The following is a 57,973-nucleotide window of genomic DNA, read 5'->3' as shown; positions in this document are numbered from 1 at the left end:
TTCATATGCCACCTCATCTTGAATTTGTAGCGAGGTTTCTCATGGTAGTGGAACTTTGTAAAGATCTCATAGTTAAACCTTGCGAACTCACCTTGGAACTATTTAAGGGTCCATACAACCCAAGGCAAAAAGGGATCATGACTTGTGGGTAAAGATGTGTGAGCTCTGCAGAGTGTAAAACTAATATATCACTCGTGCTCACTGTTAGGAGCTGGTCAGACCCTCACATGAGTAACTTATGGAATTAAATTAAACTTGACATGCATTGCATTGTGGGAATTTCGTTTATGATCTATTACTTAATTGGGATGGTATTCATACCTAGTAATTGCTAATAAAATTTTGACCAACTTAATTAAAAGTGGATGCTTAGCCTTCAACCATTTCCTTTGTAAGCCTTACACTACACTTTCCCTCCACACTTGTTGAGCGATGACCATATGGGAGTTCACCCTTTTTATGGTCACTACCTGTGGGGGATAGATATCCCCTGGGTCCACTAAAGAAGTAAAAGGCCTCACGAAAGGCCCAAGGGCCCAATAATTCGTAAGGTCATTCTTTCGTGGGCCTAGGGAAGGACAACCAACAAAGAAAAGAAGACGTGAGACTGATTAGCGCAAACCCAGACGGCCCACAACGTCGGGCGAATGAATCGCAACAGAGACCCGACTTTCCCGCGCTGAAGCCCACATGCAACAGAGCCATGCGAGGATAAGTCGGCAAGGGTTACGTAGGGATAAACTCAAGAGGTTCACTATCTTTTAGCTACTTGTTGTTATCATACTCACGTGTACTGCCCCACGGTCGAATATATAAGACCTAGGGGGCACCCCTTCAGAACGATCGCCCCTATTCTACTTAGCCATACACATAAACTCTCTACGTCCTCTATCCGGAGGACCCTCTTGTAACCACGCTCATATACTCACCAGGACGTAGGGTGTTACGCACTTCTAAGCGGCCCGAACCTGCAAATCTTGTCTACTGTTCCTCGTGCGACCAGCACGAACCATTTTGCTACAGTCGTCGACACCGTCCTACTCCTAAAAACACCTTGAGGGGCAACCCCGGGTGTGCGGTCGGACCCAAAACACCGACAGCTGGCGCGCCAGGTAGGGGGTGTGTCGACGATCCAAGCTAGCTCAATGGCCGTCACCTTCCATAGCAAAATCGCCGTGTGTCCCGGATCTGTATTCTGCTTCGGGACAATCTCGTCCGTAGCAGATGAAGAAGGAATTCTACACCGCCTCGCAGATCTGCCGGAACAGAAGTCTCCTCCAATAAACTCCGAAAATGCTGGAAAGACGCTACCTCCGGCTCTTCGGAAAAAGATTGTCTCCGGGGAGGCTGGAGCTAGAAGCTCGCTGACCCGGAAGACTCCGCTGTCTACTTCCCCGACGAAAGAATGGACACGGGTCATGAGAAAGAAGGAGACCAGGGAGAGGCAAGTCGTTCTTCCCGTTCCTCCGACCTCAAAGGAGAACGGAAAGAAAGTCGCCGCGGCAGCAGTACCGTTCTACCCCGACGTCCTCTTCATCGGGAGAGCAGAGTCGCTCGCCATCTCCGACGATGAACCGACCGCGCCTGGAGAAGAACCGCCTCAGCGAGAATCCCGCCGACGAAGGAACCGACGCAGGAATGTTCGACGACATCACGCAGCTGGAGAAAGGGATCCGGAGCAGCCTGTCTCGCGAGACGAGGTCTCAGAGATAGGAGAAACTCCGGAAGAACGCGTCTTCAGGGAACGAAGGAACTCTCGACGACGTGATCGCCGTCGGACTCAGGAGCAAGCCGAGCAAGATGCAAGGCAACGACGCGAGAATCCGCTCTTCGGGCGCAACTTGAACCCCGACTTCGCTCGAGCTATGAACACGCCGAGCGAAGTCGGAGGCGTTCTAGCTCGGATAGCTGACGGACTTCCTCGGACTCCCGACGCCGAGGGATACCGACGCCTGTTTACTCAGGCGGCCAACCATCTTCTACCGCTCGCTCACCCGCCGAACGATTTGCGACACACCATCAACAGTCGCCGAGACGCGCGAAGCTCCATCAATGCTTCGCGCGAACGGCGGCATGAGAACGAAATTCGCCGTCGGGAGGAGTATGACCGAGATCATGGTTTCCCGACTCAAAGCCAGGCCACCAGGACTGAGTCGGCAACAGCTTCAACTGGCGGTACCACCCGGGGACGGTCGAGGAACCGCCACCACCACTCCCCTCCCCGGGACAGACGTCATCCCCGACGACAGGAGGACACGTGCGGAGTATCTGCACTTACTCCGCGCCTTAGGGCCATCCAATGGCCTCCCAACTTCAAGGTATCCAATGTCGACAAATATGAACCTAAGCAGGATCCAGGGGGTTGGTTAGCCGTTTACACCACTGCCGCTCGAGCTGCCGGAGCATCCGAAGACGTCATGACCGCATATCTGCCCATCGTCCTTGGGCAAGATGCGCTGCAGTGGCTGCGACATCTACCCCGACACTGCATCGACGACTGGGGAGACTTCAGTCGACGTTTCATCGCCAACTTCCAGTCCCTCTCCGACAAGCCGGCGCAACCATGGGACCTCAAATCCATCAAGCGCCGGGGGGATGAGACTCTCCGGTCATACCTTAAAAGGTTCCAGACCATGAGAAACCGCATCCCCGAGGTCACGGAGGCGGCCGTGATCGAGGACTTCTACAGAGGATCCAATGACTCGGTTTTCGTCCGAGCCATACTACAAAAGGCGCCGACTACTTCCGAGGAGCTGTTCCGGGAAGCCGACCTCTACATCACCGCCGACGAGCGGGCCCAGGATCTCATCGGAGGAGCAAAGCCTGCACCGGCAGCGCCACGACGTGACGCGAACCAGCCGTCCGACAAACGCTGGGAGAAGAGGCCTCGAGAAGAAGTACACGCCGCCGGACCACCCGCCTCTCGCGCCCGAGGAGGACCTCGTGGAGGCGAGCGCACGTTGGACGACATCCTCGACGCCCAGTGCCCGTACCACAAGGACATGCGCCACACCCTTCGAAACTGCCGGGACTTCAAGCACTCCGTTGGGCACGGCCGACCCTTCCAACCTCTACCGCCTCCTCCGCCGAGGGGAGGACCAGATGAACCACGACAGCCCCATCGGCAGGAGGAGGGGGGAGGAGGAGCTTTCCCGCGCGTTGACAGGGAGGTCAACGTCATCGTCGGCGGACATGGGTCGCAGGAGAACAAAAGACAACAAAAGCTCAACGACCGCCAGATACTGGTGGCGACCACCGGTCCTCCCGCCCCGTACCGGTGGTCGGAGCACCCGATCACTTTCACTCGGGAGGATCAGTGGCTCAACTTCGACCATCCAGGCAAATACCCACTCCTCGTCGATCCGGTGATCCGAGAGAGCCGGGTAAAGAAGGTGCTAGTGGACGGGGGGAGCAGCATCAACATCACCTTCCCCCGTACACTCCAAGGCTTGGGAGTTCACCTCAAAGAGCTCCACGAGTCGGACACTCCTTTCTTCGGCATCGTGCCGACGGAAGGGGAGTACCCGCTGGGCCACATCTACATGCCGGTCACCTTCGGAACTCCGGAGAACTACAGAACCGAGTTCCTGAGATTCGAGGTGGCGAACTTCGACTGCGGGTACAACGCCATCATCGGGAGGCCGGGACTGGCCAAATTCATGGCCATTCCGCACTATACATACATGATACTGAAGGTGCCGGGACCACGAGGAATCATAACTGTGCGTGCCGACTTCCAAGGTGCCGCAGAGTGTTTCCGAGTGGCCATTCAGGCAGCCCTCACCACCAAGCCGTCGACGGTTCCTTCTACATCGGCGAACTCTAAGCCTGAGGAAGGCCTCACGGTACCGGCGAATGAAACTCAGGCCGCGACCTCTATGCGGCCGACTGAAGAAACCAAAAGAAAAACCTGGGGTTCGCTGACGAGCGCAAGACGGCTATCATCAGCTCCAGTTTGAACGACAAATAGGAAAGCGCGCTCGTCCAGTTTCTGCAAGATAACCGGGATGTATTCGCGTGGCAACCTGCGGATATGCCGGGAGTCCCAAGAGAACTGGCCGAGCACAAACTGAAAGTCTACCCCCAAGCGAGGCCGATTCGACAAAAGCTACGTCGTTTCACGCCCGACAAGAGAGAAGCCATTCGTGCCGAATTAGCTCGCCTGGTCGCGGCTGGATTTATTAGAGAAGTATTACACCCTGAGTGGTTAGCCAATCCTGTTCTTGTACTCAAAAAGAATAAAGTGGATTGGCGCATGTGCGTCGACTATACCGATCTCAACAAACACTGTCCGAAGGATCCCTTCGGGCTCCCGAGGATAGATCAGGTGGTGGATTCCACCGCTGGATGTTCTGTGTTGTCTTTCTTAGATTGCTATTCCGGGTATCATCAGATTAGTTTGGCAAAAGAAGACGAGGAAAAAACGGCGTTCATCACTCCGTTTGGTGCCTTCTGTTATACCTCCATGCCGTTCGGCCTCAAAAACGCTGGAGCGACTTATCAGAGAGCCATTCAAACATGCCTAGCCGATCACTGGGGCAAGCGTGTAGAGGCTTACGTTGATGACGTGGTGATCAAAACTGAGAATCCGGAAAACTTCATCGAAGATTTACAGCTGGTTTTCAACAGCCTGAGAAGATATAGATGGAAGCTCAATCCTGAAAAATGCGTTTTCGGGGTACCAGCAGGAAAGTTGCTCGGATTTATCGTCAGCCACCGGGGAATTGAGGCTAATCCAGATAAGATTGAAGCTATCATGAAGATGGAAGCTCCTCGGTCACAAAAGAAGGTTCAGCGACTCACAGGATGTATGGCAGCTCTAAGCAGATTTATATCCAGACTGGGGGAGAAAGGCTTGCCGTTTTACAAGCTGCTTAAGAAGGTAGATAAGTTTCAATGGACTTCAGAAGCACAAGAAGCTCTAGATGCACTTAAGAAATTCCTGACAACACCACCAGTACTAAAGCCGCCCCGGCGAGCTACGCCAACTCAACCAGCTGAAGATTTGCTGCTATATATCTCTTGCACGACTCACGTGGTAAGCACTGCGTTGGTAGTCGAACGAGTGGAAGAAGGGCATGCTTATCCGGTACAACATCCTGTCTACTTCATCAGTGAGGTTCTGGGTCCATCAAAGAAGAAGTATCCTCAAGTTCAGAAGCTATTATATGCAGTACTTCTAACTGCCCGCAAACTACGCCACTACTTTGACGACCACAAAGTCATAGTAGTTACTGGTTTTCCAATAGGGGACATTCTTCACAACAAGGAAGCCATTGGCCGAATAGCCAAGTGGGCTTGCGAGTTGGGATCCCATGATATCGAGTTCCGACCTCGCACAGCCATCAAAACTCAAGCACTGGTTGATTTCGTATCAGAGTGGACAGAACAGCAAGTACCGGATAATCCAGAAACCGCAGAAGTATGGCGAATGTATTTTGATGGCTCGCTGAAACTGCAAGGAGCAGGAGCAGGAATTCTCTTCACTGCACCTGGAGGCGAGCACCTCAAGTATGCTCTCCAGCTGCTATTCCCGGCCTCTAACAACGCAGCCGAGTATGAAGCTTTGATACACGGATTAAACATCGCCATATCACTGGGCGTCAAAAGATTGATGGTATATGGAGACTCTCTGGTAGTCATTAGCCAGATAAACAAAGAATGGGATTGTTCAAGTGATTCAATGGGAAAATACTGCGCTGCCGTCCGAAAGCTGGAAGATAAGTTCGAGGGTCTGGAATTTCATCATGTGGAAAGGGATCGTAACACAGCAGCTGATACACTATCCAAGCTCGGATCCGGTCGAACTCAGGTCCCACCCGGAGTTTTCGTGCAAGAAATTACACGGCCGAGTATCTCAATAGATCAAACAGAAGAGTGCAACATCGTAGATCAACCCGAGTCAGACTCTGATGACTGGAGGAGGCCGATCATTAAGTACATAAAGAACGAAGAAGAACCAGACGACAAGAACTCGGTAGAGCGCATTGCCAGACAGTCGGCTCACTACACACTCATTGGGGAGATATTATACAGAAGGGGTGCATCAGGTGTTCTCATGAAGTGCATTCTCCCGTCCACTGGGAAGCAACTTCTGGAGGAGGTCCATGCAGGGCAATGCGGAATACATGCAGCCTCCAGAACACTAGTCGGGAAGGTCTTCAGGTCAGGATTCTATTGGCCGACGGCGAAGAACGACGCAGCCGAGTTAGTTCAGAGATGCGAAGCTTGTCAATACCTGTCAAAGCAACAGCACATGCCAGCACAGCAGCTACAGACCATACCAGTAACTTGGCCTTTCGCATGCTGGGGATTGGATATGATTGGACCTTTCAAGAAAGCTCAAGGAGGTTACACCCACGTATTGGTGGCGATTGACAAATTCACTAAATGGATAGAGTTCAAGCCCATTGCTTCTTTAACCTCTGCTAAGGCCGTGGAATTCATATAGGATATAATATTCAGATTCGGGATACCAAACAGCATCATCACTGACTTAGGATCCAACTTCACCAGCTCAGAATTCTTTGACTTCTGCGAGCAAAAAAGCATTCAGATCAAATACGCATCTGTGGCGCATCCAAGAGCCAACGGGCAGGTTGAGCGAGCCAACGGAATGATATTGGAGGCACTCAGGAAAAGGGTCTTCGATAAGAATGAAAAATTCGCAGGAAAATGGATAAGAGAACTACCTTATGTCGTTTGGAGCCTGAGAACCCAACCTAGCCGAGCCCTGCATGGAAACACCCCTTTCTTCATGGTCTATGGGTCGGAGGCAGTGCTACCTGCTGACCTCAAGTTTGGGGCGCCAAGATTGATCTTCGAAAGCATAGCGGAAGCTGAGGCGACCAGGCTGGAGGATATTGATGTACTTGAGGAAGAGCGACTGAATGCAGTAATCCAATCAGCACGGTACCAGCAGACTCTAAGGCGCTATCACGATAAGGCTGTGCGGCAATGGTTCTTTTCAGTAGGAGACCTCGTCCTCCGCCGAATTCTAACGGGGGAGGGACGGCACAAGCTATCACCCTTATGGGAAGGACCCTTCATAGTAGCAGAGGTCACTCGGCCCGGATCGTATCGCCTCACCCAGACGGATGGCACAGAAATTGGGAACTCTTGGAACATAGAGCACCTCAGAAAGTTTTACCCCTAGCTGTATTTCAAAACAGCCGGGGCGACCATGTACTCTGTAAAGTGGAAATATGTCATCAATAAAGATAGATTTCAAAGATACTCGGTTCGTTTATGATCGACTTGCATTCTTACTTAACTCGGGGTGACCACTATGCCCTACAAACGGAGCAATCGACTTAAGTCGGCAACGACTTAAGGCGGTGTAACATGCTCACGCTTACTTAACTTGGGGTGACCACTATGCCCTGCAAACGGAGCAATCGACTTAAGTCGGCAACGACTTAAGGCGGTGCAACATGCTCACACTTACTTAACTCGGGGTGACCACTATGCCCTACAAACGGAGCAATCGACTTAAGTCGGCAACGACTTAAGGCGGCGCAACATGCTCACGCTTACTTAACTCGGGGTGACCACTATGCCCTACAAACGGAGCAATCGACTTAAGTCGGCAATGACTTAAGGCGGTGCAACATGCTCACGCTTACTTAACTCGGGGTGACCACTATGCCCTACAAACGGAGCAATCGACTTAAGTCGGCAATGACTTAAGGCGGTGCAACATGCTCACGCTTACTTAACTCGGGGTGACCACTATGCCCTACAAACGAAGCAATCGACTTAAGTCGGCAACGACTTAAGGCGGTGCAACATGCTCACGCTTACTTTACCTAGGGGGACCACTATACCCTACTAACGGAGTTATCGGCTAAAAGTCATTTACGGCTTAAACCGGTATAGCATACTCGTGCTTATGCAGTTCAGGGGATGATTTCCATATCCCACAAACAAACTTCATAATCATCATGTAGCGTTACCACAAATTCGAAATTCGGGTACAATAAGAAAATGATGATGTCATTTGAATGATAAGTCGATAACCTCTAACGAGTACTTGATCATGCTAACTGCGCGCTCAGAGCACGCGAACTGTTTCTTTATTTTCCAATGTCTTTCTCAGGAACGACTGACGAAGAAGGGCGATTCGAGGAGTCAGGGGCAGCATTCACATCGGCTCTTATATCTTCAGGGACAACCACGCTAGGTCTTCTCATCAAGATTCGTCCCGCCCGAATGGCCTTGTCCAGGGCCTTATCGCGCTGAGCTTTGAAAGTGGCAGCAGTTTCTTCGGCAACTTTAACAGCCTGCTGGGCAGTTTCTAACTCTTGAGCAATGGATTTCTTAGAAGCTCGGAGTCCCTTGATGATGGTATCCTTTGCTGATAGCAACTGTGTAAGGTGGGTCACTTCGTCCGAGGATTCTTGCAGCTGACGACGCTGATTGTCCAGCTCCTCCATCGTAAAGTGGTGGCTCCTCTCCAAGATGGTCAGCGAGTTGCTGGAATCTTGGTACAATCTGTCAAGGTTGTCGCGAGAAGCAGCAAGGATGCGTTTTTCTTCCTACAAGCAAAAAATCAACTCATTCAGAATCCAAGAGCATGATAAGGCAAAGCACGGGTTCGTAAGCTACCTTCTCAGAGTCAAGCTGAGCATGAAGAGAAGAACTCAGAGCGTTGGCATCATCCAAAGCCGCAGATACCTGACTCAACTCGATCTGACTCTGAGAATACTTCTCCTCGAAGTCAGCGCACCGTTGAGCCATTTCAGCTTGATCTTGGGAATGTTTTTCTTCAAGAACTGCAATCTGCCGAGTCATTCCTATCAAGGAGTAATCAAATGAAATAAGGTCAGAAGGTAAAACAATCCACGAGCAAAGGCAAAGAAGAAGAAGGAAAAGAACACCGACCAGCATTTGTTGCCTCCAACTCAGACACACGACGTTGAAGCGACACTGGATTCCAGCATGCAAGAGACGAAGCCACTTCCGGGACAGAAGCACCCTGCAATCTCAGCTGGCTGGCCATCCCATTCACTAAAGCCTGATGAGAAGAACAGATGAGTAGAATGGCAACAGTTCATACAATGTAGGGATCAAGCTACAATACAGCACAATTACCTAGAGGTTGGAGAAGAACGAAGATATTCCCAAATCAGGAGAGATCAGTGGATAATCAGGTGCAAGACCACCACCCGAAGCAGCTTGCAGCAGACCAGCAGGAACGAGCTCAGTACATTCAGCAGAGCCTAACGCCAGACTAGTGGGGATGCTGCCCTCTAAAGCGACCCCTTGATCTGGAGTTTGAGCCACCACCATGCCGCCGGAGTGTGGAGGTGAACCCGCGTGAACGTCCATAGAAGTGCAGGAAGGAGACCCTGCTCGGGCACCCTCGGGGGCTGGGTCACAGTCGGCACTGCCCACCTGAGCCGGATCATCCCCGGCAACACCCTCGGGGGCTGGGCAGTGGCCTACACTCTTCGCCCGAGCTAAGTCACTCCCGACGACATCCTCGGGGGCTGGGCATATATCAGCGCCATTCTTGGGACCCAGGCTCTCTGCCGTGACCACCTCTAAGGTTGACGGGCCTTCAGCTACTTCCATGGGATCAGAACGATCCAGGTCAGCATCCCGACTCTCGAGATCATGCTCTAAGGTCGACGAGGCACGGGATGACCTCAACCCAGCATCTGGCACGGCTGCACAAGTTTCTGTCGCGTCAGCATCTGCAGTTTCCAACAACAAGTTCTCAGGGACCATATCCTCTAGAGCTTGATCAAAATTGGCCATGGACAGTTCTTGCAGACCAATAAGGGCAGACAAGGCGGGAGAAGGAACTCCACTACTTCCACCGCTAGCGACGAACTGCCGACTGTTTTTCCGAGTTAATGGAATTTCATTTTCTTCCTCCTCATCCTCCACAGTAACAGCACAAACAGCATCCTCATTGGGGTCAGCAGCAGGCGGAGCACACCCATTGGGATCAATGTCAGCAAGGCCAGTTGCAGTCATTTCTTCGGCAGCAGGAGCTAAGGTACTGGCATCCTCGTCAAAGCTGGATACTCGCCGGAGGCGTCTTCTCTTCTTTTTCTGCTCATCAGCAGAAGGCTCGGGCTGACTGGTTCGGCTAGGGCGCCTCGGGCGAGTACTGACAGGTTTTGGGACATCCAAGGTCGCATCAACCTCTGGAAGGGGCACCACTGCCAATGTACCATCAGGAGCAACATCGGATGAATCCTCAGCTAGCAGATCGAGCATATCATTTATGTCAGCATCACTGGGGTTCAAAGGCACTTCGAAGTAAACCTGCCGTTCATCATCAGGAATTGCCCCGAGCGAAGCAACCAAAGCACTGACTTCCTCGGCAGAAGGTCGCACTCTAAGACCCAAATTGCTATCAGTCACGGGTGGATTGGACACAAAAAGGGTGAAAGCTTTGGGAGAAGGAAGGTTCCAAGCCGAGTAAGCCACTGGAGCACCAACGTTTGAAACTTTACCCCTGAGGATCAGTTCGAGTCGGCTTACCAAATCAACAGAAGGAATTCTCCTATTGGTAACTCGGGTTGAGTCGGCCAGCCCTCGGTAAAGATATGCCGGATAGGCCCTGTCTTTCAGCGGCTGAATGTTTTTGAAAACGAAATCTGTGACCATAGCTTCGGCAGTCAGACCTCTCTCTTTCAGTAATCCGACTTCAGTAAGCAACACGCCTGCCTCGGCCACTTCTTGATCCGTGGGAGACTCAGTCCAACTCAGAGTACGAACGTCTGGCTGTCTTCCTGAGCGGGGAGGGAGAGAATTTCCATAATTATCAATTATAAACCACTCCAGACGCCAACCTTTAATGCTGTCCTTGAGGGGTATCTCGAGATACTCGGTCTTCCGCCCACGGCGCATCTCCAAACTGGCACCTCCGACCAACTGATGTTGCCCCCCGGCCATCCCAGGACGACAGTGATACAGATATTTCCATAAGCCAAAATGCGGCAGCACGCCGAGATAAGCTTCGCAAAGGCGAACGAAAATAGAGATTTGGAGAATGGAATTAGGGTTCAAATGAGTCAGGTTGATGTGATAAAAATCAAGGATGCCACGGAAAAAAGGAGATATGGGAAGGCCGAGGCCGCGAAGAAGGAAAGGAGTGTAAACTACTGATTCGTGGGTATCTTCGGTTGGGACAGTAGTCCCGTGGCAAGCCCGCCAAGAACAGAGTTCCCGCGGAGGAAGAACCCCGATGGAGACAAGGCGGAAATGCTCAGCTTCAGAAATTACAGACATGTGGTTACCTGCGAAGGGTAACTGGCTGTTGGGGTCGATTGCGGGGATCACTGCAGCAGACGAGTTCGCAGTTTTTCTCTTGGGCGTCATCTTGCTTCTCACTGGCGAAACAGAGTAGGAGGCGAGTGGCAGAGAAGATTCAGATGCGGAAATGCAAGAACTAGGGCACGGAAAGCAAAGGCGGCTAAAAGCGCGACTCTTAAGGGATATTCTTGAGCCAGATACCCTTTTAAAAAGTGCCCAGTCATCACCCGGCGGTCATCTCCAAAATTCCAGCATGCCCCGTGGATATCCGACAGTTATTTCCAAGAGAGCCGACGTGCCACCTCATCACTCGGTTATTTTCCTCAAAATAACTTGTAAAGCTGGCTATCATTCGGCGTTACCTCTAAAATGCCGACCACGTGTTCAATCGCTCGGCATTACTTCTAAAATGCCGATGCCGACCTTCAATCACTCGGCGTTACCTCTAAAATGCCGACCACGTGTTCAATCGCTCGGCATTACTTCTAAAATGCCGATGCCGACCTTCAATCACTCGGCGTTACCTCTAAAACGCCGACCACGTGTTCAATCGCTCGGCATTACTTCTAAAATGCCGATGCCGACCTTCAATCACTCGGCGTTGCTTCTAAAACGCCGACCACGTGTTCAATCGCTCGGCATTACTTCTAAAATGCCGATGCCGACCTTCACTCACTCGGCGTTGCCTCTAAAACGCCGACCACGTGTTCAATCGCTCGGCATTACTTCTAAAATGCCGACGCCGACTTTCAATCACTCGGCGTATCCTCTAACGCGCCGACCACGTGTTCAATCGCTCGGCATTACTTCTAAAAATACCGACGCCGACCTTCAATCACTCGGCGTTGTTTCTAAAACGCCGACCCTGTATTCTGTCGCTCGGCATTACTTCTAAAATGCTGATGCCGACCTTCTATCATTCGGCATTGCCTCTAAAACGCGGATCTTGTGTTTGATTGCTTGGTGTTACTTCTAAAACGCTGATGACAACCTACACATCGCTCGGCGTTGTTTCTACTACATTAAAAGAATCAGTTCAACATTCAGGAAAAGCAACGACAAGTCATCAAAAAGGGGGGATCAACGATAGTTCTTCATTAAAGGGAAGTTAACGAATTTACAAACCAACTCTTCACGAGTTGGTACTTCCCTACTTCTACTCTACATTATTACTACTACTAAACTACACTAATTACTACTACATTATTCTAACTATACTAAACTATACTAACATCTAAGAAGACCAGTGGCGTCTAGCCACTGGCCCTGCCCCTGCCGCCGCCGCCGCCCTTGGTGCTGCCCTTGCTGCTGCCACCCTTGGTGCTGTCCCTGCTGCCGTCGCCGCCGCCCCTGCCACTGCCGCTGCCGTCACCGTCGCCGTCGTCGTCGTCGTCGTCATCGTCATCGTCGCCTTCACCCTCGTCGCCGCCGTCCGAGTCCTCCTCATCAGAGGAGTACTCCGACTCATCCGAGCCTTCGAGCCCGGAGCGCTCGACGGCCGGGATGTACGTCCAGACCTCCGCGGCTATCCCCTGGGAGTCGTCCGAGTCATCGGACGACGCCGGGGGAGAGACGGGAGCCGAAGACCCCTCGGACTCGGAGGAGAACTCCTCCTCCGAGTATTCCGAGTCACCGAAATCCTCCGATGGAGGAGTCGGCTCGCGCTTGCGCTTGTTGTTCTTGCCCATGGCGGAAGCAGACAGAGGGGAGGAAAAGAAGGCAGTAAGGAGCAGCGAAGAGATGTGGAGAAACCAGAGAAGCAAAGGGGTTATTTATAGAAGGGAAAGGCAACCGCTCACTTCTAACCGCGGTCACTGAACAGTCGCAAGGCATTCAATAAGCACTTCCACCCATCTGAAGACACGTCAGACGGCGGACGCCGTTTCATGCAACACTACACCCATTGGGACTCCAGTCAACAGCGCAAAGGATATGATTACACTAGCCGTCCCATCGCATTACTACTCAGAGGCAACCGGCTAAAACACTCAGCGTACCAAGCCGCCCCTTGCCCACACCCATTGGGGGGGGACGCCCAGGAATTATCAGTATATTTTTCAAAACGGTCACATCCGTGCAGGGCACGCAGTGAATACCTCAAGACAAAAATGAGATATCAGTAAGGATCAGTGGAAAGCCAAATATAGCCAGCAAAGTACAAGATATGGCCGACAGAAGCGACGTGAAGACTAGACAGAGAACGTCTGTCAAACGTCCAATCAATCACAGAAGCAAATAAATTGCACTACCAAGCAAGATATGGATGGATTGCAAACTCGGCTGCTCAAGACAAAATATACGCTGACCTCTGTAGCAAAATATTGATGACATAATGCTGACCTCCAAAGCATAATGCAAAATAGCTTCATGCCAGTTTCCACAAGCGAAAGGAAGACCTTCGAATGGATTATCCTTAAAAAATCCATTTGAAGGTCGGGGGCTACACCCATTGGGTGCACCTCCGGTGCACCCCATGGAGTATTATTCTAAGCCGATATAGCGCCGACTTCTAAGGCGTAGAGCAAGACTGAAAAGACCGATCCTCAACCGAGATGCAGGAGCGCGAATGGAGATAACCTTGGGAAGAAGACCTTCGAGTAGATTATCTTCTAAAATCTACTCAAAAGTCGGGGGCTACACCCATTGGGTGCACCTCCGGTGCACCCAATGAAGTCCAGAGTCTTACAATCCAAAATGCCAACCTCTAAGGCACAAGAACAAAACCAAACTTTGGTCAAATGAGTGATCGGAGCTAGAGAAGACAGCAGAAAGTCATTTTTTGGACCTTGGATCTTTGAGTTGATTACCTCTAAATCAACCCAAAGATCGGGGGCTTGTGGGGGATAGATATCCCCTGGGTCCACTAAAGAAGTAAAAGGCCTCACGAAAGGCCCAAGGGCCCAATAATTCGTAAGGTCATTCTTTCGTGGGCCTAGGGAAGGACAACCAACAAAGAAAAGAAGACGTGAGACTGATTAGCGCAAACCCAGACGGCCCACAACGTCGGGCGAATGAATCGCAACAGAGACCCGACTTTCCCGCGCTGAAGCCCACATGCAACAGAGCCATGCGAGGATAAGTCGGCAAGGGTTACGTAGGGATAAACTCAAGAGGTTCACTATCTTTTAGCTACTTGTTATCATACTCACGTGTACTGCCCCACGGTCGAATATATAAGACCTAGGGGGCACCCCTTCAGAACGATCGCCCCTGTTCTACTTAGCCATACACATAAACTCTCTACGTCCTCTATCCGGAGGACCCTCTTGTAACCACGCTCATATACTCACCAGGACGTAGGGTGTTACGCACTTCTAAGCGGCCCGAACCTGCAAATCTTGTCTACTGTTCCTCGTGCGACCAGCACGAACCATTTTGCTACAGTCGTCGACACCGTCCTACTCCTAAAAACACCTTGAGGGGCAACCCCGGGTGTGCGGTCGGACCCAAAACACCGGCACTACCCAGGTTAAGAGCAGGTACCACCAGAGGAGGACTACTACGATGGGTTTGATGAGATCTAGGTCATCGTCTCCAAGTCACCCGCGCTTGTGGAGCAGTTATCTTAGTTCAATTATTTATATTCAGTTATTTGTGTATGACAATTTTGTTATGTAATTAAGATTTTGACATTGGTTTCTATACACTAATAAGTCATCATATGTGTGAAACTTGATCCTGGCACAGATATGAGGTGCATCTATATTTATCCTTAAATCCGGGTGTGATAGAAGTAGTATCAGAACCATGTTGATTATAGGACGCTATCCTAGATAGAACTAGACAAACCTTTGCCTAGTTACCTTAGCTACTTTGATTCTTTCTATACTTTCCTTGGTCATTTGTTACCTTTTATTACTCTCATCCTGATTTATCTTATCTTTTCATTCAATACAAAAAGGGATTTCACAATTTGGAAACCTACACCCAACTTTTACCTAAGGATTAAGAGTCCTAATCCTAGAAAAACAATTTTTGTAGGTACCGATACGCTTGGATGTTTGTTATTATGAAACTTGGTTGAGTTGCTTCTTTGATTGAGTGGAATATTTGTGGGGCTATATCCACAATAACACCTAATATAGTAGGTACATTCTAGAATGTACCTGGCATAGATGTAGTATTGCAATTGATAGGTAGGTGGTGCTCTAGACTTACTCGGCCATATACCCTGATTGACTGTGCTATCATGACCTAAAAGACCCAACTTAAAAGACATGTGTTCTGCTTACTTACTATCAATTTTATATACAAAGCTATCTTACCTATGTATTTCTGATCCCAGATGGTGAATACCAGGACATGAAGAGGTATTGATCAACCTGCATGTATATGTCTGGGAAGGTCAAGGATCAGTTCGGAATCACAAATGAATCCTCCAAATCCTCCACCTGCTGGGATGGAAGCGTTTCTCACTGCCCAAACCCAATTGCTGCAGAATATGGCCAACATGTAGGCTCAACTCAACAATAATCAACAGCAACCACACCAGCCACCTCTCAGAGACAAGCACAAAGAGTTCATGAGTCATAAGCCTCCAACATTCTCTAGCTCTCTAGATCCACTATAGGATGATGACTAGTTGAAATCTATGGAAAAGATGCTTAATATTGCACAATGCACTGATCGAGAGAAGGTCCTATATGCTTCGGATCGCATCACTGGCCTTGCTGTTGATTGGTGGGACGCCTACTATGTAGCCCATACTGCCGTCGACACCATCACTTGGGCTAAGTTCTTTGCGAGCTTAAGAAATTACCACATTCCAGCTGGGCTGATGAAGATTAAGAAGAAGAAGAAGTTCCATTCACTCAAGTAGAGAGGAATGTCTGTGAGCGAGTACAGGGACAAGTTCATTCATCTGTCCATATATGCTTCTAAAGAGGTCACAGACGATGAGAAGAAGTAGGAACTATTTCTGAAGGGACTTATTTGGCCACTCCAGTATCAGCTGATGCCTCGCTCCTTTCCATCTTTCTAGAGACTTCTGGATAAGGCTATCGTTCTGGAACACAAGCGTATTCAGATGGGCAAAATGGTGAGGAAGGTCATCACCTAGAGTCAGGTGGTAGCAGTTCTCGTCCTCGCTATGCCCAACAGTAGGGACCCTAGTTCACACAGGAGGGCAAAGTGTTGGACAACAGTCATTTCAGCGTTCTGCCTAGCAGCCATAGTTAGCGACTCCACAAACACCGCGTACTAGTAAGGTGACCCTAGTGAGTACCCTGGCGAGGCCTACTAGCCAAAACACTACTCCAGGCAATGCTTACTTCAAATGCGTAGAAGTAGGGCATTACGCTAATGTCTGCCCTAAGAGAAGTGCATACACCACCCATCACGACCCAACAGGCGGAATCAACCTTCTAGTGGTGGAAATCAGACTATGTATAATAATCGTGGCCACAGGGACTATTCAATTGGCTGAGTTCACCACATGAACGCTGAGACTACTACTAATGGCTCTGACGCGTGATTGGTATGTGCCTTGTTAATTCGGTACAGGAATCTGCGCCTTTTTTCTCGAGCTTCACATGCTTTAATCTCTAGCTGATATGTGGATAAATATAATCCACACATAGATGCTATGCCCAAGAACATGATAGTGCGCTCGCTTGTGGGAGTTATAACTGCTGGACTTATGTCTAGATATTACTATATGAATTTTGGGAAGGAATTTTTGGGATACCCCTATATTACTAAAATTGTAATCATCGTAAATTGATGTGATCCTTGTCATGTCCTGGTTAAGGAAATGTGATGCAATGATAAATTGTGCTAGAGGGTCTGTACAACTCAACAACCTCGAGGGAGAAAGATTTGAGTTTGTCGCCACTTTAACTCCAATAACTGATTAATTTGTCTTCCAATTGGGATGCAGTCTAGTGGAGGGTATTCGTGTGGTTAGCAAGTTTCTAGATGTCTTTCTAGAAGAGTTGCTCATAATGCCACCATATCAAGATGTGGAGTTTATTATTGATCTCTTACTTGGAACCTCCCCTATTTCCTAAAGACCCTATACAATGTTCGTATAAGAATTAAAATAACTGAAGAAACAATTAAAAGAGTTACATGATATGGGATTTATTCGTTCTAGTTCCTCGCCTTGGAGAGCACTTGTCCTATTTGTTCAGCAAAACGGATGGTTCCCAAAGGATGTGCGTGGATTATCAGTCTCTCAACAATGTAACCATTAATAATGAAGTATCCATTACCCCATATTGAAGATCTATTTGACCAAATGAGAGGTGTCAAAGTCTTATCCAAAATTGATCTGAGATCTAGTTTTCATCAGATGAAGATCATGCCTTTTGATATTCCCAAGACGACTTTCTCCACCCGATATGGACTCTATGAGTAGACCGTCATGTCATTTGGCTTGACCAATGCACTAGCCTCCTTCATGTATCTGATGAATAAGGTGTTCATTGAATATCTTGACAAATTGGTCGTACTATATTGACGACATTTTGGTCTATTACATGGACGATGAAGAATATGAGGGACACCTAAGGCTAGTATTGCAGAAGTTGAGAGAGAACCAACTTTATGCCAAATTCAGCAAATTTAAGTTTTGGTTGGATGAGATGACTTTTCTAGGTCACATCATCACCAATGGGAGAATCGTTGTAGATCCAGCCAAGGTTAAAAAAGTATTGGAGTGGAAGCCACCTTAGTCAGTTACATAAATCTAGAGTTTTTAGACTCGTTGGATATTATCAACGCTTTATTGAGTGATTTTCCAAAACAGTGAAGCATATTACCTCGTTGTTAGAAAAAAGGGAAGAAGTTTAATTAGACTCAGGCCTGCCAAGATAGTTTTGAAGAACTGAGATCGAGATTGACAACAACACCAATACTGGTTATGCTTGATCTGCAGAAGGGTTTTTACATATACTGTGATGTGTCTTGTCAAGGATTGAGACATGTTATTATGCAGAAAGGACATGTCATTGCCTACGCATCTCGGTAGTTGAGGAAGCATAAGTTGAACTACCCCACTCATGATTTAGAACTTGCAGCCATTGTGCATGCCTTTAAGATTTAGAGACATTATATAATGGGAACTAAGTGTCATATCTATATAGAATATAAGAGTTTAAAGAATATCTTCACCCAAAAAGGACCTCAACCTTAGACAACACCGTTGTTGGAACTTACTAAGGATTATGACCTAGAGATTCATTATCACCCCGGCAAGGCGAATCTGGTTGCAGATGCTTTGAGTTGGAAGGGCTAGGCTCATATGGCTATGGTCGCTCAAATGTCGGATGAATTGACAAAGGAGTTTGAGAAACTCAATCTTGGAATAGTCACTCATATGGAAGGAGATACCATAGAGCTAGAACCAACTCTAGAGCAAGAAATTCAGAAAGTTTAGATCAAAGATGCTAAGATACAAGAAATCAGAGATCTAATAGCAAAAGGCAGGGGTTCAAACTTCATGGAGGATGATCAGGGCACAATCTAGATCAAGAACAGGATATGTATGCCTAAAATAGATAGTCTCTAAGATACTATACTGAAGGAAGCTCACGACTCAGCCTATTCTGTTCACCCTAGTAGTACAAACATTTAAGATGGCAATGGGTACCCGCGACCCAATACCCGATGGGTATTTACTCCATTAGGGTATGTATATGGGATAAATATCTACCCATGAGTCTCTTAATTGGCAAAAATCTTCACCCAAAGGGTAAATAGGTATTAGAACATTCTGCCCTCACCCATAGCCATTTACCCATGGGTATAAAATACTTGGTATAAACTTGGCCAAAAAACATATACTTGAGCACTTGGCCTAGCCCAAAACAAATGAAACGCTAGCTATATAATCTCTAAGCAGATTTTATAGTTGTTTCTTATGCAACTATATAATTAGATATTTTTCTACAGATATGAGCACAATATTAACCATACAATTTTATTTTTGCAGCCTCGTGCGTCTATAATGTTAAAAATCAAATGGTGTGATGCTCAATATGGTACATGGTTTATTTGAATTTGATATTTAGTAGCTCGTATTTTTTACAGTTCATTATATTTGTTGAATAATGCTTACCACATATGATATATGTCTAAGCTTTGTGGGTACGGGTGACCCGATGGTTGACCCATACCCACATGGGTATGGGTATGGGGGTAAATCCATACCCAATAGTGAATATGGGTGACCCGACGGGGTTATTTTTTTTTATCATGGGTATGGGTATGGGATAGTAATATCTGGTGGGTATTTATCCATTTCCATCTCTAACCAAGATGTATCATGATTCGAAGTAGAAATATTGGTGGTATGGCCTGAAAAGAGTTATGGACTCGCATGTGGCAGTATGTGATGTTTGGCAGAGGGTGAAAAGCGAGCATCAGAGACAAGTTAGATTGCTTCGACCTCTGTAGGTACTAGAATAGAAGTGGGAAGAGATCGACATGGATTTTTTCGTTGGCTTACCCCGCACCCTTGCTAGGTATGACTCTATTAGGGTGATCATGGATAGATTGACCAAATTAGCTCATTTTATCCTAGTGAAGACCACTTATTTAGGAGCTAGATTGGTAGAGCTTTACATCTCACAGATTGTGTATCTGCACTATGCATAGTTCTCATATAACAATAGTTACCAAGCAAGTTTGAAGATGTCCATGTTTGAGGAGTTGTATGGAAGAAAGTGTAGAACCCCGTTATATTGGAACTAGATAGGAGGAAGACAATTCTTTGGACTAAAAATTATCCAAGAAGCTAAGAGACATGTTCAGATGATTAGGGAGAATCTGAGGACAGCTCAGTCTAGATAGAAGTGTTGTGTTGATACCCACAGAAGGCAACTAGAATTTGAGGAAGGTGATTATGTGTACCTAAACGTGTCACCAATCAGGGGTATGAGAAGATTCCGGGTCAAAGGGAAGTTGTCCTCTCGCTTTATTACCCTTTATGATCCTAAAGCGAGTTGGGCAAGTGGCCTACCAACTAGAGCTACCTAACCATCTATCAGAGGTTCATGATGTCTTTCATATATCTCAGTTGAAACAGTGCATGAGAGTCCCAGAATGAGAAGAACATCTACCTATGGAAGAACTCAGTGTGCAGGGTGATCTAACCTATACAGAATATCTTATCAATATTATAGATACCCTGACCCGACTCACTAGACATAAAATGATCAAGATGTGCAAGGTGCAGTGGAGTCATCATGCAAAAGACGAGGCCACATGGGAAATAGAAGATGAGTTCCAAGCAGATTTTCCCCATCTTGTTCCTAATTCATCTTAATCTCGAGGTCGAGATTCTTTTAAGGGGGCATGATTTGTAAAATCCAAATTAGATTAATAAGGAGAGTTATTAATTCTATTATTGTGTGTATTATTTTTTAATTAGTACTCATCTTGATGAATAAATAAATATTGCATGGGTATTTTTTATATAAATCATAAACATTTAATTTTGAATGTGATTAAAAATTTATTTTTTTAAAAAAAATAATTAAATTGATAGGGTCTTTAATTAATTCATGGTATGATTTAATTTGTATTGAGTTATATGTTTTGGAGCATTTACTTAAAAGAATAAGAATAATAATAATAAATTAAATATACTCTGCATCATGTTGGAATTTTGATTGTGCATATAGTTTGATTTGAAAGTCCAACTTATATTTGAGTTCAATTTGAATTTAAAACTAAAATTTAGAAACTAGAAAAGAAAACAGAAATAAAAGAGAAAAAAGGAAAACACCAACTAGACCAAAATCCTCCCGTCGGCCTAGCCACCTTCATTTGCTAGCCCACAGGCGCCGATATATGGGCTCGCGCCGTCAGTCTCACCCCGCCCTGCCAGTAGCATACAACTTCACCCCCACGGCCACTATTCCTCTTCCCTTCCATATGCAACCCCGTAACCACCAAAGGTCTCTCCTAACCGCCTTTTGGTTTCTCCTCCTTGGTCTTTGATCATAAATTCATTACTAATTTGTTTTAATCATGATTTTAGTGGTTCTTGAACCTACGGATTTGTGACGACACATAGAATATTATTATGCAGATTGTTTCTATGTTTGATGTGATACTAATTTCTGGTTTATATATGTATGTTTGTATTGCTGCGATAAGAACGAGGAGCCCGAAGCCTAGCAGTTTGAGGTATCTGAGCAGGAGCTCACAATTGAAGGTAAGCATGTCCTTGATCACATTCTTGACCAAATAATATTAACTTTTATGTTCTCACCATGCATGCTCCATTAGGTTAAATTGTTGGGGAAACCTAATAGGTTATCTAGTCTTATTTACCATATGCCTTGTTTATACATATATCAATTGATACTTGGGTAGTCTTGCTATTGCTTTACTTGGTTTGGATTTAATGGTACATATGGATTATGATCATTATTTATTGTTGGCTTTATTATTATGCTTGATAAGATCATTTGGTTTAATTGGAAGGTTTAATTGGAACATGGAGCGACCACCCGAGAAAACAGTGCTACCATAATACTATATGGCTCTGGTCTTGGCCAATTAATTAGGAAAGCTAGTGTGTGAGAACCTAACCCGAAAGGCATGCAGGTAAGCTAGTGTTGCTCAAGCATAGGGAGGTTGTCGGGCTGATCTATCTATGATAGATTTTCTAACAAGGGATTCCTATGCCACCTTATCTTGAATCTATAGCGGGTTTCTGATGCTAGTGGAACTTTATAAAGGTCTCGTAGTGAAACCTTAACAACTGATCTTGGAAGTGTTTAAGGGTCCGTACAATCTAAGACAAAAAGGGATCACGACTTATATGTAAAGATGTGTGACCTCTGTATAGTGTTAAACTGATATATCAGTCGTGCTCACGGTTAAGAGCGGTTTGGACCCTCACATTAGTAACTTATAGAATTAAATTAAATTTGACTTGCATTGCATTGTGGGAATTTCATTTATGATCTATTACTTAATTTTCTCCATTTATATCCCTATGTGGGGAGTTTCTTTCCAATCCTCATCCCCTAATGGAGAAATTTCCCGCAGAAAATGGGGGGTCGGGTCTCCATTGCCATCTCTACTCCCAAACAAGCCATGCTAATAGTGTGAGAAAGCCCACTGATCCAAGTATAAACTTGTAACGCACCTTGATGCAGAACTAATGCGGCTTCAAATGTAAAATGATGAAAATAGGAATGATTGGCGCTGACTGCTGCTTATTAGGCTATCTTCATAAGCTTATCTATTTTCATGCACATATTTAAATTCCACTCTACGAAAAATACAGTTTATAGGATAAAATAATAGAAAATAGTATTTTGGATGACCATATAAGAGTGAACTACTGGAGTTTTACTCAATAGTCCCTACTACTAATTAAGGGCGCAGTGTGGGCGTCTGGCGTGGCCATGCCCCCGCCTCGCCTCCCCCTCTGAGTCCAAGTTGTCGCTGCCATATGGCCCCGCCAGTTCACCAGTGCATGCGTGAGACTCAAGCCCAACCATACCCCCGCCATGCCTCCCCCTCTACGCTCCAGCGACCCAGCCACGGCTGCAGAGACCCAGTCATGCCTTCGCCTCCCCCTCCACGCTCCTCCGATCCACCCCGCCCTTGCTCCCCCACCACTGTAGACCAGGCAACACCACGCCCTGCCCCCGCGCAACAGCCGATGCCCATCCCTTCCCCCTCACACCCCCTCTTCTGCCCCCCCGAGAATGTCGCACCACGCACGCTCGCACACCAGAGTTCTGCGCCCCCACTCCCCCTCCCACCCGAGATTGTCGCCGATCCGAGATAGCCGTGTGCGTGGTATCGATTTTGCCCCAACCACCACCACAGACGGAGAACCTACCTCTCATGTCGACGCCGCCGGAGGAGGAGCAGGTGGTGTCACGATCAGCAAGGAGGTGGACCTCAAGCCCGTTGTCATGAAGTGGGAGGTGCTGCAGGCCGACCACTTCCACAACGGAACGCCTAGGCCAGACAACTGGGGAACATCTCGGCCCTCCTTTGGGTTCTTCTCACTCGACCTCGGCTACTCACTCCTCTTCACCGAGGCGCTCCTCGCCCCCGCCATCCCCTCCGTCTTAGCGCACACTGACGATATCTTCCTACCTCTCGTTAGGCATGCGGCTCTCGCGCCGGCGACGGCAAGGAGCGCTGGCTTAACTCAGAGCTGGCTCATGCTCACGTGCTTCCAGACCTCCGTCGTCTCATCAGCCATGTTCCTCACCGCGATGGTAGCCAAATCACTCTCACCCAACCTCACGACTGCCACCATCGGCCAGGGGATTGGGTGGAAGCTCTAGGCAAAGGCCACCATTGTGTCAGGACTACTATCGCTCATGCTCGTGCCGCTTATTTTGTATGTGATCTACTCGCCGGATGTGAAGGATAGCCCCGATGCGCCACGCCTGGCCAAGGAGCGGCTCACCAAGATGGGACCCATGAGCAAGAAGGATAAAATAATGGCTGGCTTGCTACTACTTACGGTATAATTATACACACTTGTCATTTTGGCATTATGAGGGGGTCACATTTTGTGTTTCTATACTATGGGGGTGTTTGGTTTCTAGGGACTAATGTTTAGTCCCTTTATTTTATTCCTTTTTATGTATAAATTGCTAAATATAGAAACTAAAATAAAGTTTTAGTTTCTATATTTGGTAATTTTGGAACTAAAATGGAATAAAATCTAGGGACTAAACATTAGTCCCTAGAAACCAAACACCCCCTATATCATGTCTTATGCTATCAGTGTTCTTTATGCCTTGAATCCTGATGGTTAAAATTATTATTACCTTTCTTTCATAACTACTTTATAGTGCTCTGTTATGAATAGACGAACCATGTGATGTCTTTCTAATGTTCATATTCTTGCTCTGCATGACCCTTGCTCTACAATGACACTAGCTTGGTCTCTGGATCTTTTGAGGTATGCTCAATGTGGATGCGATGTCTGCAACAATTCTTGGCCTAGCGGTCCTATTAATCTCAAGGGTTATCACATGGAAAGAGTGTTTGGCAGAGTCTGTGGCGTGTGATACGCTTACATGGTCTGCTGCACTTATAGCAATGGCTGGCTACCTCAATAAATATGGGTTCATCTCTTGGTTAAGTGAGACTGTTGTGAAGGCACACTCTCTTTTCTTATAAGCCTTGTCTTTTGACATTTATAGGGTTATGTTTTTACCTTTATTTGTGAGAATTTTTGAGATGATCATCAAGCTCCACACCACGCTTGGCAACAGGCACCCACCCATATCTGTCTATCTATGGCATTCAATTCGATCAGCTCTCTCCCTCAACCTCCACTGCTTGGGTTGTGTATAGACTCCATATTTCTGTTTGATTCCTGCATTTGAACAACTTTATCCATGCTATGCAGCTTTAGAGGTCATAGTTCTTACTTGATAGTAGACCTGCAATTTGGATCCACTGTCGAGGAGATGAACTCATGAAAACTGATAAGAAACTTAAGAAACCTTTAAACGTATGTTGCAATTTGCAATGAGGATTAGTATATGAGACTAAGGATCGACATATAGAAATTTAATACACAACTACTTTGTTCAAATCAGTACCTCTGAATGGCTAAATTATAGCGTGGAGCTCTGGTAGGCAACCGTGAATTTGGTCTTTTTTATGAACGGTTGTGTGTCTGTTATAGTTCAGTGTGTGATGGCTAGCACTGTTCTTTATGTGAGATGTAGGTATGAATTTTGGTCCTTCTAGGATCTGAATACTTCATGCATATGAGCCACTTTATGCTTTGCTACAGTATGGTGGTTAGCTTGGTTGCCTTGAGAAACAACACGTGAGTGTGAGTTGCAGTCAATGTATAATTTTCCTTCTCCATGGTAAAGGATTAATATATTAGGTTCAATTCCTGTAGTTATTTTCTTTTGTTTCACCTGATTAATACATTTTTCAACATTTCACGTAAGTTAAAACATGGGTAATAAAGAAGAGTACCAGTCTGGAATGGAACAAAGAACTCACCCTCTCGATTGCAACCCTCTTGAATCGTTAATACAATTCAGATGGAAGAACTTAAATGACGACCAGGCGAGAGTTTGGCACATTTGTCATTTTAGTTCATGTAATTATGGCACTCGACCCGTGAATATGGCACTACCTGCGTGTATGGTTACTTTGCTTCGAAGTAGTCTCAAACTAGCCATTGAGAAATATCCACGAACCAAAACATTTTCTGTAAAACTAAGCAATGCTTATTATTTGAAAATTTTCATACCACCAGATTAATTTTATGTAGCTCAAACATTCGATTCAGGCATGTGCTAGCTAATGGTTTAGGTTTTGTCATCTGGCATTTTCGACAAAAGGAATCATAAAATTTTAAATATACCCTAATGCAGATTATAATAAGTCATGGGACAACATGGCTTCCCACGCTACTCCATGGAAAAAGATCATTAGGGTTTAGGGGTGATGAAATGAGTAACTGATCAGTTTGTTCGACATTCTTTTCAATGGAATATGCCTACCTTACTCTAGGCCCACACATGCTTGATAAAGGCCAGATCAGCATTATCGTCGAGTAGTAGTCCCAACATGCTAAATTTAAAGGTTTTTTCTCAGTTACGTGGTGTTTGTTTCTATATAATCATTGTGCACTAACATTTTGTTATCGTTGCAACGCACGGGCACCTACCTAGTATTTAGATAAGACTCCAAAAGTTCCGGAACCACACGTACGCATACTAACATAGAGTGCATAGATGCAAGCGAATAGCTACTACATACAGACTGCCACACTGCTAACATATACCAATAGCAACAGGGCGAGCATGCTTACGGTGCAGTAAAACTTTTTATTCACCGGTCATACGTAGCCGCCGGCAGTGCGGTGGTTGCACCTGCACGCACACGCATGCATCTGGCATGCCTCAGAGAGGAGCTGCTAGCTAGCGGCGGCGGCTGGCGGGCTCCTTCTGCGCGTTGAAGTAGACGACGGCAGTGGGGAGGCCGAGCTCGTGCGCCGCCGCGAACGCGCGCGTCTTGAAGTTGGCGCGGTCGCCGGGGGCCTCCGCGTGCACGCGCGTCTTCTGCTCGAACAGCACCAGCACGTAGCGGTGGATACCCACCGGCGGCCGCGGGCCCATGTACTCCACCACCTCCTCACCTGCACCCACACCAGCTCGTGTCAGCGCGCTCCTGTGTCGACGCTTGGCGTGCGCTGGAGGAGGCAGCGACACGTGCGCCGTGCAGCGTGCATGGCGGCACAGGCCAGGCCGGGCGTGCTGCCACCAACTCGCGGGAACGGCGCGGCGCGATGACGGCGTGCTCACATGGAAGTTTGTGCCATGCAGGTGTGGGCGCGGCGCATGCATTGCACACGCAGATGCAGATGAAGATCATTCAGGGTATGCACAAGTATAGATGCGCCGTAGCCGTACCGGAGAAATACAAGCCAAGATTCGTGTCTACGTACATATATATTACCAGAAAAAAGAAGAAGATATATACACGCCAGGATTTTGTAGTTTTCTCGTTCGTTGATTGATAGGCAAAATTCTACATATAATTAATTATTCCGAATAGAGTACCATACTCTACACATATATAGCATTGGATCAGGCAGGTATAACTGACAGCAGATATATATAACTATTGGAATGGAACAGATTGTGAATCTCGTCCAGTGTTCTTTCCATTTTAATTTGAAACTTTTTTTCATGTATTTATGTTTTGTCTTTTTGTTAATGATTATGCAAATAAAGAAATTATTTTTCTGAAAAAAAGGGAAACTCAATGGAACCATTTCCGTAAAGAATTAAGGTGACATGTGGATTGTTTAGGGCGAAAATTTGAACTTTTAATATATACCATGTATTTTAGGACGAATGAAGCAATATATATTTCACATAATTCTTAGTGCTGCCCTAACTCCTTAGAAAGCTTGAGTAAAACAAAAGTGAAGTTATATATGTACCACTCCTTCCATTTTCAAATTATAAGTCGTGATAGCTATTCTAGATAATTGCTTTTGCTATACAAACCTAGTAGATATATATACATTATGTCTAACATATAGATTATATCTAGATACATATTATATTAATAAAGCAAAACCAATGCGAAAAGTCAGGATAATTTATAATAAGTTGGAATTAAGAGAATAAGAAATAGTATATACACATGCATGTGTTTTCATCTATCTCCTTGGTTTATCACCTCAATTTGTGTGATAATATTAGAGCATTAATCCGGATACTATAACTGAAACGAAACATTACTATACTATATTAGTTTTGAGGGTCGTTTCTTTTTTTCTTTATATATTTATGAGGACAAGCATATATAAATACATACTATACACTTAAATTTGCTATTTGGTATATAATTCATGAGTCACTTTCTTTTAAAAAAAACTCACCTTTAGTAGCATCTGTTCCTCCTGGTATGTTAATCACTATCCTGCACACGTACGCCGCCGCGAATTGACGCAAGGAGAAACGTACATGCATACGTACATGTGTGGCAAGAGAAAAAAAATTAGGCATCATCAGCTGGACTGGACGCATACATATATATATATATGCATGCTGCCAGATCATACACATGTACACGTAGCGCTAGCTAGCTAGTAGTATCAGTACTGCGGTATATACGTACCAGTGGAGGTACTCCCTCATGGTCGGGTTGCTGGGGCTAGGCGCATCGGGGTCCGTCATGATCTGCGACGACATGCACGCATGCAGCAAGTTGCAGCGACGACATCGATACACACATCATCAGCAAGAAAATAAGAAGCCCAAGATCGAACGACATGCATGGCGTACGTACCAGCGTGTAGAGGTCGTTGCGGCGGCCGGAGATGCGGACGAGCGGCGGCGCGGCGGTGGCGGACGGCTTGAGGAGGCAGCCGTTGCTGATGTCCTTGGGGCCATCATAGGCGACGGTCATGGAGATGGAAGGCACGAACAGGTCCACCACCTCGCCGATCACCCGCCCCACCACCAGCGGATCCACGAAGCGCGCCATGCTAGCTGATCGTCGTCGGTCGGTCGATCTCGATCTCGATCCTTAGCTCTAGCTAGCTTGCTTGCTTCTGTTTATTTTGCTAGCTAAACCCTCGTTCGGTTTCTTCTTCTTCTGCTGTGTGTGTGTGACTGTGATGCATGCACACACTACGGATGTGCTCTGCCGCGTTGCTGCAGCGTGCTTAACTTCTTCCGTCGCGCGCGTGACACGATCGATGACGTACACGGTTCCGAGAGGGCGCTAGCTGTGCACAGGCGGGACGGGACAAAGCGCTGGGTTCTGCCATGGGACTTGGACTATTGGCACGACGCAATGCAGGGGGGCGGGCGTACTTGACACGTTAGCTTCAGAGCTGGGCCATCGGTCGGCAGCGTGGCACGTGTACCCGTGATGATCTGGACCAGGTGGGATAATGTCCACATTTCAGTCCATTGATATCTACTGCCTCCGGACGGCCGTTCGACAAAATAAAATATCTACTTCTAGTGCTCATACACATTAATATTGCTACTATATCATATATAATATCTCTTATATATGTAACATAAAATTAAACGGTGCAATGGTTAAATTTGTTTGTCTCCTTCTTATAAGGGGCAGGGGTTTAATCCCTGGCTGATACATTTTTTTACAACAAAATTCGCTAATAGTAGTGCGTGAGCGTGGAGAGGTGAAGAAACTCACAATTAAATATAGTAGAGATTGATATTACAAAAAAATCTACATTCCACAAATAATAAAAAGTTAATTCATAATAATAATATCTAGATTTTACTGCCAAGACAGAAATAATAAGAAAAAAATATTGTCTATCAGCACTTGGTTAGGCATCCTAATGATGCCCATGCTTTAATTTCATGAATCTACCATTCGATTGGAAGCTATCGTGGTTTTCGAATTTCGTTGGTGAGAATTTTTAGATTGTGGGTCATGATTAGTGTCATGGTGTCTGATGAATTGAACTTGGTATGTCATGGTGATATGAATTCATGTATCGTAGTTGTTTGATGAACTATGGTTATGTGTTGTGATTTTGCTTGTGTACTTGAACATCGTTGGTGGTGAACTATGGTTATGAGTTATGGTTGTTGGGTGAAGTATGAATATAAACTCATGTTTTGGTATTATTAAAATGTTTCAGAGCATATAACTCATGTTTTCAATGTTTTGTACTATGGATATGAACACATATTGTTCCTGCACACACGTTGTTGGCGAGTGGAGTGATGTTGAACAAAAGCAGCTCCATTCAGCAGAAAGGCCAATCGGGCACTTGAGTGATGTTGTTGCGGTTCTGCTCTGGTACATTCCACAACCAAACAAAAAACTGAATGGCTCCGCTCTAATACACTCTCCAACCAAACAAAAAATGGAGCAGCTCCATCCTGCTTACCAAACATAAAACGGAGCACTTCTACTCTTCAAATCTAGAATGGAGCATCTCCATCCTGCTTACCAAACATAAAACGGAGCACTTCTACTCTTCAAATCTAGAATGGAGCCGCTCCACTCTGGTGGCTCCCCAACCAAACGCATCCTTAATGAAGATGGCTCGTGGCAAAGTCTACTCAAACAAATATCTGAGAAAATGCTATTTTAAGTAAATGGCATTTTAAATTACTTAATGAAGATGGCTCGTGGCAAAGTCTACTCAAACAAATATCTGAGTACAAGATACTTCACACAAGCTATGATCAAACCACGTGATTCACATTTTTTGGAAAGATCTTATGAATGTAAGAGACCTTTTGAAAGTGCATCTAATCCTTTCTGGGGTTTGGTGAATTGAATGACAACAATATTAAAGGACTAACCACTTTGCTAAGTATTAAAGAGGAAAGATTAATATAATGGATATACTTAAGTATATGACAGTGAAAAGCAATCAAAGGTTCAACATAAAGCAATATTGGGGATATTCCACAAGAGGAGTAGATGGATATGTGGATGTGGAATATCACAAGTGAGATGTCAAAGCAAACAAGTTGGTAGATTTAGAATGCGACTTAAGATAAGGATGAATTGGAGAAGTCCCATACAAAAAGGTTAATTTATGGATAAAGAAAACTGAAGGGCATTATTCATATTCAAGAAAGATATTCAATGTACGCTCAAGATGGTGTGACTTAAAGAAGGCTTAATAAGGTGAAGATATCAAGGACAAGGACTTCGATGGACTAAGCAAAGGAGAAGGTCAAGAGGAACAAGGTACCAAGGCTAAGGTGAAGAAGTAAGTAATTGCATTTGGTCGAGGGACTAATCAAGCATAAGAGAAGCCATACAATGTTGAGTAATCTTTGTTAGAATAAGATGAGAAGAAAAGATGGGCATTAATTAAGTTGGTTTTCAATGTGATGTGATTTGGCGACAATCTGATAGGGTGAAGACAACAAGGAAAGGGCTTCGAATGACCAAGCGAAGGTGAAGGTTAAATAGATGGTTAGGGTGAAGACAACAAGGAAAAGGCTTCGAAGGACCAAGGGAAGGTGAAGGTTAAACAGATGGTTTGTGGACTGAGGTACCATGCATGGCTACAATGAAGAAACTAATTAGATTGTGAAGAGTCATATTGTGCTGAGGATCACAACATTAGAAGACATGATTTGAAGCCATCAGTTTAACTCATATAAGATGTGATGATTCAAATCATAAGGCTCAATGTATGACAGCTCAAGAGGAGTCAAGAAGCATGGCCACAAGTCCAAGTTTGACTAGTGTGCTTCAGACGCTCACTTGTTATGCAGACTTTGATAGAAAGGCCAAAAGTGAGAAATCAAGAAGGAATTGGACTTGGTGTCATTCCAGTGTTTGAATAAGTTCTTTATGACCATTGCAACATATTAGAACTCAATGGGTAGTAGGATCACTCATATTTGGGGTTTGAGGTTCCAAGTGCCAATTGGAGCAAAGAGTTGATGAAAAGTGGCAAAATGTGTTGGAGGCTAGGATGAAGCAAATTGGATGGCTTAGAATGTATGGATTGACTATATAAACATTTGTCTAAGTCATAGAAGTGCTCAAGAGAAGAGCCAAGTAAAGCCAAGTAGGTTGTGCAAAAAATGGAAAATGGACTAGGTCTCGGGGGCACCAAACCAAAGTCTCAGAGGATTTGTTATCAGATATAGAGCCTTTGGCACACTGGATCGGGTCTAGGGGTGCACCGAACTAAGTGTGCAAATGAGTTGTTGGGAGGACAGAGGTAGATGGTGCATCAGACCAGAGTCCGATGCACATAGGACCAAGTTCCCAGAGAGCCTATTTTACGACTTAGACAGTTGGTGCACCGAACCCATAATATGTCCAATGGTTGGGAGCTTCAAACAAATAGTCAGATGACATGGCACTGATGTGGCAAGATCCAGTGGTGCACAAGACGGTTTGGTGAGTGCGGTCAGGTAGTCAACTTTTTAGAACAATCACTGACATGTCAGGCACAGCTAGAGGTCCCGTGTGCACCAGACATGCAATAGTGTTTGGTCTGGTGAGACCAGAACTACAGAAAATTGGGCAACAACTAGTTTGGCTTGTGGGCTATATATACCACCCCTCCACCTCCAAACCACAAAGAAGACTTCAGAAGTGTACATATACATTCCTAGCTAGTTGAGAGCCATCTCTAGCCTCTCTCTTGGTGAGAGCAAGCGTGTAAGGAAAATGGACCCCGACCTATTTGACTAAATGATTTTAGTGTTTGATGATCAATGTAACATGTGGACTAATCTATTTGCTAGTGTTTGTAGTTCACGGGATGCAAAGTATTGATAGACTAAGGCAATGAGGAGATCAACACTTTAAAAAAGACATTATAAAGTCATATTGAAGGCCTTTATACATGCTAAGAGTCCAACACACCAAGAAGTAGAAGTGGGATGCAAAACCACAAACAAAAGTGAAGTTACCAAAGTTGAGACAAAGGGGTGACTGAATTAGAAGTGTCTCACGATTTTTGATCTACTCAAATTGACATGGCTTTAACTCTAGGATGTAGATATTTTCATTAGCTTTCCAAAATGTCCAAGATCATCAAAATCGGAGTTTAGAGCTACGAATTAGGTGTACTAAAAAAATTAAACAACATAGGAGTGGTCTGCTGCACAGGAGGTTTGTTGAACCAAATATACTCAAACTGACATGGATTTAACTCTAGGATGTAGAGAATTTTATAAGCTTTCCAAAAAGTACAATATCATCAAAATCTGAGTTTAGAGCTAAACGTTATGCCCAAAATATGAGAAACATTATGTTCTACGCAAGACGTCTGCCACTGGACTTGTTCGGTGCGCCAAGTGTGGAATGTCTGGTGCGCCATCTTTAGAAGCTCCAACAACTAGTACACACGGAGGTCCGGTGCACCACAAAAAGCTAGAACTTGCTTTCTAACGGTTAGTTTTGGTTTGGGGCCTATATATACCACACCACCCGACATTTGGAGGTGTAAGAGCCCAAGCGACATACCAAGTGAAGTGATACATATCTCCATTGCTCCAAAACACCAAAGTTCTTAATAGAATCAATTGGTGATTAACGTAGGTGCTTTGCAAAGTACTTAGGTTAGTTATACCACTATTGTGCTTGCTCTAGGTTGTTCCTAGTAGATTGAGTGAGGTTAGAAAACTCACAAAAACCCTCGGCTCTTGTGCGAGTCGTTGTAAGTTCTACCGAGTGGGGCAAGAGTCGTACGAGACCATACCAACCGTGATTGTGGTGTGGCCACCACCGTGTACCAGAGGGAACGAGACCCACGTCGTTTTGGCTGAAAGCTTGATAGTGAAGACGACGGGGAGCGTCCGAGAGGAGGCCAGAAGCGGAGCACCATTTGAGCGTGGAGAAGTCATGTGGCTCTCTATGAAGTTACACGGCCGAGGTGCTTGGCCCTCACATGGGCTCCTATTTGCGTAGGGGCACGAACGATGATTAGTTAGAACCTTGCGTGGTTCTAGATACCGCCATGGTAAAAAATATTGGCGCGTCAACTCGAGTTTGCATCTCTACCTTTCTCTTTAGCTTCTACATTTACATTGATTACTTAAGTTGCAATCTTTACTATTCTTAGTTTAGAATATAGGATTGGAACTTAGGTTTCATAACACCTTTTGTGGTAGAGATAGCAATACTTATACAAAACCTTAGCCACACATTCTTGTTTGGTTAACCACATAGGTTTTGTTTAACAGATTAATTATTGGCTTAGATTAGTGAGAAAATAGAAGTCCTAATTCACCCCCTCTTAGGCAACATCGTTCCTTTCAAAGTGTTTAATGTGATATCAAGTGTTAGAGAGTGGTGTAAGAGCTAGAGTGCTCATGGTTAGTGCAAAAAGGCAGTGCATAGAGCTAGAGCAAGAGGTAGAGAAAGCTAAGAAAGAGCAAAGCGACCTTGAGCAAGTGTTGGGGTTCGACCATTCGCTTTAGGCATTCACTAGAGTGCTTACAGGTGTGGAAAGCCTTAGGATTGTTGTAAAGCAACAAAGTGATAGTGTAAGTCTCAGTTTATCACAAGAGGTGATAAACTTGAGCAAGGAGGAGTGCGTTGAAAAAAACACCAAATTGGTTGGCTACCTCCAACATGGAGTAGGAAGCATTTGAGGATTGGCCAAACCATGGAAAAAATCGTGTGTCTTTTCCCTTTGAATATTTTCACAATTTATTTTACATCTCAACTGCCATGTCAACTGCCACGTCATCCCAGTTGTGACAAAGTTAATCGTCATAATTTTTTGCCACATCAGCAGTCATGTCAGCCTATTTATAACGAATGTATATGTCATAAAACAACCACATAGCAATGGTACAATACTACACACTATGTCGTTTTCGGGCCACGTTTATGATGATCTAGAGCGTTATAGATTTTATGACGAATACATTATATAACGTTTTTTTGCTCTTCATCACAAAAGGTCCTTTAATGCGCACCTTCTGTGACGATGGTATTTTCGTCACGGAGTCGTCACAACAACAAAGACTATGACAAAAAACCTCTTATTTATGGCGCAATGAAAATATCATAGAAGGTCATATTTGTTGTAGATATAATTGGAACAAATACAAGTTGAAGAATTGCATGGACTATATCGATAGATAGGGAGTAATTCGCTATGACTAATGGGCAAATATTCTAGTTCTACTTGTTCTTTTTCTAAATATATTCTTGTTCTATGAATTATAAGTACATGATCTTTTTACCTTGTAGCACATTATCAGTTGCATGAAGGCATAGATTACATGGACCATGTGAACGTGTGTTCGAAAGGAATGCACAGAAGCTAGTGAAGAACGTACTATACTATGCAAGGATTCATGCAACAAATCTTTATTTTCAGGTGTATTCGAATGAAGAAAGGGTCCTAAAAAATATACCTCACTAAGGAACAATAGCTTGAGGATAGTATTGAATTTGTTCTTTTGTGATTGTTTAATGCTATGATTGGTATGATATCTAAGCTTATGTGTACAGGTGATGGTCCGGTGAATGGCACCCATTCCAAATGCCTACACTACTTGGTGCCGACGTTAGGCTTCGGAAGAACTTCACAAAGCATCAGTGCAATATAAGGATTGTCGAGGCTCTAATCTAAACCATAACTTCGACGGTTACAAATACCTTTGAAAGGCTAAACACATGGTAAGATTAATGTAACTATGTCAACCACCAACTAATATGTTTATTTATAGAAGTCATTTGTCCATATAGGAAGCTAGGACCAGTTAAAAGCCCAGCGACATTGATGTGTACATAGTGCACAACAAAGGATCGAACCCTAGTAACCTCGAGCGGTTGTGCAGCTAGAAGGCAACAAATCAGCTGAACAATTTTGGTTCAAAAGTTTAAATAACTTAACTATCTATTCTAAGTTTACAAATGAAGTACAGGGGAAATATGGAGATGAGATGGTTTTATGCCTTGGTCTGAATTTTGATTGGTGGCATGAACTGTTTGATGTTGTAGTCGTGCATGTTAGCGAGGAAGGAAAGTACATAGACAGTTAGTTCTAACTTATCAAATTTCGTGAGTGCAACTAACATGATCATGCCCTAAGCGTGTTTTTGAAACACTTGTAGGTACATGCTTTTCGACGGAATGAATCTCGACGGAGGCAAGAGCTCAGAGGACAAATTCTTCGTCTCATTGCTAAAGCATTTCCTCTCGTGGCCCACCGAACAATAGTTGGATGTTATTAGGCTACGTAAGGAGCTGAGACAACGTGATGAGCATTAGAAGGCACAGGATGACTACTTCTACTCTTTCATGCAGTAGTAACAGATGATGATTCAAGTAAGTATAACTGATACTTACTCTTCATTCGTAGATTTGAAAACAACCTATGCAATACTAACACATTTGTTTAATAGGCATCATTCTAGCAACATGACCTGAATGTAGTCCTCCTAGAGTTTCAACCGCCACCAGTGCCACAATGGAGCCCTTTCCAGCTACACTAGCTTAGATACACCAATCTTAGACGATTCTCCCACAACATAGTCCAATCTAGTATTTCGTTCTAGTTATTCCAACAAAACTTAGCTTACTGCATGTTAACTTCGTGCAAAACCAAGCAAATATAGTCCATTGCATGTGAACTTTATGAGTTCTAGATTCAGTTGTCAAGTTCCAACAAAACTTTTAAATATGACTTCAATTAGTAAACTCATGCATTATTTGGAGGCTACGGGGGATAAAATATGAATTATATTTAAACTTGATCAAATATCTATTGAATATGGATCAGGGATGCATGGGTACCAGTTTCACACGCCGTCCACAGATATACCTGCACCGGGAGACTAGGTTTATTTTGAAACTCCCAAACTATTTATATGATTTGCACATTTATATATTCAATTTATGGTCATTTGCATCTCGCTACATAGGATACAACGACTGCGAGTGGGACTGAAACTGTTTTTATGGAGTCCTTCGTCTACCCTCCCCTCCTGCAGGAGGCAACGACGACAGCTCGAATCATCCAAGCGGCAGTTTCGATGTCTGAGTACTTGTGTATGCTTCTTTACAGAGGCGGAGGGAAGGGGGGGCCAGCGGGGGCCACGGCCCCGGCCAAGGTCTGCAGCAAGTATATAATTCCTGTTCAGCGCATGTTAGACAATATGGGCCACGTCTGATACTATCGGCCCAAAATAAGACAACTCATTATTTATTTCTTGTAAACTCTTACTAACCTAACTGGTAACTGCAGTCTGCAGTTCGGCCGCAGCCGCCAGGCTTCATAATTCACGCACGCAGCTCTCGCCTCTGCCGCTAGGGATCACACAGATCGTAGAAGTTGGCACACGGCTTGCTGCCTGGCCGCCGGCCGGACGTCCAGTCCACCACAGGGGCACAGCCGCACAGGGCCACTTGATCCGTTGATCTACTACCATTTTGTCAGGTAAAATAAATATGCTATATGTAATCACGTACATATCTACACATGGAGACATTGTTGCTGGCTTTGTGCTTTGTGCACTCGGTAGTCAGTACTCAGCCTCAAGATGACTTTGTTTATTTTTTTAATTTGATATTGGTTGATTAAAGCCTTTAACGGTAGATTCCAGTTGTAGATGGCAAATTTGTCCTATTATTTTTTTATCTTGAAGGACAATCATGGTATTCAAAAGAACGGCAATTGATTCTTTTTACAAGAAAGATATTGTTGTCGATGTCCCAAGAGAGCAAGGACAAAATAGTTCTGGTTCTGAGGAAGATGAAATTGCTAATTGGCTTGCTGCACAGCAAGAGGATGATCAAGAAGAGAAAGCTCCAGAACAGTCATCACCTAAGGTGCGTCGAGTAAATTTTGAAGACACTAGCATGTTGGCTGTAGAAAGAGACCCAGGCTTACGTTGCCAGATTCAGACTTACCCCCCTCATAAGCAAGAACAAGTCATTAGAGCATACATGAAACATGGTCCATACCAATTTTTTAGAGATGTATACCCGGCTTCAGGTCCAAAGAATCACCCACGGAGGTTTCAGTCACAGTGGTTTGAAAATTTTTCTTGGTTAGAATACTCACCAACAAAAGATGCAGCCTTTTGCTTTCCTTGCTTTTTGTTTTCTAAGAAGCCAGTAGGAAGAGCAGGATCTGATGTATTTACTGTCAATGGATTTAAAAATTGGAAAAAGGTTAAAAGTGGGGATAATTGTGCCTTCAAAATTCATGTGGGAGAGAGCGGGTCAGCTCATAGATATTCTGTTAAATGCTATGATAATTTGAAGAATCGATTATGCCATATTGAACCAATCATTGAGATGCAAACAAGTGAAGAAGTTAAGGCAAATAGATTGCGGCTTAGAACATCAATTGATACAGTCCGATGGTTAGCATTTCAAGGCTGTCCCTTCCGTGGACACGATGAGTCTGCTAATTCAAAGAACCAAGGTAATTTTCTCGAGATGGTAAAGCTAATTGCTGGATATGATGAAGAGGTCAAAGCTGTTGTATTGAGTAATGCTCCACAAAATGCTAAATACACCTCACATCAAATTCAGAAGCAAATATTGGATCTTATTGCTTTTAATGTGCAAACAGCTATTCGTGATGAAATTGGTGATGCCAAAATTTGCTTGATTGTTGATGAATCACGGGATGAGTCAAGAAGAGAACAAATGGCACTTGTTGTTCGGTTTGTTGACAAAGGGGGTTTCATTCGAGAGCGCTTTCTTGATCTTATTCATGTTCATGATACATCATCTACCACTCTTAAAAAGGAGTTGGACTTTGTTTTGTCACATCATAAATTAGATGTTCAAAATATTCGTGGACAAGGATATGATGGTGCTAGTAATATGCGTGGAGAGTGGAATGGTCTTCAGGCAAAGTTTGTAGAAGAGTGCCCTTATGCATATTATGTTCACTGCTTTGCTCATCAATTACAGCTAGCTCTTGTAGCCGCATCTAAAGAGGTAACAGAAGTTCATAATTTTTTTGAACATCTTGCTCTTATTGTCAACACGGTTGTGTCTTCTACTAAGAGAAATGATGATCTGCGTGCAAATCAAGTTGCTGAAATAGAGCACCTTATTGAGCTTAACGAGATTGAAACAGGAAGAGGTGCTAATCAAATTGGAACTTTGCAACGTCCTGGTGAAACTAGATGGAGTTCTCATTATAATTCCATTTGTAGCCTTGTACGGCTTTATAGGCCCACATTCTTAGTGCTAAAAGATATCTCTATTGTTAAAGGGCCAGGAACCACAGCTGCAGGGTGTGCAAAGGCTGCTGGTGCTATTAAGTTAATGACATCATTTGACTTTATATTTATTATGCATGTTATGAAGGAACTAATGGGGGTCACAGATTTACTCTGCAAAAAGTTACAGCACAAATCTCAGGACATTGTAAATGCTATCGATGATGTTGCCAGTACCAAAATGTTGATTCAGAACCTGAGAGACCATGGTTGGGATAGACTTATTAATGATGTGACAATATTTTGCAACAAGCACGAAATCATAGTTCCAAACATGACTGAATTGTATGCGGACTACATTCGATCTCGTGCAGAGAATGAGATCACAGTTGAGCATCACTATAGATATGATATTTTCACTAGTGCAGTTGATCAACAAGCACATGAGCTAAACCACAGGTTTAGTGAACAAGTTACAGAACTTTTGACATTATGTGCTTCTTTGGATCCTAAGGATTTATTCATCTCATTGAAAATTGATGATGTTTGCTCTCTTGCTTCAAAGTTTTATCCTGCTGATTTTTCCGAGCAAGAAAGAAGTACCTTAAGGCTTCAGTTGCAACATTATGAATTTGATGTACCTACAAATTCTAAGTTTCAGAATTTGACAACGATTGCTGATCTTTGTCGTCGACTAGCAGAAACTGGGAAATCAGATGAATATTATTTGATTGACAGGTTATATACCATTTACTCTTTAATTTAGTTAATTGATTTTAATTGGTACAGAAAAAGCTCACACATTTCCTTAACAGGTTGATTCGTCTTGTTCTAACTCTACCGGTGTCAACGGCAACGACAAAGCGTGCCTTTTCTGCTATGAAACTTGTTAAGACAAGGCTTCGAAGTAGGATGGAAGATGAGTTCTTGAGAAATTGCTTAATAACTTACATCGAGAAGGAGATAGCAATTCAATTTTCAACGGATAAACTTATAGATGACTTCGACGCAATTCAAACACGTAGAGTAGCACTCAAATGAAATGTGAGTTCTTTTAACCGTTTTTTGCTGAATTTTAAATTATATGAATGCGGATTTGGGATTTGGTGAATTTCTCCTTGCTATATACATATGTGCTATTGATTTCATACCTATATAATAAATAGTATATAGTATATTAGGGGCAGTTGTTGTTTGGCCCCCTTTATATCTTCGTCCTGGCTCCGCCTCTGCTTCTTTACATTTGAACTTATGCAATCCTTTGTTTGGTTGGTGAACAAATGACTTTTGTGAATAATATGACTTTGAAACAATATGTATTGAACTGAATATCTATGGTTGTTAGACAAATGGTTTTTGTGAGTTGTGATTGTGATTTTGATGGTAATGTGAGCTATGGATGTGAATTGTGATATATAGTATCTATGAATTGTTGTATACGTTGTATGTGATTTTTGTGTTGAAAGTGCTTGAGAAATTGAGAAAAACGAACTCATGCGCAACAACCTAAAATAAAATCCTATTGGCTATGGCCAGGTCGGCGGAAGTTAGGACGCTGACATGGTCCTGTTTCCCTTAACTCACGTCATTAGAGGGGCCAACGAAAGTTATGGGTTGAATACAACAACTCCTATCGACGATCGATAGAATTTAATTACTCCTCGACAAAAAAAAACCGATGGAAATTAGTCCACTACTGACGGAAATTAGTTATTCCCGTGGGTAATAATATAATTCTCGTCAGCTTCTAGACACCGAAGATTTTCTGGTTACCGTTGTGAGCTAAGCTACGCTCAATGATACTTTGGTGCAACACTTAACACTCAAATGAACACGTCATTACCTCAATCCGTATGTACGCCACTGCACTCTTGAGAGTATTTTCACGGATGTCGAAATGGGACATCAGGGGGAGAAGCAAGGTTGTTTGGAGTTAGTTTGAGTTGATGGGGAAGAAGGAGATAGAACTGTGGTGGGTGGAAGCAGACAACGAGCAAAGGGCCTCCTGTGATAGAATAGAACATTGTGGGCGGCCCAACAGCTTGTAATGTCTATGCTCCAAATCCCAACCTGTTAACATCCCATGTTGAACTATGCAGGCCTCATAGCCATGCTGCACCAAACTCCTACGCAGTTCCCTACCCAACAAAGACTCGACCCCAGCAGAGAAGCTTGACAGACAAATCAAATACTGGAGATTCTTAAAATTGTAATGTCATTGAAGTATGCTGATATTTTTTAACTGCCACATATTAGCAGTCACCTGCTTTTCTTAAAATTGTTATGCAGTCTCGTGCCACTATACTTTCTATCCGGTTTTGGTTGCTCTTATGCATAATGCTACTAGGCTGTTAATGCAGATCACGTCTTAGTCTGATTGCATCATGTATCAGTTAAAACCTCCCGTACTGGAGCTGGTGTTAAGTAAATATGCATAAATGTCTTTTCGATGAAAACTAGTAGCCCTTTTCCCCGGCTGCAATCAACATCCCTTATCTTTCATGGTTATTTACCACTGCTCTTTATATCTACCTGTTCATGTGGAAACTTTCAGTTAAGAATTGAGATGACAAATCATCCTGCTAGCTAAGTTTATTTTCTTCTTGCTAACTTATACTGTGAAGTGTGAACCTCATGTCAGTGTGTAACTGGGTATCTGGTTTGTTTGTCTGTACTTGTGAAGAAAATCATTCAAATGACATGCAGCACTCGCCATCTGCTCCCTCTCCAATAAATCATGTCCGTGCCAGGTCACTGCCTGAATTAGACCTTGACCAGCTTAGAATAGTATACTCCTACCAGGTTGGCTTACTAAGACCGTGACATGTTCTTTCTCTTCGTAATTAAAACTCGGACGGAGAGAAAAAAAAACGTCGTCCCGGTATTATATTAAGAAGAGATCTAAATACGGTCGTCCCGACCAAAAAAAACATCAAACCGTGGAGATTGAACCCTGGACCTAGAGATGTTACTCAGAAGCCGCCTTAACTATTACGCTAGAGGCCCTATCGCCTTCACAGTTACTTACATCTGACGCTAGATCTGAACTCAGTTAAATTTGTTGAGAGCCGAAACAAATGAGTCATTTAAATAGTCAGTAATCAGTTGCATGATGAACTTTCTTTTGCATATAGATGATTTCTAGGTTCCTCGTGCATGGTGTCCCTTAGCAGTTTAAGAATTTAGAGTTCGATTGCTTTAGGATACAATGAGCTGTATCTTGCTGTTGGTGACAGTTGAGTAAACGAAATCAGCAGAATGCCCTAGATCAAGATCCATCTGGGTTCGTTGTGTGACAAGGTGGGGCAACCTTACGGACTAGTTTAGAATTTAGATACTACTATAAGTGAGCAGAATGCCCTGTAAATCTCCAATAAATCAAAAACTCTCTGCAATATATCTTAATCCAATTTAACCCCTTTCACTGCTAGAGTATCCAAACTAGACGTAAAGCTTGTTTGGGAGCTATAAGTGAGTGAAGGTTTTGGAGGGGCTAAAAAATCCTCTTGCTATTTAAAATTGAATAGCAAGGAGATTTTAGCCGATTCCATATTCACTCTACTCCCAAACATGCCCTTAGTGAATAGTGCTTGAATGCTGAATCTTATTCTTGAATCTTGACAGAGCGCTAAGTTCTTATTGCTTTATATATATCGCAGGCTGGAACTAGAATCTCATTTTGATGGCTGCATGAGATAAGGTATTTCACTGTCTCCCCCTAGCTCGGTCGCGTTCGCAGATGCATCACCATGCGCAGATCGATGCGAAGGTACAAATGCTTTTGTTAGCAATTATAAATATATATGCGTACAACGTATATTGGCATGTAGCGAGGGCTGTGACTGTGAGGCAGTGTTTCGTATGCCCTGGCTGGTTGACACCTGTTGCTCATATCAACGTCACTGACTGACTGGATTGCTAGCTATTGCTGCGCTGTCAGCACATAGTTGTACAACCATTATAGTGGAGCCCGCAGCCTAACTGAACCAAGGCACAAAAACATGGTTAGAGGCAGCTAATGATATCCAAATACATCTAGTTTGTTGAGAAGCTATCTCCAAAGCATCTGATCAGAAGGGAATATATAGTCCAGACATGCACTAGTAGTTGTTTATACTCTCAAAAGCAGACGAGTAATATTGGAATATGCCTCTAATTTTTTTTTATATATTTAGAATATGCCTTAGAATATGCTTTCTCTGTATCACTATAAATATAGGTCTTTTCTGTAAGGCTGTAACTTGTACTCTACGGTTGATAATGGATCTGTTTTCTTGTGGTTGTTTGCTCTTTTATATTACAGAGGATTTTTTCGCGTAAATTTTTATGTCTATTTTATTTGCTAATAATTACGTGAGCTCCCGCCGGCCGGCCGGCCGCCGGGTCTTGAGAGACGGCCTTCACATATCCGATTTTACAGTAATGTATTGCAGGACGCACGGAGTCGATCGATCGAGTAGGTTGGTGGGCGCTGTGGGTGTCTGTCTACGTGCTGCACGACTGCGCCGCACGTCCGTTTGTCTCTTCTTCTTCTCTCTCTCAGAGATTGCAGGGTTCCTCACGGCCGGCTGCTGAGGCTGAAGCTGACCCTGCTGGAGGCTGGACGACGACGGCGGCATAGTTTAAGCGTTTTCCAAGCGAGTGTGACACATGCGCTCACCATAGTTTTTCGACACAGTGTTGGGGCTGTGTGCTAGCAAGGCCATGTGAAGCTTAGAAAGGCCACTACTACTCTTGGAGCAGGATCATCGGAGGGCGCAAGCTTTGGTTGATTTTTTCAGTGGTACGCGTAGACGTAGCGCGCTCCCCGGTTGAAACGTGAGGCCACGTCTCTCCGAGCCTTGCTGACCTGCATGCATGAAAGGTTAGTCTTCCCAGTACGTACGTAGGTATGTACGGCCAACTAACTTAGGCATGTATATAGTGTAGCCGTCCAGTGTACTACAAGCCCACAAAGTACGTTGCTCCTCTGATCTTCAGCTGACACTATACTATACAAAAGGTCTACTAAGCTAGCTAGTACCGGTTAAAAACCGACTACGATACCAGATCCTTAAACTGGACAATTATAGGTATTAATCTTTAGTCCGAACTGCGTGGTCCGGTACTAAAAAGTGCTTTTAGTAACGGTTGGTGACTCAAACCGGTAATAAAGAGAGTCTGACACCGGTTATATGGTTGCACCCTCTAGATACCTTTCAGTACTGGTACTACAGTGTCGAGAGACTTTTTATTCTATATATTTATAAATTGATATATATATATATATATTAAATAGAACCTAGGGCTCTAAATACATATACTATATATATATATATATATATATATATATATATATATATATATATATATATATAAGCAAGTACTTTCAAGTCTATTAGCTACTAAATATTTCTTTATTTCTATCACTACCGGAATATAATCGCGTTTTTTGCCGAGTGTCTAAGACACTCGGCAAAGACTATTTTACACTCGGCAAAGATTTCATCGGCAAAGGGTTCTTTGCCGAGTGTTTTTTTTCGGACACTCGGCAAAGACTTTGCCGAGTGTCAAAAAGCATTCGACAAAGAAAAACACTCGGCAAATTAAGAATCGAAAATTTTAAAAAAAACAGCAAAACATTTTTTAAATTCTAGGAACAACTCTCCAACCCTACCCTATTACCTTACCCGTTGCTCTATCATTTTTCACTATTATTTTGAATTAAACTTATATGTTTTGTAGTAAATGGTGAGATTCGAACTCGCAACCTCTCTCTCGTGCATACCCTCCTATACCACTACACTATTACACCAATTATGTTTATATTACGTTTCCATTCCCCATGTACTATAACAAATCGAGAGTAATTTGATTATTTAAGGCACTAAATGAGTTCATTTGAAAATGTGACCAATTATAAAGTTGCATAACTTTTTGAGGTCTGAAAGTTTTATTTTAATAGTTTCTACATCCGAGACCGTTTATAAAATTTGAATTTTAAATTTAAAAACTTCACACGAAATTTTCAATGATAAGATGATTTCAAATCAAAAAATTGTCAACTACAAAGTTTTATTACATTTCAAGACTTACAACTTTTATTTTGGTGGTTTTTCCATCCGAGACAGTTTGAAAAATTCAAATTTCAAAATTCAAACATAGTTTTGCATAACAAGATGATTTCAAACTAAAACATTGTCAACTACAAAGTTTCATAACTCTTCAATACCTACAACTTTCATGTTGGTGGTTTTTCCTTTCGAAGTCGTTTTCAAAATTCAAATTTTAAATTTTTTAAATACAGACGTAGTTTTCGTTGACAATATGACTTCAAATGAAAAAGTTGTCAACTATAAACTTCTATAACTTCTCAAGATCTACAAAGTTTATTTTGGTTGTTTGATAATTTGTTTATCTCAGATGATGGTTCTAACAATATGCACAAATTCTATACGTCTCTCTCGTAGTTTCATGAACTACGAGAGAGATATAAGTTTTATGAACAAATTTATTTTTATTTTGTCATATGAAGAAATGTTCAATATATAAATTGTACATCATGATGAGTTATACAAATTTGTAGTTGAAAACTTTTTCATTAAAATTAATTTACTACTTTAAAATGTGATTTTTAAATTGTCTTTGCCTAGTGTTGGAGAAAAAACACTCGGCAAAGAGCTCTTTGCCGAGTGTTGTATTTGTGACACTCGGCAAAGAGCCCTTTGCCGAGTGTCAAAAAAAGACACTCGGCAAAGAAACTCTTTGCCGAGTGTCAAAAATAAAACACTCGGCAAAGAGTTTCTTCGCCGAGTGTTTTCTTTTACCGAGAGTTTTTTGCGTGCTCTTTGCCGAGTGCCCGAAATAAAACACTCGGCAAAGAATATGGCACTCGGCAAAGAGCCAAATTCCGGTAGTGTATATTCTCAATATTCACTCTCTTGATCTTCTGACCGGGTAGGAAGATTTCACCTATCATAATAGAACTTTCGGCTTTTGGATACGATCTCGTTATATACGACGAACCCTATTAGTTCTTGAATTGCTTCAATCTTTTCCAAAGGAGTATTTTTTTCTTCATCGTTATTAAATGCCAAAAGCATTAATGAAAAGTATTATTACATTAAATTTAAAGATGAAACACTTTATTATCATGAAATCAACATTAATATTGTAGACATTGTTGCCATACCTTGATATATTTTGCCACGAACTTACTACCTACAAAGGTGTGGATAAATTTACAAATATGGTATTCACAAAGAAGGCTTTTTTGGATGGATCTATTAGCGCTTCCTTCTCAGATATCTTCTTCTTGAAGTGTCCCTTCACCTTGATGCTGATGACAGTGTTTAAATCCTCATCAGTCATGTCATATGCTCACTTCTTTGATGTAGACTTAGCTAAGGATTCACTTTGTGTGCTCTTGCTTGTTGCTAGGGGTGGAAACGAGCCGAGCCGAGCTCGGCTCGGCTCGCCCATCTAGCGAGCTCGAAAAAGCGGCTCGGCTCGCTCCGGGCTCGCGAGCCAGCTCGCCGAGCCAACGAGCCTAGCCATAAATGTAAATCTGCTCTCTAAATTATAATATAAAATCTTAAAAATATTTTAAATAACATATTTTAAATTAGTATAATAGATATATCACTAATATGATATAGAAAATAGATTATTTTTTGTATAATAATCTCAAATAACATAAATTATTGTCTACTCGGTACTAATATTATATGCTAATTAAGATTTTATGTAACAAATTGTTATTGGTCGAGCCACGAGCCAGCTCGCGAGCTGCACCGAGCCGAGCCGAGCTGGCTCGCTCTTTTCACGAGCCACAAAAACAGGCTCGGCTCGGGCTCGTTCTGAGCGTCGAGCCGGTCCGAGCCGAGCCGAGCTGCTGCGAGCCCGAGCCAGATCGTCGAGCTCGAGCTTTTTTTCCAGCCCTACTTGTTGCCCATCTTGACTTTATCCGCATTTGCATTTTAGGAGCTGTTGGAGCATATGAAGGGCTTCTTTTAGAAGGTGTCGGGCTCCTAGGTGGCAAGTTAGGAGGGGCAAGGCTTCTAGAGAGTCTAGCGGTGAGAGAGCCCCACCAGCAATTGAAGTTGTTGAGCATCGAGTAACAATGTATCTCTTCTATCATAAAATATATCCATGTACATCATGTGCAAGTACCATTTCATTATCACCGCATTGGATGTCTAGATCCAACTCTTCATATAAATCAAATATCTAATCAACACTAACAATCGAGTAACCAACTAAAATTTTGGAAGTATAGTATGTCTTCATTGTGTGAGATAGAAAAGCCATACCATAAGCCACCTTAGCGGTAAGGTTCCTCATGGCTATATGTAGCTCGCAAGACATTCGTGGTTGAATATCATCGGGTATCGTTGGTATTGAGAGAGTTTTTTGAAAGCACGGCTACTTCTTCGGTGACATGTGCTGATCTATCAATAGGAGGCATTAACCCTTGTTGAGTTACTTGCCTAATTACAACTGCCACTTGGCGTTGAACCTCCTTGGGAATAGAATCTTTAGTCCTCCTTGGCTTTGCCTCTTTTTTGGCTCCTTTAATTGTCAATATCCTGAGCAAATTCAAACTTCCACAGCAAACTCTCGTATCCTCTTGTACGATCCAAATGCTCAGTTTGTTGGGGGATATATCATCTTTTTTCCATCTAGGACAAATTCTCCTTTCGACATTTTATCCATGGTATCGAACTATTGATGGTCTTTTATGTGGTGTATTTGATGTTGTTCATGAAAGAAAGGTTGTCATCTTCAAAGACACTCCCCCATGGCTATAGTACCAACGTCTTAAGTATTTTGACTAGTCATGGTTCTCAGGGATGACACTTCTATTCTTGAGGTCACGTTCCATCTTGCTCCAGTTCTCCAGACCTATTTTGTAACTACTAGGCCCTAGTTTATGGAAACCCAATTGTTAGCAGTGTTGTCTTTATTGATCGATGCCCTATCCTAGTCCTCTTCGGATGCCTTGTTGCATAGGAACTCATCCTAGTGGCTTTGTACTGTGGAAACTTCACAAAGTTAGGTGCCTTTCCTTCCTTCTTGAAGGTATAGTATAGTTTCTTCTTATGGTTCTATAATAAAACAACCATTTCCTTCATGGTCAATTGCTTCACTGTCTCCTCACAATCATCGTTGAACGTGAACTTTGCCTTTACTTCTACCCATAACATTTAGTTTTGCCCTTTAGAGACTGTGTGCTGGTCTTCGCTGCTATGGACTTCCATCTTTGAATAATGTTGATGGGAACATGCTCTCTGACAAGATACCCGTAGTAGTTAGCAAACTTGGTTGTAGTCGACATCGGTTCACGTGGCTACCCATCTACTGCAACTTCACTTATAATGTATCTTCCTTAGAGATGGTAATGGGTACCCGAAACTTGAATACCCAACGAGTTTTACTAGATATGAAGGCGGGTACGAGATGATTTCTTCAGCCACTAGTATACTAATGGTCAAGAATCTTTACCCATCAGGTAGACGGATATGGGTACAAGTTGGTACTACCCATACACGTGTACCCAGGGTAAAATATACCCGCATCATACCACTATAACCATCTAAGAAAGCTCATCTTAGTCGAAAGAAAATTCTTCTCTACCTAGCATTTGTTTAACTATCAAATTATGTAGTCATATGGTTTGTTATATTTAAATTTGAACCTATATTTGTGTATTTATTTGATATTTTGAGTGATTGGTATATTAGAAATTAATACTTTCCTAGTAGGTACGGGCTACCTGTCGGGTAAAATTACCCACGCGGGTATGGGTATGGGTAAGATCTTATACCCGCGAGCGTATATGGGTAGCCTAATGCGTAGGATTTTTTTATGGGTTGGGTGTGGGATGATACTACCCGACGGGTATATACTCGTTACCATCCCTAATCTTCCTTCAAATTTCTTGAGCTCAGTTGGACCTTGAGGCTTTCCTACCTTTTTTTAATCTAGAGCCAAATGGCTAAGAAGACAACATAGTGAAATTAATAATCAATAACGTAAGGTATATACTTTCTTACAAGTACACATATAGTTTCATCTACATTGATTGGATCCTCAATTGTGTTAGAAGGTGCACCGATTGAATCCCTAGGTCCTACTACTAGCACTTGCATGGGGAAGAGTACCTAGACTAGGGTGCCCTCTTCTAAGTATTGCTTGTATCTTAGCTGGGGACCCCCGGCCCTCGTTGAGGCATATCGACATTGGGGGATGCTGGCCTAAAATGAGAGCACTGGTTGTGTCGGGTACCATAATTAGGGTTACCCCCAACGCTCCTAATCACGGCTGGTAAACACCCTCAGACCAACTGACGGGCGCGGTTCAAGTCAAGGCTTCGTCTACCCAAGGGACGCGACCTCGCCCGAGCCCAGCCTCGGGCTGGAGCAGTAGTCCCAGACGAGTTCACGCCCCGCCCGAGGGCCTCCTTAGGCAGCGGGCACCTCCTCGGCTCTCCCGAAGCCCGGCTCGGGCAGGCTTCGATGTGAAGCAACCTTGGCCAGACCGCCTCACCAATCGACCGCTTCGCAAGCGCATTCAATGCAGGGGGCGCCTGACGCCGTATCCTGACACACGCGTCTCAGTCGGCCAGGCCGAAGTGACCGCAGTCACTTCACCCCTCTCTTTTACTGTCCGATATGACGGGAAAACAGCGTCGCCCGCCCCGCTCCGACTGCCGTGCCAACCACCCAGGCGAAGACTGACAACAAGTCACGATCAACCACCGAGTTCGGCCTCGGGCACAATAGGAAGCTCCGCCTTGCCCGACCTCAGGCTCCGGCCTCGGGAGGAGGTCTCCGCCTCGCCCGACCCCCGGACTCGGCCTTGACCTCGGCCTCGGGAGGAATCGCGTCCTCGCCCGACCCCGTCCTCGGCCTCAAGAGAAGTCTCCGCCTCGCCCGACCTTGGGCTCGGACCGACCGCGCCAATAGGGGATACATCATTACCCTATCCCTACCCAGCTCAGGCTATAAGGAATAAGACCAGCGTCCCATCTGGCTTACCCCGACGACGGGTAATGATGGTGCCCCGCGTGCAACCATGACACTGGTGGCTCTCAGCCCCTTATGGCAGCAAGGAGACGTTAGCAGGATCCTTGCCGCGCTGCCAGCTGTGCTTCTACAGGGCTCAGGCGCTTCTCCGACGGCCACGCTATCACGTGTACAGGGCTCAGGCTCTCCCCCGACAGCCACGTTGGCATGTACACAAGGCTTAGGTGTTTCTCTGCCGGACACGTTAGCGCATAGCTACACCCCCCATTGTACGTCTGGACCCTCTCCTTGCGTCTATAAAAGGGAGGTCTAGGGCCATCCTGGAGGGGGGTTCGCGCGGGGGAAGGAGCGGACGAACAGGCTCCGTCTCTATCTCTCTCTCCCTCTCGCGACGTGCTTGTAACCCCTACTACGAGCCGCACCCCTGGTGCAGGATAATACAAGGCTTGTCCCACCTCTTGTGTTCCATCCCGCGCCAAACCATCTGGGCAGGGGCACGCAGCGACAATTTCACTCGTCGGTCCAGGGACCCCGCGGGTCCGAAACGCCGACAGTTGGCGCGCCAGGTAGGGGCCTGCTGCGTGTTAACGAACACCTTCCCATTGAGTTCCAGATGGGGAGTCTTCAGCAACCTCTTTAGCCCGGGACGGTGCTCCACTTCGGGAGTCTCGAGTTCATGTCCCTCGACGGCAGCTACGACATGGTACTCCTCCCCTCGCGGTGCGACGACAACGACGGTCTCCGACTCACCCGGCGGCGGCGAACTCAGCGACAACATCTCCCCGCGGCGGAAGAGGAGCACTCCAATCGACCCTGCCACCCTCCTCGCCGAAGGAGGCGGAGACGGGGCAACCATGGCCACGCAGGAGGCGACACGTTGTCAGCTGTCGCACCAGAGCGAGTCGATGACACCGGCACTGCCCCGGGGGACATGTCGGGCATTGTCCTCGCACCTGAGACGACGGCGGGTGTCACTTCCCCGCAACGTGTCAACCCCAAGCGGACTGACGACGCCAGCACCCTCACAAAGGATCTGCTGGGCGTTACCCTCGTACCTGAGATGACGGTGTGCTCCACCCCCGACGCGACTTCACCACCGTCCATCGACCAAGAGTCGCGAATGTTTCCACGTCGATCAGGGAGATCACAACAAAGGGAACCACCTCGGTATGCCGGAGGTTGACGATCCCCCTGGGCCCACATCTCGCGTTGACATCCTGCGGGAGCTAGCTGTGGTCCCAGTCCCTACGGGGGGTCGGGACATACAGCTCGAGCAAATCCGTGAGATGCAGGCCCGGGTCGACGGGGAAGCAAGTCGGCTTGTGCAGCTCCGACAGATCATCGAGCGGGAGTGGGCAGGCCGAACACTCGTCGGAGGGGCCTGTCATCGGGCCCAAGACGTCCAGCGCCGCATCGTCGACAATGCCAGGGCAGCGCTGCCCCCGGCCGTCAGCGGGTCCGGCCAGGACCTAGCTGCAGCGGCGATGCTACTTCGAGCCATGCCGGAGCCATCCACCACCGAGGGACGGCGTATCCATGGCGAACTCAAGGATCTCCTGGAAGGCGCCGCAGTTCGATGAGCCGAGAGCTCCGCCTCCCGGAGGCGAGCTGACCCCTCAGAGCATCACGCGGTGTCCTCCTGACGCATGCGGGAAGCCTCGGTCCATCCCGAGCGCACGCGGGACGAGGCGCCTGCTACCCGGGATCGCCTCGGCAACGAGCACCACCATCTCGATCGTCGAACCCTCCTTGACGAGAAGGTGCGCTGAGGCTACCATCCCAGGCGTGGGGGACGCTGCGACAGCGAGGAGGATCGCAGCCCCTCGCCCGTACCACCCGGTCCGCGAGTCTTCAGCCGGGCCATACGACGAGCGCCATTCCCTGCCCGTTTCCGAGCCCCGACTACCATCACCAAGTACTCGAGGGAGACGAGGCCAGAGCTGTGGCTCGCGGACTACCGACTGGCATGCCAGTTGGGAGGGGCGGATGATGACAACCTCATCATCCGTAATCTACCCCTTTTCCTCTCCAACGCCGCTCGAGCCTGGCTGGAGCATCTGCCCCCTGCACAGATCTCCGACTGGGACGATCTGGTCAAGGCTTTCACGGGGAACTTCCAAGGCATGTACGTGCGCCCTAGGAACTCGTGGGATCTCCGAAGCTGCCGCCAGCAGCCAGGGGAGTCCCTCCGAGAGTACATCCGACGATTTTCGAAGCAGCGCACTGAGCTGCCCAACGTTACCGACTCAGATGTCATTGGGGCTTTCCTTGCCGAGACCTGGTGAGCAAACTGGGGCGCAAGACTCCCACCCGTGCGAGCGAACTGATGGACGTCGCCACCAAGTTCGCCTCGGGTCAGGAGGCGGTCGAAGCCATCTTCCGAAAGGATAAGCAGCCTCAGGGAGAGCCGAAGAAAGACGCCCCCGAGGCGTCCGGGCATAAAGAAGAAGGCTAAGAACAAGTCGCAAGCGAAACGCGACGCCGCCGACGCGAATCTCGTCACTGCAGCCGAGCACAGGAACCCTCGGAAACCTCCTGGAGGGGCCGGCGCGTTCGACAAGATGCTCAAGGAGCCATGCCCCTATCACTAGGGGCCCGTCAAGCACACCCTCGAAGAATGTGTCATGCTCCGGCGCTACTTCCATAAGACCGGGCCCCTGGCGGAAGATGGCAAGGGCCATGACAACAACAAGAAGGAGGGTGGCAAGGAAGAGGAGTTCCCGGAGGTCCACAACTGCTTCATGATCTACGGCGGGCAGGCGGCGAATGCCTCAGCTCGGCACCGCAAGCAGGAGCGCCAGGAGGTCTGCTTGGTGAAGGTGGCAGTGCCAGTCTACCTAGACTGGTCCGACAAGCCCAGGAAGGTACCCGCTCGTTGTCAATCCGATCATCGGCAACGTTAGGCTCTCCAAAGTCCTCATGGATGGAGGCAGCAGCCTTAACATCATCTACGCCGAGACCCTGGAACTCTTGGGGGGTTGATCGGTCTGAGGTCCGGGCCGGCGCGGCACCCTTCCATGGGATCGTGCCTGGAAAGCGTATCCTCCCTCTCGGGCGGATCGACTTACCCATCTGCTTCGGGACTCCCTCCAACTTCCGAAAGGAAGCTCTTACCTTCGAGGTTGTCGGGTTCTGAGGAACCTACCATGCGGTGTTGGGAAGGCCGTGCTACGCCAAGTTCATGGCCATCCCCAACTACACCTACCTCAAGCTCAAGATGCCGGGCCCGAACGGGATCATCACTGTCGGATCCACGTACCGCCACACCTATGAATGCGACGTGCAGTGTGTGGAGTACGCTGAGGCCCTCGCCGAGTTCGAGGCCCTCATCGCCGACCTGGAACGCCTCTCCAAGGAGGCGCTCGACGCGAAGCGGCACGCCGGCAACTTTGAACCAGTCGAGGCGGTCAAGTCCGTCTCTCTCGACCCCAGCAACGACGCCAGCAGGAAAGTCCGGATCGGCTTCGAGCTTGACCCCAAATAGGAAGCAGTGCTCGTTGACTTTCTCCGCACAAACGCCGAAGTCTTTGTGTGGAGTCCCTCGAACATGCTAGGCATACCGAGAGATGTCGCCGAGCACTCACTGGACATCAGAGCTGGAGCCCGACCCATGAAGCAAACCCTGTGCCGTTTTGACGAAGAAAAGCGCAGGGCCATAGGCGAGGAGATCCACAAGCTACTCGCGGCAGGGTTCATCAAAGAGGTATTCCATCTTGAATGGTTAGCTAACCCTGTTCTTGTAATGAAGAAGGATGGGAAATGGAGGATGTGTGTAGACTACACTAGTCTAAACAAGGCATGTCCAAAAGTTCCCTACCCTCTACCTTGCATCGATGAAATTGTGGACTCCACTGCTGGGTGCGAAACCCTGTCATTCCTTGATGCCTACTCAGGCTATCACCAAATCAAGATGAAAGAGTTCGACCAGCTCGCGACTTCTTTCATCACACCTTTTGGCATGTACTGTTACACTACAATGCCATTTGGTTTGAGGAATGCAGGCGCCACCTACCAGAGGTGCATGAACCATGTGTTTGGAGAACACATCGGCAGAACGGTCGAGGCTTATGTCGATGACATCGTTGTCAAGACGAAGAAAGCCTCCGACCTCCTCTCTGACCTTGAAACGACATTCAAGTGTCTGAAAGCGAAAGGCGTGAAACCCAATCCCGAGAAGTGTGTCTTCAGAGTCCCCCGAGGCATGCTCCTTGGATTCATCATCTCCGAGCGAGGCATCGAGGCCAATCCGGAGAAAATTGCGGCCATCACCAACATGGGACCGATCAAATATTTGAAAGGAGTACAAAGGGTCATGGGAAGCCTTGCGGCTCTGAGCCGCTTCATCTCACGCCTTGGTGAGAAAGGCTTGCCTCTGTACCGCCTCTTAAGGAAGGCCGAGCGCTTCACTTGGACCCCTGAGGCCGAGGAAGCCCTCGGAAACCTTAAGGCGCTCCTTACAAACACACCCATCCTGGTGCCTCCCGCTGCAGGAGAAGCCCTCTTGATCTACGTAGCCGCAACCACTCAGGTGGTCAGCGCCGCGATCGTAGTCGAGAGACGAGAAGAAGGGCATGCACTGCTCGTCCAGAGGCCAGTCTACTTCATCAGCGAAGTGCTTTCCGAGACCAAAGTTTGCTACCTGTAGATCCAGAAGCTGCTCTACGCAGTGGTTCTGACACGACGAAAGTTGTGACACTACTTCAAGTCTCATCCGGTGACTGTGGTGTCATCCTTCCCCCTGGGGGAGATCATCTAGTGTCGTGAGGCCTCGGGTAGGATAGCAAAGTGGGCGGTGGAACTCATGGGCGAAACGCTATCATTCGCCCCTCAGAAGGCCATAAAATCCTAGGTCTTGGCAGACTTCCTGGCTGAGTGGACTGACACCCAGCTACCAACAACTCCAATCCAACCCGAGCTCTGGACCATGTACTTCGATGGGTCACTCATGAAAACAGGAGCAGGCGCTGGCTTGCTCTTCGTTTCACCCCTTGGAAAGCATCTTCGCTACGTCATACGCCTCCATTTTTCGGCGTCAAACAACGTGGTCGAGTACGAGGCTCTGGTTAACGGGCTGCGCATCGCCGCCGAGCTAGGGGTCCGGTGCCTCGACGCTCGTGGCGACTCGCAGCTTGTCATCGACCAAGTCATGAAGAACTCCCACTGCCGCGACCGGAGGATGGAAGCCTACTACAACGAAGTCTGGCGCCTAGAAGACAAGTTCTACGGGCTGGAGCTCAACCACATCGCCCGACTGTACAACGAGACTGCGGATGAGCTAGCGAAGATAGCCTCGGGGTGGACAACGGTTCCCCCGGACGTCTTCTCTAGAGACCTACATCAACCATCTGTCAAGATCGACGATGCGCCCGAGCCCGAGTAAGCCTCGGCCCAGCCCGAGGAGCCCTCAGGCCGGTCCTGAGGTACCCTCGACCGTCGAGGAGAAGGCCTTGCCCGTTGAGGGGGAACAGAATACGGTCGCGCCAGATTCGAACTGGCAGACCCCGTACCTGGAATATCTCCTCCGAGGAGAGCTTCCCCTCGACAAGGCCAAAGCTCGGCGACTGGCTCGGCACGCCAAGTCGTTCGTCTTGCTGGGTGATGAAAAGGAGCTCTACCACCGCAGCCCCTCGGGCATCCTCCAACGATGCATATCCATCGCCCAAGGACAAGAGCTGTTGCAAGAAATACACTCGAGGGCTTGCGGCCACCATGCAGCGCCTCGAGCCCTCGTGGGGAATGCCTTCCGACAAGGTTTCTACTGGCCAACCGCGGTGGCCGACACCACTAGGATTGTTTGCTCCTGCCGGGGGTGCCAATTCTACGCAAGACAAACACGCCAGCCCGCTCAGGCCCTGCAGACGATACCCATCACTTGGTCGTTTGCTGTGTGGAGTCTAGACCTCGTCGGTCCCTTGCAGAAGGCACCCGGGGGCTTCTCGCACCTGCTGGTCGCCATCGACAAATTCTCCAAGTGGATCGAGGTCCGACCCCTGACCGGCATCAGGTCCGAGCAGGCGGTGGTATTCTTCACTAACATCATCCATCGATTCGGGGTCCCAAACTCCATCATCACCGACAATGGCACGTAGTTCACCGGAAAAAAGTTCCTGGACTTCTGCGACGACCACCACATCCATGTGGACTGGGCCGCCGTAGCTCACCCCATGACGAATGGGCAGGTGGAGCGTGCCAACGGTATGATTTTGCAGGGACTCAAACCGAGGATCTACAGCAACCTCAACAAGTTTGACAAGCGGTGGATGAAGGAGCTACCCTCGGTGGTCTGGAGTCTGAGGACGACGCCGAGCCGTGCCACGGGTTTCTCGCCGTTTTTTCTAGTCTATGGGGCCGAGGCCATCCTCCCCACGGACTTAGAATACGGCTCCTCGAGGACCAGAGCGTACGATGACCGAAGCAACCAGACCAGCCGAGAGGACTCACTGGACCAGCTCGAAGAGGCTCGAGACGTTGCCTTACTACATTCGGCACGGTACCAGCAGTCTCTGCGACGCTACCACGCCCGCAGCGTTCGGCCCCGAGGCTTCCAAGTGGGAGACTTGGTGCTTCGTCTGCGACAGGACGCCCAAGGGCGCCACAAGCTCACTCCTCCCTAGGAAGGGCCCTTCATCATCGCTAAGATTTTGAAGCCCGGAACATACAAGCTAGCCAACGACCAAGGCGAGGTCTACAGCAACGCTTGGAACATCCAACAGCTACGTCGCTTCTACCCTTAAGATGTTTTAAGTCGTTCATGTACCTCGTTTTCTTTACATACATGAAGTCTAACCGTCAATGAAGGGTCGGCCTTCCCTCAGCAAAGCCCGACCCTCCCTCGGGGGCTAGAAGGGGGGAACCCCTCTGCGTCAAAATTTTCCTCGGAAAAAATTTTCTACCAAAACGACCTTCGTGCTTTCAACTTCCGTATCGATAGCGGGATCCTGAAAATGACGAGAGTACACGTAAGCAGCAAGGCCGACCGAGCCGAGGAACTCCTACGCCTCCGGGATATGGATACCTCACTCATCACCTTCCGCGAGAAGTAACTCACGCTCGGATAAGCGATCCTGCTACCGAACAAGTCCAAACACTCGGGTAGAAAACGACTTTCCTGCCTTCCCGACTGTATCAATAACGGAATCCTACGACCAAATGAGAGTGCACGTAAGCGGCGAGGCCGACCGAGCCGAGGAACTCCTACGCCTCCGGGATACGGATACCTCACTCATCACCATCCGCGAGAAGTAACTCTCGCTTGGATAAACGATTCTGCTACTGGCAGACAAGTCATGATGCTCGAAACAAGAGAAAAGAAAACGCAGCTTTTTAACACGACGATAAAGTGTTTAGGCCTCGGCGGCCGCGAAAAACATGTGCATGCTACAGACAAACTGTTCCTGCAGGTTCAGGCATTGGCAGGGGGAGCAGCAGTTTTCTCGGCGTTGTTTCCACCCTCGGCGGAACCTGGCCCGACCTCGGACGACGACCCAGGCGAAGGGACCTCCACCCAAGGGAGGACGCCAGCACCGCGCCAGCAGATGTCTTGGCCAAGCTTCAGCTGCTGCTGCCACATCTTCCTCGGCCTGGGAAGCCGCCAGCTCCCGAGCCGACGAAGTCTCTTTTCGGGCCGACTTCGCCTCTGTCCGCGCCAACACCGCTGCCTCCGGCTCCGGCTCATCGCAGAGCAGCCGAGGATTCTAAAAAACTGAGCAAGAGAGGCCTAGAGTGGCAAGGCCGACCGAGCCGAGGGACTCCTACGCCTCCGGGATACGGATACCTCACTCGTCACCTTCTGTGAAAGGCAACTCACGCTCGGTTAAGTGGTTCGGCTAGCCAACAGGCAAGTCCCAGTGCTCGAAATGAGGAAGAAACACAACTTTATACTCGAATACCCAAATGTTCAGGCCTCGACAGCCACGAAGAACAAACACATATACTTGGGGTAACTATGCTACACAGACTTAGACATCCGCAGAACCCTCGGCGGTTCTCCCGACCTACGACAAATGTCTAAGTCCTTGAAGCGGTTACATTTTGCTCCGGCAAAAACCCAGTATATCCCCTTACAAACGGGACTCTGGTTCCGCTCCCGCGGGTATGAACAACCTCCACACCAGGGGGCCCACGGGATAACAAACTCCAAGCAGCTCGCCGGCAACCGCTCCAGCAGCAGCGACAACGACCTTCGTCTCGAGTGGCTAGACAGCAGCAGCGACGGCATCGGGGCAAATGCTACTGCTGAAGGGCCTTTGTTCATGTCCTTCATGGAGGACGAGAACCAGCCATTAAAGCTAAAGAGCTAGAGGCCTGGAGCGCAGGTGGCGCCGACGGTCTCGTCGGCAGAGACAACCGCTGGTGCAAGAGGAAGCCTCACCTATGGCGACCACCACCTCAGCATCGACGACAGCGGCCACCTGCCTTCCAACACCGCGTCGGCGAACAGCGGTCGCCCCGAAGCACACCGGTAGGTCCTCACTCCCGTCCTTGCCACAAGAACGAGACTGGGGCCGTCCCAGAACACGAACGCCGCCCTCGCGGCGTACGACATGTTGGGCGACCCCCCAACAGCCAGTGGCACAGTGAGAGCCAGCGGTGGGGGCGGCA

The 57,973-nt window shown here is 46.3% G+C and overlaps 2 protein-coding genes across 2 annotated transcripts; one reads left to right on the top strand and one right to left on the bottom strand.

Annotated features, from left to right (window-relative positions):
* The first annotated feature begins 22,943 nt into the window (after positions 1-22,943).
* Positions 22,944-23,749, top strand: LOC103634746 (uncharacterized). Its single transcript, XM_023300818.1, has one exon. It carries the CDS (start codon positions 22,944-22,946, stop codon positions 23,535-23,537), a length of 594 nt encoding a protein of 197 aa, XP_023156586.1. The 3' UTR covers positions 23,538-23,749.
* Positions 23,750-25,935: 2,186 nt separating this feature from the next.
* Positions 25,936-28,397, bottom strand: LOC100127520 (ZCN9 protein). Its single transcript, NM_001112777.2, has 4 exons — positions 28,039-28,397; positions 27,868-27,929; positions 27,629-27,669; positions 25,936-26,374 (listed from the first exon to the last, which is right to left on the bottom strand). The coding sequence occupies exons 1-4, from the start codon at positions 28,234-28,236 to the stop codon at positions 26,157-26,159; spliced, it is 519 nt and encodes a 172-aa protein (NP_001106248.2). The 5' UTR covers positions 28,237-28,397; the 3' UTR covers positions 25,936-26,156.
* Positions 28,398-57,973: the final 29,576 nt, after the last annotated feature.

This window comes from Zea mays, chromosome 8, assembly GCF_902167145.1.
Source record: "Zea mays cultivar B73 chromosome 8, Zm-B73-REFERENCE-NAM-5.0, whole genome shotgun sequence".
Taxonomy (NCBI): domain Eukaryota; kingdom Viridiplantae; phylum Streptophyta; class Magnoliopsida; order Poales; family Poaceae; genus Zea; species Zea mays.
This window is presented reverse-complemented; position numbering and strand designations above follow the sequence as displayed.

What these genes read in the sequence shown, in the direction of transcription:
- LOC103634746 (XM_023300818.1), top strand. Translation starts at nt 22,944, where the DNA reads ATGTCGCACCACGCACGCTCGCACACCAGAGTTCTGCGCCCCCACTCC.
- LOC100127520 (NM_001112777.2), bottom strand. Translation starts at nt 28,236, where the DNA reads ATGGCGCGCTTCGTGGATCCGCTGGTGGTGGGGCGGGTGATCGGCGAG. An exon ending in ATGAGGGAGTACCTCCACTG is followed by an intron (nt 27,670 to 27,867) that starts GTACGTATATAC and finishes GTACGTGTGCAG; the next exon opens with GATAGTGATTAACATACCAG. An exon ending in AGGAACAGATGCTACTAAAG is followed by an intron (nt 26,375 to 27,628) that starts GTGAGTTTTTTT and finishes GTGTGGGTGCAG; the next exon opens with GTGAGGAGGTGGTGGAGTAC.